At 37.0% G+C, this 72,089-nt stretch overlaps 5 protein-coding genes across 5 annotated transcripts; 2 read left to right on the forward strand and 3 right to left on the reverse strand.

Annotated features, from left to right (window-relative positions):
- Nucleotides 1-6,592: 6,592 nt before the first annotated feature.
- On the forward strand, nt 6,593-9,418 carry LOC110883309 (golgin subfamily A member 6-like protein 6). The gene is made up of 5 exons (XM_022131100.1): nt 6,593-6,811; nt 7,257-7,264; nt 8,074-8,311; nt 8,900-9,283; nt 9,338-9,418. Exons 1-5 carry the CDS (start codon nt 6,593-6,595, stop codon nt 9,416-9,418), a joined length of 930 nt encoding a protein of 309 aa, XP_021986792.1.
- Nucleotides 9,419-15,853: 6,435 nt separating this feature from the next.
- Nucleotides 15,854-27,379, reverse strand: LOC110886565 (golgin candidate 5). The gene is made up of 20 exons (XM_022134374.2): nt 27,219-27,379; nt 26,870-27,082; nt 23,476-24,263; nt 23,310-23,381; nt 23,033-23,107; nt 22,816-22,930; nt 22,003-22,064; nt 21,875-21,922; nt 21,514-21,798; nt 20,974-21,033; nt 20,791-20,874; nt 20,213-20,278; nt 20,037-20,135; nt 18,550-18,768; nt 18,364-18,457; nt 18,076-18,284; nt 16,739-16,798; nt 16,538-16,651; nt 16,167-16,241; nt 15,854-16,079 (listed from the first exon to the last, which is right to left on the reverse strand). Exons 2-20 carry the CDS (start codon nt 27,024-27,026, stop codon nt 16,044-16,046), a joined length of 2,718 nt encoding a protein of 905 aa, XP_021990066.1. The 5' UTR covers nt 27,027-27,082; nt 27,219-27,379; the 3' UTR covers nt 15,854-16,043.
- Nucleotides 27,380-59,695: 32,316 nt separating this feature from the next.
- Nucleotides 59,696-60,748, forward strand: LOC110883307 (photosystem I reaction center subunit VI, chloroplastic). Its single transcript, XM_022131099.2, has 3 exons — nt 59,696-59,898; nt 59,981-60,107; nt 60,412-60,748. The coding sequence occupies exons 1-3, from the start codon at nt 59,774-59,776 to the stop codon at nt 60,589-60,591; spliced, it is 432 nt and encodes a 143-aa protein (XP_021986791.2). The 5' UTR covers nt 59,696-59,773; the 3' UTR covers nt 60,592-60,748.
- Nucleotides 60,749-61,069: 321 nt separating this feature from the next.
- Nucleotides 61,070-62,105, reverse strand: LOC110886564 (rop guanine nucleotide exchange factor 12). Its single transcript, XM_022134373.2, has 3 exons — nt 61,987-62,105; nt 61,488-61,757; nt 61,070-61,414 (listed from the first exon to the last, which is right to left on the reverse strand). The coding sequence occupies exons 1-3, from the start codon at nt 62,056-62,058 to the stop codon at nt 61,070-61,072; spliced, it is 687 nt and encodes a 228-aa protein (XP_021990065.2). The 5' UTR covers nt 62,059-62,105.
- Nucleotides 62,106-63,657: 1,552 nt separating this feature from the next.
- Nucleotides 63,658-66,549, reverse strand: LOC110886563 (glyoxylate/hydroxypyruvate/pyruvate reductase 2KGR). Its single transcript, XM_022134372.2, has 2 exons — nt 66,043-66,549; nt 63,658-64,342 (listed from the first exon to the last, which is right to left on the reverse strand). The coding sequence occupies exons 1-2, from the start codon at nt 66,463-66,465 to the stop codon at nt 63,824-63,826; spliced, it is 942 nt and encodes a 313-aa protein (XP_021990064.1). The 5' UTR covers nt 66,466-66,549; the 3' UTR covers nt 63,658-63,823.
- Between the last annotated feature and the right edge of the window lie 5,540 nt (nt 66,550-72,089).

The raw sequence follows: 72,089 nt of genomic DNA on the forward strand, positions 1-72,089 counted from the left end.
GAGGACAACCAAAGATTCAAGTGTGGGGGTATTTGATGTGTGCAAAATGTAACATATAAATTACATCAAATGAGGCATAAAACTAACACTTTTTTAGTACTAATGTTGGAAAAAGAATGTTTTTGTCTTCCTTTTGAATTTACAGGACCAAATGAGCTTAAAAGAACAAAAGGAACAAATATACAGCCAAAACCAACATAAATACAAAGAAAATGAATAAACGTGACATGCCCGACCCCTCGGCAGCATCCCCAAAGCAAAAACAAGACAACAGAAGACTGACCACGGGGCTGTGCCCAGCCGGACACGGGGACGTGGTCAGGAGCCTGCAGAAAAGACAAACATGTAGAAGCTTTTACGCCCACCATGGGGGCGTGCCCAGCTCAACATGGGGCGTGGTCAACGCTAAGATACGCAGAATCTTGCAAAATCTTGATAGTACAGATACGCTGCTGAGCACGGGGCCGTGTGGGACCCTTTACTGACACTTGCATTAAACGAAGGAAGAGGAAAGGCTGGCCACGGGGGCGTGCCCGCTAGACACGGGGCCGTGGCCAGGGCTCTGTGCAGGCTATTAATAGGGGTGCTTGGTTCACTTCAAAGGCATCCCTTGGCAAAGCACTACTCTCCCACTTTGCCACCACACCACCACCACTACAACACCAACACCCACCACCATCATCCATCATCCATATTTAGAGTGTGTAGGAGTCTCGGGATCCAAGATTGATCGTAAGGGTTCTTACCAATCAAAGGCCATGTTTGGTTAAGCCTCTTACATCACTTGGTGAAGACAAGTCTTTTATGTATTACTTTTGATTTTTAATCTTTCGGCACTTTTTATTTGGTTTTGTATTAATGACTTTAATAACTAGTTTCTTATGTTGAAGGTGAATTTTCTTTATCATTTGTCTGTGGTGTCTTAGCGTTACTTTACTGTCTATATAAAGTAAAACATTGCATCATTCATGTCTCTACGGTCTATATAGAGGCATGTTGGCTACCTGGTCGGGGGGTTAAGGGATTGGTTTAGTAAGGTTCTTGCCTTGTTCAGTGTATAGATCCTGCAAGGACCTGGTTCAAGCTTACTAGGACCTCCTTCAATACCCACTAGTATTAGATGGCGGGGGTGCGAATAGCTTGAACCCCTCATATAAACTACTATTAATACATTAAACCGGCTAATTGGGATTGTATCCCTGCTGACTCAAACCACTTAGCCGAGGGTAATGTCACCTTCAAAAGAGGGGCCTACCACTTTTCGCATTAATAACTTAATTAATTATCTTTCAATATTCCGACCCTTTGGGATTGTATCCTTGCTGACTCAAACCACTGGGTTGAGGGTAACGTCACCTTCAAAAGAGGGGCCTACTCCTATAACTAAGATAATCTCTTAAAAAGTCCGAAAGTGGGAAAATCTCAAAGGATACATTAAAGGCGAGTCGGATCCAAGTGATTCATCTTGTCTATCTGTTTTTATTTTATTTTTATTTCTGCATTTTTAGTTTTTATTTTCATGTTTCAAATCTTTTCTCAAAAATTTAGATTGATTAGACGTTGAGGATAAACCGGTACTAAAAGCTCTTGTGTCCTTGGACGACCTCGGTATCTTACCAACGCTATACTATGCTCACGATGGGTGCACTTGCCCAAGTGTGTGTTTAGTGTTAGTAGAATATCGTGTTTTATAAATTTAAAACTTGACTAATGCGTGAAATGGGCTCAAAATATCAATAAAAATATATCGCACTCGACGCACACCAGTATCTACTAGAGTCGTTAAACTGACAGATGCATAAACAAGAAAAACAAGGATCAGTTATTCTCTTCAGAAAAGAAAGGAACTCTCTATGATCCTAGCCTAAGTATCCTATATCCTACCCTTCAAGTTCCATTTTTTAAAAAGATGAGTTCCATAGGGAATGGAATCTCTCCTAACAAAAAAGAACCGGTTTCTCCAGTTGGTATCGTTCTTGGTAACTTTGAGGAGTGGATGTGGGTGTTGAGGCTTGGCTTTGAAGAGAAAACGGTAAGACCCATGGCTAACCAGGTTGTACAGGTGATTCAATTCAGTGAGCCCTAGGTCAATACCTTCATGCTCAATGATCTGTTCAAGAGTGAAGATTACTCTCCACAGCATCGGAATAGCCTGGATGTAGCACAAGCCGGTCAATGTGAAGAAACTTTGAGTGAATGCCGGAAAAGGGTAAGAAAAACCGATCTGGAATGAGGCAGCAGAAAAGGGAACCCAGATGTCGAATTTGCAATCACACTTCATCGAAGAGTCAAAAGGCCTGAAGATTGTTCCCTCCGGGAAACAATGGCGTATCTGATCAATTTCAGGATCAGTAAAACGGCATAGTTCCAGGGAAAGATATTTGAGGAGACCTTGACTCCTTGGTGGGCTATCATTCTCAGGATCCTTCATCAATGAGGACCGGGTAACCATCTTCGCAATGGATTTTGAGAGAGAAAGAAGAAGAAAAGATTGAGGATTAAAGAAAGAGAAGAAAGAGAATACCTTGAGACTTCTGGATTGCGGTTATAAATTGCAAAGATCAGATTTTAAATGAAAATCTCACCTCTACCTATTCTCTATATATAATGATGTTTGTTGCAGGGAGGGTCTTGTCGATGACGTCATCTCTGTAACGGCTAGTCCCGGCTAGTTTCGTGGCAGCAAATAGTCCGAAATCAGCGAAAGCGAAAATATGACTCATCTAGTTACATTTAATTCCTCATATTTTGGGGGCAATTGTTAAGGCATACATTTTATGTTGATCCTGAGATTCAGCCTGGATCACGGATCCTTAACGGATAACACAACGAGTCTGAGGATCAAGGATCCTTATTAATGTCTATGTTTTTAACAATTGTTCCTTGTGTGTTTAGTTTACATTTGTAGGTATTATGTGAACTGAGTCAACACAGGAATATTGGAGGAATATGCTAAATATGGCACGTGCGAAGGAGTCATGACCGTTAAGGGGGATCGTGTGAAGACTTGCATGATTTTCGGATAGTTTGTTACTAGGATATTTCTAATATTAAAGGGGTTAACAAGCTCAGAATAGAAACACATTAGCTATTATTCGAATTCTCTGATACTCATTGGTGAAACACACACTCACACTAGCAAATCATTGTATTGAGCTTGTTATCTTCCAAAGTTGTAATCTTTTTTCGTGCAATATAGTTGATAGTGATAGTTTTCACTATCCGAGGTTTTTTATGTCGGAGATCATTTATTGATCAAGGGCTTTTTCCTCATATAAATCCTTGTGTTCATCATTGCCAATATTTCGTATTAGTTCATACATTCATACATCAAACTAAGCATCCGACCTCACAAAAATCAGATTTGGTTACATTATCCTTGTTGTGATTTTTGACCAAAACAGATGTACTTCCTGATCATACGGTCAGGAGTGGACACCATGTGTGGTACGATAAAGCTCAGCTGTTTGAAACGAGTGGTGTAGGCGTGATTATCATCACCAATTTGCTTAAGAGCCCTGTGAGTGCACTATGTCTAACACTTCCGTCAATCACGTATCGTAGCCGGAAAATGTTCAAGACATGGTTCAGGATTGTAGATATTTAGATAAGGAACATACTTTGTTAAGGAGTCTAAGCTTGATTATGTGTCCATCTTTAGATATAAGTCCATCCTCTCGAAAGTCCATCCTCTCGAAATGGACATGCTAGTTAGAGAGGATGGACAAGGGCTATAAATAGAGGAGAAGTCTTGAGCATTTAGAACTTTTGCTCATTTGGAGATCTAGAGAGAGAAACTATCTCCAAGTTGATTCAAGGTGCTTGTAATTGTTAGATCATCAATAGAATCAGCATTATAATTACGTTCTTGTGTCTGATCCACTCATGTACACTGATTCCGCACATGATACGTGATCTTCGCAGTCATCGGTGTTACGAATTCGATCCGAAATGAATCCACAAGTGGTATCAGAGCTAGGTGATCGATTGCACGGATTAGAGATACAAGAATTCAAGAAATTTCATCAGATTCAGAGTTGAAAATCGTCACTTTCTTCTTCTACTTACTTTTTTCATTTTTTTGAACTTTGAACTTAGATTTATGGAGATTTCATGGATAAAATTGGCTAAATTTTTTATATAATGTGCGAAAACTAGTTTTAATCAACCCTACAAATTTTAAGAATCAAATTCAAAGTAAAACTTGTTCAATTTGATGAAAATCATGTCGAGTTCAACTGGTTTGCGCGCTGCTGTTTCAAGGACTTAAAGTCCATCCGGCCGAATGTAGGAGGTCCATTCGTTAGATTTGAAGTCAGTTTGAATGAATCCATAAGTGTTCTAAGTGTTGTTCAAGTATTTCTCGGATCAGCAGGCCTGAGTCAGGTTGAACCGAAGTCCATTCGCTGCTGGAACAGTCCATCCGTAGGTTAACAGTTTTACTAATCAACAAGAAACCAGTCCATCCGTTGGAAATTTGTTCATTCGCTCGAGATTAAGTGCATACGCTCGGAAAATTGTTCATCCGGCCAAAAATTGTTACATCCGTTCGAGAAACTGTCCATTCGGACGAATCTACTAGTTCATCTGTTAACGTTGCAGGTTCATTCGTCAAAGAAGTTCATTTGCTAATCAGTCCATCCGTAAAACTGTCCATCCACCCGAACCAGAGTCCATTCGTAGAACAAGTACTTCTACAGATTGTCTCCATCCGCAAAGTGTTCATTCATGAAATGTGTCCATCCATTGATTGATAGTTCATTTGCTGCATTGAACAAGTGTTCAACTTAGTGTCCATCCGTTTGAACTTAATTTGAATTTGTCTCTTCGTTGTTAGTTCATTTGCAGGTAATTCATCCATTAGTTGTTCATCCGCTGCAGAAACAGGTTTATCCGTAGAGTAGTCTTCATCCACTAGAAGTCCATTTCCTGAAACATAGTTCATCCACAGATTCTTCATCTGCAGGATTCATTGTTATCTGTTGGAGTTTGTTCATCCGCAAAAATTCACATTCGCACTTATCGGTTTCCAAAGTTTGAAAGTTGTTTGTTATTCAAGGATCAAGTCTCATACACATTCACATGAATTAGCATATCACGTCATTGCTCATTCACACATAATTAGGATTTTCAGGTATTCGGTTCATTAAAACTAATTAAGTGTTTGTCTATTTGCAGGTTATTTTCAAAGATCAAGATCATGGCTAAAGAGTTTTACAACGAGTTTTGCAACGTATTCACTTCTGATTCATCCGACATAACAATAACTGCACCGAAAAATGTTTCGAAAACTATTACCGAGAATTTGAAACATGAAAAATTTTACGGAACTCACACAAAACCACCAAAACTTAATAATATTGAAGATTATAACTGGTGGAAAGAAAGGTTTATTAACTACGTGAAAGCTTATGCACATGATTGTTGGTTTTGTTTGGAATTCGGGTATAAAAGACCGATAAATGATAGAAATGAAGAAATTACGCTTTCAAGTTTAGGTAAAGAAGATAAACAAACATTTTCTGATGAACAAAGAATAATTGCATTAATTCAACAGTCGATTAGAGATGATATTTTTTCATTACTACAACATGATGGTTCATCAAAATCTGTGTAGGAAGCACTAAGAGTGAAAGCTGAGGGTGGAAAACAAACTAAGAAAAAAAAATTTCCTTACTAAAGAAAGAATTTTATTTGTTTGATTATATGAAGGATGAGAATGTGAGACAGATGATCGAAAGATTCTATCATCTTAAAATTGAACTTGAAAGGTTTGGGTTACAAAGACTAGAGAAGAAATCATTGATAAAGTGATCGAAGCGTTACCGCGAGTAAATGACTGGCAGACATTTGTCATGATACTGAAAAATGATTCAAGGTTTGATGAGTTTACCCTGGATACACTTATTGAAAAGCTGGAGGGACATGAACTGGAACTTGAAAAACAGAATAAAATAAGTAGTTCAACCTATCAGCAAAACGTAAGTCTGTATTACCGAGGAAATTTGTTGGGTCATTTCAAAAGAGAGTGTGTTAACCGGGAAGTGAATGATCACGTCAATCCATTCCATGACGACTACTACAAGAAGGCCATTTATCATCAAAACAATGAACATTCATCAAAGCCGATTCAAAAGCAGATTGGTGAAGGGTCGTCAAGAGAGAAGAAACAAGCTTTGATTACGGTTCAAGATGACGAAGGGTTCAACTGGAACAAATATCTTCCAAAAGAAAAGTTTGCATTGGTTGCTGAAGAGAAATCTAAACCTGTTCAAGAGAAAACATATAGAGAAAGACGTTTTGTAGAAATCAGATTAGATGACATGCAAAAACTTACGATGAAGCTAGGAAAATGGGAAGATGGGATAAGAAGAGGGAATGCTACATCGATTATAAAGGAAATCTGGTTGTAGATTCGAGTAAGGTGATTTACGAAGACCTACTTGTAGTTATTCCTCTTTCTGGAGAGTATTATACGAAGAAATTTGAGGATAAAAACTATATCCTAAATTTGGAAAAGAAGATAAGTGAAGTGATGCTTGCTAGTCTGAAGAAGAGATGTGAAGAAAGACTTCAGAAAAGTGTAGATAAGATGGTGGATGAGTCGAAGAAAACTGCAGAAGAAGGCAGTTGTGAAAGTGAACAGAAGGTTGATGAGCTGAAGAAGAAAGCAGGAGAAGCTGGTGAGGAAAGTCAGAAAACGACTGATGAGAAGCTGAAGAAACTGGCAGAGGAAGCTGTTGAAAAACAGAAGGTGATTAAAGAAGTTCAGAAACAGACGGCAAAAGAAGCCAAGGTGCTAAAAACAGAGGTAATAACTCAAACTTAGTCTTCTGAATCATCAAAAAAAGTTGAAAATAAAACTGATGATCAGTGCAAAAAATGCGTGGAAACATGCAGTGCTTGTACTGAAAAGGATGAAAAATTTAAAATCAGAGATATGGAATTTACTAAAATTGAAATAGTTTTCAAAGATAAATGTAAGGAAATGTTTGAAAATGAAAAAGTTTTGAAAGAAAATGATGAAAAGCTGACACAAAAATGTATGGTTCTTGAAAAAGAAAATGAGATTTTGAAACAAAAGTGTTCAGCAATGACAGAAGAATGTTTACAAAAAGAAAATGTGGTTCAAGAAATGAAAAAGGAATGATTCTATAAAAATTGCATATCAAATTATAAAAGAATCATGTGAAGCAGTGAAAAGCCAAATGAAACTTGTTCAATCTAGACTTTCATAATGTTCTAAAACGTCACAGATAGGGCTGTAAACGAACCGAACGAACACGAACAAGGCCATGTTTGTGTTCGTGTTCGTTCGTTAAGGAAATTAACATATTCGTGAACTGTTCACGAAGGCATACCGAACATAAGTTTATGTTCGTGTTCGTTTGTTAAGGAAATTCAGTTCTTCACAAACAGTTCGTGAACACTGGTCTCGAATACAAACGAAAACAAGCAAATAGAAATGAACGCAAACGAACATTTAACTTGAAAATAAAAAAGTAAAAATATTGTTATCCTTAAACGTTGGATATAAGTAGTTAAATACAACCATCAAATGATAAATCAAAACACAAGAAGTCTACTACACCACCAAAAGAGATGAATCAAGTTTAACTAACTTAGCATAATTATCCCCAAAAATGTTTTAGAATGTCCAAATTTTAGCTAACTTAGAAAAAACAGGGTTTCAAGTTTTTAATATGTTTAGATAAAAGGTTTATTATTTATTACTTTTTTCATACAATCAAACGAACACGCACGAACGTAACCAAACGTTCACGAACGCAGTCGAACGAACAAGACCTGTGTTCATGTTCGTTCGTTAAGCTAGCCGAACGAAATTTTTTGTTCGTGTTCGCTCGTTAAGCTAATCGAACGAACATAAACGAACTTCCCGCCGAACGATTCACGAACTGTTCGCTGAATGTTCGGTTCGTTTACAGCCCTAGTCACAAAGGCCTAAAAACCAGTATGAAATGAAACAACAAGTTGTAAATTCGTATATTGATGAAGTAGCTGAGCTTAAACGCAAGATGGCTGAATTAGAACTAGTAATAATAAATTACACAGTTATCATGCTTCATCATATGTTCTTGAACGTATTTTCAACATAAAACCGGATGATAAAGATTCTGAGAAAAACAAGAAAGGAATTGGTTCAGAATATCATCAGGTTTCACCACCGTTTGAGAAAAAGTTTACATTCTGTGATGACGAGAAGGTGGAAAAAGCTTTCAACATGGTTGATCAATTGCCAGAAAATATAGACATAACCTATCCCAAATCTGATGATATTGGTGATTCAGAGGTAATAGGTAAGGTCATTGAAAGTGTTTTGAAAGATGATTCTACCAAAACAGATAAGTTCGAGTCACAAGATGAAGATAAAGAAAGTTTTCATAAAAATTATCTTAAAAATTCAAAATTTGAGAAAAATGTGAATGCTGATTCAATAGGATTGTCATATACCATAATTGGATCGGACAAATTATTCTCAGATATTGAAGTTCCGATTCAAAATGTGATTCCGAATAAAATTGACAAAGTTTTCCATTGGTAGAAATTGGGAAGTCTGAAATTGAAAAATTTGCTGGCAAGAGCAAGAAAACTTTTTATAACAAACCTGGTTACAAAAAGAAAAACATGAAGGCTGGGTTGGGTTATAAAAAGAAACAAAATCAAAGAAAACGGGCTGAAAAGACAGACTTTCAGAAAAAAGATGAACTTTGTTCATGGAACAAGTTCAGGAGAAGAGAAAGAACTCCAATTTAGTCGACAGACCAATGAAGAGTTCTATGCTCAAAAGAAACAACAACAGGCTAAAGATGTTTCAAAGAAAACATGCTTTAAATGTGATCTAATTGGACATATTGATCGCAAATGTCCAAATCTGAAGTCTGTTGATATTGAAAAGAAAAAGAAAGTTGAGAAACAGAAGTCAAACAAGTTTGAATCAAAGCAAACTTGGAAACCAAAGACACCCAAAGTTGTACCACAACAGATTTGGAAACAAAAAGTTGATGTTTCAGAACCAAAACAAATCTGGAAATCTAAGAATGATTTGTCAAAACGAAACGTTCAAAGTGATTCAAGGTTTTATCAAAGAAATGTTTCTAAAGGACAAATTTGGGTGGTCAAGAAACCAAGTATTTCTGTGAGTGACAATAATCGGAAAATCAATTCAACCAAGAAGGTTGAAAATAAGAGCGACAAATCTTTTGTTAAAAATGACAAAGATTTTCAGAAGTTGAACAATTCTTATTGTGTCACAATACCCAAGGTCAAACAGGCCTGGGTTGCATTATTCAAGTAATTGAGTAGTTTGAATGTGCAGGTGCCCCAGATGTTAGCTGAATGTCAACAAGGAGAGCAGATGAGCAGCCTGGCACAAGAGGAGGCAGTACCCTGGAAATGAAAAACAGAGAGTTTGTTTGTTTTGTATATAAATAAACCATAAATCAAAAACCCTAAAAATAGAAAAATTTAAAAACTAAAATATGTTTTTATTTTTTCAGAAATTAAAAAATAAAAAAAAATAATATGTTTTTAGTTTTTGTTAAAAATCAAAATTTAAAAAAAAAAAGATGTTTTAATTGAATACACTGAAACCCTCACGGCTGAACAAACATGATTAATTTCGCAAGTGACTGAAAATGGTTTTAACATTGTTAAAAATCAATGTGTTGTAAATCATGGGGGTACTTTATGCAAAACAGAGCATGTCATTGGAGAAAATGGATGGCAAGATAAAGTTATCTACATCGGTTATCAAATTTTCTTTAAATGTTTTGGATTTTAGGGGGAGTAAAAATTTTGAAAATACAAAAACATTTGAAAAATTGAAAAAGCCAAAAACATGATAAAACTGAAAATGAGTTTTTGTGTAAAAAGAGGAAATGATAGTACATCAGTAAGACAGTCACAGCATGCTAAAGAATTGGAAAGTCAAATATGATTAATGGTCTCACTGATGATATGCCAATAGGTTTTTACACAAGTAGTAAATTGATTTCGAGATATAAACCTAAATATCAATAATTTTCTTATCTCGTGGGGAACATCTCTCAGATATATGGACTTAGTACTCCGAAATTTTGTTTGAAAGATTGCCTGATTCTGAGATACTAGGTTTTTATACTTACTGATATGTGGGGTATTATACTTGGTCTTCTGATTTTGCGTCAGCAATGGCCTAGACCTTGTATAATGCTTTTGCGCTTAAAGCTTTCCCTCTGCATAAAAATTGAAAAATATCGAAAGATATAAATCAAGGTAGTTGTAAAGAAGATTCCTAAGTGGAACACACCTCAAAGTCGAGCCTTCGTCTCTTTGACTGAACGGTAGTTCATACCTGAGCTCTCAAGGTCTCGCACTAACCCAGATTACAGATATCATTTAGGTATATTCACCTGTAAGACTGAATCTAGGGAATCTTGATACGGGAGTATATTCTGAGGTGGGACAGGAGAATAAGTTAAGTGCTTAAAACACTAAATCTAGTATCTCGGAACAATTGAAGTTTGTGTGAAAATTTAAGTGGATCAGTAAACTGACAATCTAAGTGAATCGTTTAGAATTTAAAGTCTAAAAAGGTCAACGGTGCTAGTGATTTGTCATAAACTTATATGATCCTCTGACACGAGCTCAAAAAAAATATGTCTGTAAATATTTGTTTACTGCATTTCATTATTCAGAATCACACAAAGATTTTCGGAGTGTTTTAGCATAAACTTTGAAAAATACAAAAAGATTTTGTTTCTACTTTATTTTTGATAACCGGTGTCCAAAAGCTAAGTTTCAAAATCTAAATATGTTGAACATGTTTCTGAAAATAAAAAAGTTCATTAATTTGAAACTTGAGGATTTAAATGAAAAATCAAAAAACAGTTTGTGAAATATCCAAGGTCATTAATTTGGACTTGGATGATTAATCTGTGAGGATTTTGGATTCTTTCATTGTCAGATATTTATTTATTTGATAAGGGGAAGAGAACTAGTATGAAATCCTGGAGTTTTAATACTGTCAAAAGGTTTTCATAGAACCAGGTTTCGATACTGTGATATAATAAGCTTAATTGTCAAATCTTTGTGAAATTCATATTACGATCCTGATAGCTAAGGCTAAGGGGGAGTCTGAAGAAAAGTTCAAAGCAAGGGGGAGCTTGCAGAGGTAGAACTAGGTGACGATCCTAAAAAGCCAGAAGCTTAAAGAAAGGGGGAGTCTGGAGAGAGAGAGTCTGACGAAAGGAGGGCTGCTGAAGCAGAACGCATATTTAAGAGGAGCTTGTTAAAGTAATGAGGAGTCTGTGTTACTGAAGATGTCAACGCTTCGTGAAGACTCGGAGAGAAGATAGAAAGCTACGAGATTGACTGCAGCAATATCTAAGGGGGAGTCTGTGAGTGCAGTGTGTCTATCGCTTCCATCAATCACGTGTCGTAGCCAGAAAATGTTCAAGACATGGTTCAGGATTGTAGATATTTAGATAAGGAACATACTTTGTTAAGGAGTCTAAGCTTGATTATGTGTCCATCTTTAGATATAAGTCCATCCTCTCGAAATGGACATGCTAGTTGGAGAGGATGGACAAGGGCTATAAATAGAGGAGGAGTCTTGAGCATTTAGAACTTTTGCTCATTTGGAGATCTAGAGAGAGAAACTATCTCCAAGTTGATTCAAGGTGCTTGTAATTGTTAGATCATCAATAATCAGCATTATAATTACGTTCTTGTGTCTGATCCACTCACGTACACGGATTCCGCACGTGATACGTGATCTTCGCAGTCATCAGTGTTACGAAGATATAATATTCATTTTTGTAATTGTTATAATAGGATTTCTCCTTAGGTGTATATAAATAGAGATTACTAGAGAGGGTTTATGGTTACACAATCTCTACAATAACACCATCATAATTCGTCTCTCTCCCCCTCTCTCTCAAAACCGTGTTCTTCAAGAACACCTTAAGCTATCAAAACCGTACACCTTAAACGGGAACTCGATCAAGAAAACGAAGATGTCGTCTACTTCCCTCTCTGCATGCGATTACTAGCTTATCAAGTCCACATGATTGAAACTACATGATTAGTTTTATAATTTACACATGTTCTTATAATATAATAAACATAGCATGAGTTTATGTACTTACAAAAGTTGATATCATTTAATACCATGTCAAATGTCCATTAGACACATTTGTAAGTTTAAGCATATATACCATTACCTAATATTTAAACTTAGGTGCTTCTATGGTTTTCAAAAGATATAACCAACAATTGATAAGAAATAACCTTCTGCATGGTCAATCACAGGTTATATCATTTTTTTTCAAGATATATCGCCTCATGGTTAGTCTTCATCTCTAAGTAATTTGTTTATAACATTCAACATAAATATAAAATATTTTGAGGGTTTTTCCTTGTATTTTTGCAGAAAAGTGCAAAGCTTAATTCCATTTTATTTGCCGAGTATTAGATATAAAGAAACTGAGGCTCATAAATATAAAATATTTTGAGGGTTTTTCCTTGTTATAATGGAGGTACGTATGCTAAGTCTGGTGAATTTCTTAATGACTTGTTATAACTAGTGGCAACAATTGTTAATAGGAAAATGTAATACCTTCTTGTAGTAACTTACTAACTTTGTTGTGCATCGATTAAAACTGAAAAGGATTCCACATTTTGGGTTATTACGATCCAATCAGCGATCTTGTCATCTTGAACATTACACATACATGATAGATCGCATGCTGAATCGGTGAATCCAAACACATTTTATTGCATATCTAGATATCATACAATTATAGCGGCATTCTCATTTCCACCACATGATAGGCGGTCAAAACGAACATAAGTTGCACATTATCGTAGTGTTGTACGCTGTAATGATTTTACGCCAATGACAGGTGGCATTGGTTGGGGCGTGAAACACCGCCCCAAGGGGGAGTGATGGGCAACGAGCGTGAAGGAAGAAGTAGAGTGTGTGAGGCAAAGTTTGGACTAATCATGCTTCACTATTTCTTTTTATTATTTTTTATTTAAATCTCTATGTGAAACCGTTATGCACAAAAGTGAAAAAAGATGGATGAGAACACATGTTTATGTGACAGTCACTTTTTGATGTGACGACGAAAAAATGAAACCATTACCAGACGGACTTCCCCGTAGCCACTAACAAACAAAAGTGTTTCCAACACCTGATACCCATTTCCTTTTTTTCATTTTTATATTTTATCAATATTTATTTATACGCATGTCACATATATTTTTAGTACACTTATTCCTCATATAAAACTATTTATCTATTTAAATAAACAATTTTGAAAGGTTACTTAAACAGTAGGTTCAAACGGTTTAACGTAACTATTATTATATATTTTATATTAAAAGAAGAAGGATCTACAGTAGTAGACTCCCATTGATCTACGTTACTTGTTCTTTCGTTCCATTGGTAGTCCTCCGTGTCCTGCTTCATCATCCAAATTGAGGGAATCCCAAATCGATCGAGCGCTTACCATCAAAATTAGACCTCACCACACTATTGCCAACATTCTCCTTCATCAAAATTAAAACGAACCAAGTAGAAGAAGATCATAAACATATAGTCCGACTTGTGATCATAGACTATTATTATATATTTTATATCGTAGTGTTGTACGTTGTAATGATTTTACGCCAATGATAGGTGGCATTGGTTGGGGCGTGAAACACCGCCCCAAGGGGGAGTGATGGGCAACCAGCGTGAAGGAAGAAGTAGAGTGTGTGAGCAGTGGCGGACCTAGAAATTATTTGTTGGGGGTGCGGATGAGGTGTTCAACCATATTTTCAAGGGGTGCGGTCGGGTTTTTTGCCTAAAATATACACTAAATTTTTTTTCAAGGGGTGCGGCCGCCCACACTGGCCAAAGGGTAGGTCCGCCCCTTTGTGTGAGGCAAAGTTTGGACTAATCATGCTTCACCATTTCTTTTTATTATTTTTTAATTAATTTCTATGTGAAAAGGTTATGCACAAAAGTGAAAAAAAATGAATGAAAACTCATGTTTATGTGACAGTCACTTTTTGATATGACAATGAAAAAAATGAAATCATTACACATAGCCTTACCAGACTTCCCCGTAGCCACTAACAAACAAAAAGTGTTTCTAACACCTGATACCCATTTCCTTTTTTCCATTTTTATATTTTATCAATATTTACACTCATGTCACATATATTTTTAGCACACTTATTCCTTAGATAAAACTATTTATCTATTTAAATAAACAATTTTGAAAGGTTAGTTAAACAATAGATTCAAACGGTTTAACGTAACTATTATATATTATGGGGAAAGTTCTTGTACAAATAATCTTAACATACTAAACATACAAATTGAAGGAAAACTCAAAAAGACAAGGTGACATTTTTGTAATTATCAATAACTATCAAAGTTACTCTACAAATATACCTAAAAAAAAACCTAACCCCCCTCCCCCCCCCCAAAAAAAAAAAAAAAAAAAAAAAAAAAAAAAAACCCTAACCCCCCACCCCCCAAAAACCTAACACCCCCCCCCCCCAAGCTAAAATGCTAAAAACTAAACCCACAAAAAACCTAAAAAAATCTATAAAAAAAAAATAAAACACACACACACACACAAAATTATTTTATTTTATTTTTTTAACATTTTTTATTAAAAAATCGCTACTTTTAGTAGCAGAAAAAAAAAGAAAAAAAAATTTGCTAACAAAATGTAGCGATTTTTTTTAAAATTTGTGTTTTTTAGGTATTTTTGGTTGAGTTCATATTTGTATAGTAACTTTGATAGTTGGTGGTAATTACAAAAATGTCACCTTGTCTTTTTGAGTTTTCCTTCAATTTGTATGTTTAGTATGTTAAGATTATTTGTATTTGATCTTTTGCCTATATATTATATACTATATTAAAAGAAGGATCTACAGTAGTAGACTCCCATTGATCTACGTTACTTGTTCTTTCGTTCCATGGGTAATCACCCCATCGCTTTCTTCAATTTTCCACTTCCTACTTTGGTACCTCCACCGTCTAACCTCCCTAATCCTCCGTGTCCTGCTTCATCATCGGCCAGCGCTTACCATCAAAACCAGACCTCACCACACTATTGCCAACATTCTCCTTCACCAAAACCAAAACAAACCAAGTAGAAGAAGATCATAAACATATAGTCTGACTTGATCTTTTGATCGGTTTAACCTTTTGACTTGTTTTCTTAAGATTTGCATAAGAAACAGTTATAACTTTTCACCTTAAGTTATGCAATATTTACAAGTAGATTAACTTAATGTCATTTAAATGCGACTCAGGGTCTCGATTGCATCTTAGAATTGAGGCCCTCGTGTTAAGTAGATAATAATAATAGAGGGTCCATTTTATAATTGTTGTATTGTGAAGGGTCTATTGCATAACACTTGGTTATCAAGATTGTACTTAAGCGACTGATAATGAGGTATCGATGATTCGAGTAAACCTTCTTCTCTCTAGTTTCTTTCCAACTCTAGATTCTAGAATCGATCTTAACACATTGGTTTCAGTTTCGATTGTAGGTTTCACAAAACAGCGATTTAGGTTTTTAATGGTTATATCATTCATTATAATTTGATTGTAGGTTCAAAAACATTGATTTGGGTTTTGAATAGTGATCAGGGGCGGACCTAGCATAGAACAAGGGGCAACAGGGCCGGCGGTAGTGTAAAATTAGTGTAAATTTTGGAAAAATTTGACCTTTTTTCGATTTCGCTTGCCCTTTTTATAGAAACGTTGCCCTTTTAGGTTTTTTCTAGATCCGCCACTGATAGTGATATAATTTGTTATAGTCGCGGTGGGTGGAGACAGAAGTCATGAGGGGAGCTGTTTAATAGCTGGATTGTACCTGTATCGAGAGAAAAAAGATTGCTGTGTTTGGTTACAAAACGTATGACCAGGACTTTCAAAAACTCGGTACTACAATACATTAGTATCATTCAAAAACAAGAACGGTTCACACATTGAATAAGTATATTCTGCGCCCTTAAAAATGTTGACCTCTCCTTTAAGCAGCACCGATTGATGAACTCAAAACCTGAATCTACAAAAACATGAAAAAATTGGGAAAGATAAGAGAAAATTTTTCATGTTTAAGTGTCGATAACCATGATTTCCAAAAAGTAAATACCTTATTTACAAGAACGTTTACTTGTTCTCGGTACATCTCCTTCAAGTCCACAATATCAGCACGAAGTTCTTCAAGCTACAAAAAAACAAAAAAAAATAATAATAATAATAATAATAATAATTAGCAAGGCGGATTTATATGGGTTTTGTTTTATCTCAAACGGGTCCAATCAAAATAATTAGCTAAAAGAGAACCGAGTTACAAGCTGCCCCAAGTACGTTGTAATAATATCATTTTTATATTTTATAATCATAGGTAACACATTAAATATTTGTGAAAAGAATTTAAGAAAAGGGCTAAAAGAAAGTGTTGGCGGGTCAACTTTTATTTAGATGACCCGTTTCAACCCAACCAAACCCGCACATATGTACCTCCTCATCACGTTCGCCCATCAGCTCAAGGGCAGCAGAGTGCCTGCGTCGTAACGCTTCCATCTCCGCCTTCATGGCTGGCAGCTGAGACACTTCTGACCGTAACTTTTCACACTGCACAAAAATAATTACTCCACAGTGAAGATTAAAATGTATAAAACAGAATGTGAAAGAAGATGAAAAATAGATCAAGAAATGTACCTCTGCAGTCATATTAACCAACTCCTCCGCAAGAGAGTCCCGGATGGACTCCATGGATGCCTAAAATTAAATGATGAATATATTAAAGGTGGGAATATTAATTGTGGGTAAATGAACGGTCAGAGGATTGGGTAAACGTAGGGGTGCAAACGAGCCGAGCTACTCGATCTCGGCTCGAAAAAAAGCTCGAACGAGCCAAGCTTAAACGAGCTCGAGCTCGAGCCCGAGCCTAAAAAACAAGCTCGTTTAGTAAACGAGCCCGAGCCCGAGCTTCGCTTATCGAGCTCGAGCCGGCTCGCGAGCCTAAACGAGCTTTCTATTTATATATTTTGATTTAATATATTAAACATATATTTATATAATAATAATTACCATTTATATAAATATAAAAAAATAACTTAATTATATGTATAGCAATAATACTAATTAATATAAATTAATTAATAAATACTAAACGAGTCGAGCCCGAGCTTGAAAAATTACCTTCGAGCCGAGCTCGAGCTTTATAAATAAAGCTCGAATAGAGCCGAGCTCGAGCTCAAGCTTTCGTATGTTAAACGAGCTCGAGCTCGAGCCTGGTCGAGCTCGGGCTCGGCTCGGCTCGTTTGCACCCCTAGGTAAACGGGACAGGCTTGTTTTGTTTGGTTGACCGGACACCTTTTTGTACCAATTTTTATATAAATAATTAGGGTCTTAAACATTACTACAAAAATAGTATTTTTCAATAGTACTTGAAAGTTTTTATAAGGTCTTATGCATTAAAATGCACTTTAAACAACATTAAACAAAAATGAATATTATGCGGATAAGGAGGGCGTGTAGAAGGAAATTTGTCTTACTTGTCGCGGTAAACATGTTTTTTTTAATTCGAAAGTGTGTAATTACTCTATATCTTAAAATGCATGGTCGGTGGACCATGCATTTTTCTAATTCACCCCACCTTTAGATAATTTACATTTTACACGCTTAACCCTCATCTTTTGGTAAGTGACACCTTGACTTCTAACTTTTGATAATTGACAACTTTGACCCCCTATTCTTTTCTACTTAATAACTTCACACCTCATTTTCTCTAACAATTCAATTCTTTTGCTCAAATTACTTTTACAACTTCACACCGCAACGTGTGAGACATCTTCTTTATATATGCGTGACCATGTTAATGTCACGAACGTAACGTGTGTGACAGTAAAAAAACGAGTCACGTCACGCGCGGGCATCACACGTTAATGTCATCGTCGTAAAACGCATGTAATAAAGTCGAAACATGACGATGTCGCCGCAACGCTCGGCACGGGTCAAAAATCTAGTGAAGTTCATAAAAGATGTGAAATTACCAATCTAGACATATAAGATGCAAGTTCACCCTCCTTTTGTCTAAGGGCAGCTTCAAAGGCGTTTGGTGTTTTGCTTTTTAAATAATATGAGGTCTCTCCGATATTTCTCCTTTCCGAAACGGTATCAGATGAGTCCAAAGATGCTTGCAGATAAAAACTTTCCTCCATACTGCTCAAACTGCTAGCACTAGAGAGTCTGCGAGTCAAACCTGCATATAAAAAGTCAACAAGTTAAAGAATTGAAATTAAAAGAATTTATAATTCATTTTACACTCATAGTTACCGTACCATTCTCAGTTGTGGATTTTGTCCTGGCTATCTTATTTTGCTCGAGAAGAGCCTTTTCTAGTTCCAAACGTGCGGCTTTTTCGCGTTCTATATCCTGTAATCATCATTATCATCAACATCATCATAATTATATTGTTTTTAAAACTACAAGTTTAGCATTTTAAATTATTTATAATATAATGGTACCTGCTGAAGAAGTTCACGGTGTGTCAATGCTTCATGAAGCTCTTGCTTATGTTTCTGTTTGAGTTGACTTATTTCTTGTTGAAGCTGACTCACGTGACCTTCGTGAGTATCAGCCTCCTCTTTTAGTGCCAGGTAATCCTGCCTGCTTTCTGCTGCTCTTTGTCTTTCCTTTTCAAGGGATTTTGTTAGTTGTGTTTGCTCAGTTCTCAAACATGATATCTGCAACAAAATATTAAATTATTATTGTAAAAATGTAACCTAGAGATGCCCAAATTCCAATTTTGACCCATTTACTAAACATAGAATTTCTTCTCATTTGAACCCTCCACTAAATATATATATATATATATATATATATATATATATATATATATAATATATATACCGGGAGGGGCTCATGCGAGAACTCCATTTATTGCGAGAACCGCGAGAACCAATGTGAACACAACCTAAAATAGCTAAAAAAACCTAAAAAAAACCTAACCCCCCCCCCCAAAAAAAAAACCTAAACCCCTCTCCCCCACCCCCCAAAAACCTAACCCCCCCCCCCCCCCACCAAAGCTAAAATGCTAAAAACTAAACCCCCAAAAAACCTAAAAAAATCTAAAAAAAAAAAATTTTAATATTTTTTATGCTCAAATCGCTACTTTTAGTGGCCAAAAAAAATTTTTAAAAAAAAAATTATTTTTTTTTGGCTTCGAAAAGTAGCGATTTTTATATAAAAAATATATAAAAAAAATTGTGTGATTTTTAGCTATTTTTAGGCATTTTTGGTTGTGTTCACATTGGTTCTCGCGGTTCTCGCAATAAGAGGTGGTTCTCGCATGATCTTCTCCCTATATAGTGGAAGGTTCAAATGAGAAGAATTTTTTTGTAAGAATAAAAAGAACAAGTTTTATTATATATATAGGATTCATTTCCTATGAGAACTCCTCCGAGTTGTGAGAACCACGAGAACTCCTACTTCCCGTGTGAGTTTTTTAACCAAATTTTGCGCAATCGTAGATTAACATCTAACGAAGACATCTGTGAAAAAAATTGACGAGCCGGCATTTATTCGACATGCAAGTATTTACACTGGTGTAAATGGCTGCTGATATCATCAGCTTCAGAACGTTACGACGGTGTAAATTTGTTTTACACCGACGTAAGAAGCCGTATACGATATTTTTTTTTTGGAAAAGTTACATAAAATAACATTTTCGTCAAAAAATAATTTTCGAAAAACCTTAGGATTAGATTAACAGGTTCTCACAACTCAAGCTAGTTCTCAGTTTAACCCTTCCCTATATTATATATATATATATACACACACATATAGATACACACATATAGATACAAAGTGTCTTGGCTGAATGGCCAAGCCACCTCAGTCGCCCCATACAATAAGTACCCATTTTGACCCAACCCACCGGAGTCCGGACCCTCTCGGTTTGACACCTCTATTGTAAGTTTAATCATCTAACCAACCAATAAAGAGTATCCACCTGAGCTTCAAGGACATTAATGCGAGATAATGTTTGAGATAATCGTTCATTGACAGAACGCTCTCTTTCCTCTGCTCCTGCAGCTTTGGCCTCTGCTTCCTGTGAATTTTAATTATTCGTAAAGCTAACAACAAAAGGACGAATAATAACTTCAACAATATATGTAGGAGTAAGACCTGAAGACGTGAGTTTAGTGATCTCTCCACAGCACTCCAAGCTTCTGCCTTTCTAGCACTTGTTTCCTAAAAGAAAAGAAAAAAAAGGTTTAATAAAATCATGTATGAAAGGTGAAGCCATCATTAAAATAAAAGAAGAGTAAAATGACATTTTCGTCCCTGAGGTTTGGTCAATTTTGCGACTTTCGTCCAAAGGTTTGTTTTTTCGCGTCTGGATCCAAAAGGTTTAAAATCTTCCATTTTCATCCGGCTCGTTAACTCCATCCATTTATCTCCGTTAAGTCAGGGTATTTTCGTCTTTTTTGTTAACTTAAAGGGCAATTCGGTCATTTTTCACTTTATGTACAAGCATTTAGTATAATGAAAAATACCGAATTGCCCTTTAAGTTAACAAAAAAACGGAAATGCCCCTGCCTTCACAGAGAAAATGGATGGAGCTACCGAGCCGGATGAAAATGGCAAGATTTCAAACATTTTGGATCCACATGCGGAAAAACAAACCTTTGGACAAAAGTCGCAAAACTAGCCAAACCTCAGGGACGAAAATGGCATTTTACTCATAAAAGTATAATAAAAACCTGAATAGCCTCAATCTGCCTCAGAAGAGGCCTAGTAGATTCCGGAACCTGTGTAACCAACTCTTCACATCGACGCTCACTTGCCTGGAGACCAACGTTACAGAGTGATAAATTAATAAATAAATAAATAAATAAACAGATGAAAATGTTGATTTAATTTAAATATTTATTATTAGGACAGACTTGGTATCTTTTTTGAAGGTCCTCGATGTCTCTCCTTAGCATATCTTCTCTAAAAACCGCCTGCAACAACAAACAAAAACTAATTAGACAAATACACTGACCCAAAAAAAAAAAAAAGAGTTAAGTGCCATTTTAGTCCCTGTGGTTTGGGCCGTTTTGTCAGTTTAGTCCAAAGGTTTCATTTTTCACCTGTGGGTCCAAAAAGGTTTCACCGTTGCCATTTTAGTCCACTGTGTTAACTTTATCCATTTTTTCTGTTAACAAGAAGGCCAATTCAGTCATTTTATATGTAATTCTGTTAACTATAAGGGCAATTCGGCCATATAGAATGATCGAATTGGCCTTCTCGTTAACAAAAAATTTGGATGAAGTTAACCCTGTGGACTAAAATGGCAACGGTGAAACCTTTTTGGACCCACAGGTGAAAAATGAAACATCTGGACTAAACTGGCAAAATGGCCCAAACCACAGGGACTAAAATGGCATTTAACTCAAAAAAAAAAAGAAAGAAACGTAGAACCGGGTATTTGAAATGCAAACCTGTTGCTCCTTTCTGCTGAGAGTTTGCCTTAATTCTTCTAGGGTTTGAACTAACAAAGCTTCACGCTCTTCAGATTCCTTTATACGGCTTTCTAGTTCAACTCTAGCTTCATCATTTGCGCGTGATTCAGCTAATGCTTCGGCTTCTTTGGCTGCACTTAAAGCATTTGTGTAGTATTCTTTTTGAGTCGCCAGCTCAGCTTGGTTTTTCTCTATTGTTTCTTGGAGCAGCTTCTCTGTAGCAGCTTTGTCCCTCTTTATACTCTCTACCTTGCTCTCTTCAACCTAACAAGTTACACTCGAATTATAGATACAATTAAAAATATCAACTGATTCAGAAACATAACTAACTACCTCCTACCTGGAGCTTTGTTATCAGTCCTTTCTTCTCCTCTTCAAGCTCTCTGATCTAGCATTCACCACAAGAAGAAAACTAATCATACATAGTGACAGGTATTGGCTTCTAAAATAGTTCATACAATTGTATACCTGTGCACGTAGTTTCCTGATCGTCGATTCTTGAGCAGCTTGTTTCTTTGAAAGCTCTTCGCCTAAATGAACAAAAAGAAACAAGATCAATATTATATATTTAGGCAAAAGATCAAATACAAATAATCTTAACAGACTATACATACAAATTGAAGGAAAACTCAAAAAGACAAGGTGGCATTTTTGTAATTACCACCAACTATCAAAGTTACTATACAAATGTGAACTCAGCCAAAAATACCTAAAAAACACAATTTTTTTTTAACATTTTTTATTAAAAAATACTAAACATACAAATTGAAGGAAAACTCAAAAAGACGTGGCATTTTTGTAATTACCACCAACTATCAAAGTTACTATACAAATGTGAACTCAACCAAAAATACCTAAAAAACACAATTTTTTTAACATTTTTTATTAAAAAATCGCTACATTTTGTTAGCAAAAAAAAAAATTTTTTTTTTTTGCTGCTACTAAAAGTAGCGATTTTTTAATAAAAAATGTAAAAAAATAAAATAAAATAATTTGTGTGTTTTTTTTATTGTTTTAGAATTTTTTAGGTTTTTTGGGGGTTTAGTTTTTAGCATTTTAGCTTGGGTGGGGGGAGGGGGGGTTAGGTTTTATAGGTATATTTGTAGAGTAACTTTGATAGTTATTGATAATTACAAAAATGCCACCTTGTCTTTTTGAGTTTTCCTTCAATTTGTATGTTTAGTATGTTAAGATTATTTGTACAAGAACTTTACCCTATATATTTAAATATTACAATTAGCTGCAAATACCAATATAAAATACTATTTTTAATATGTTTACCTTCTGCCATAACTTGAGTGATGATTTCATCTTTTTCCTTCAGAAGAGCAGCGGCATCGCTTTTTTTATTTTGCTCTCTGCGTAGTGTGTCTCTTTCCCTCGTGAGGGCATAAACCTGAATTTTATAGCTTTGAGTTCGTATTTAGCAACTAATAATATACTTTTTTTAAATAAAGATGTAACAGAAACAGGATTTTTTATATAAAAAACAGTTTACCTTTCTTTCAAGAGTTGAAACCCTTTGGTGATACTCTTCTCGTAGAGACTCGACCTCAGCTTCATTTGATTTTCTCTGGTTAAAATAATAACACGGTTAATAAATAAAGCAACAATAAGAGAACAAATCATAGAAAAAAATTCAAAAAGAAATTATTTTAATTAGCATATTAGAGAACAAATAATAGAAAAAAATTCAAAAAAAAATATTTTAATTGGAAAATTTTCTGAAGGCACTTACGCTAAATAACGATGCTAGTATAATTCAAAAATCTTACCCTTTGTTCCTCAAGCAATGACTTCAGCTGCTCATTCTCATTCATTAGATTTGCAATTTCATCAGCTTTTGTCTGGAAACATGTTTCAAACAATTAAAACATTTATAACTAACAAAAAATATCATAACAATTCAAAAAAAAAAAAAAAATTTATACGTAAATGTACCTGAGCTTGTTTAGCGGCTCCTAAGAGTGCAGTCTCCATCAACTTCATCTCCTTCTTCACCTTCTCCAGCTCAGCCATTAAATCTGATTTTTCAGACAAATTTCTTCCGGAACTTGACACTTGTTCTTTAACTTCAGTTTCATGTTCACTAGCATCATTTGTATTTCCATAACTTGAAACCACTTCAGCAACCATCTCGGAAGCATCACCTGGTTCTTTACCGTCAGTTTCGCTGACTTCACCCGCCACATCAGCTGCCACAGCCACCCTCTCAATTGCGGAAACTTCCGGCACCGTTTCTTCTTCTTCTCGATCCTTCTGTTCATTCTTCGCGGCCACCTCATTTGACTCGGGGGCGGTACCGGCAACTTGATCTTCAGAACTTGTGGACTCATGTTCTGTTGACTTATGAGACTCTAACTGGTCAGGACGATCTACACTCGGTTTTTCGGATAGTTCAATATCTGGTTTTTGTGCATTGTCCGTTTCTAGGGCGATGGCGGTAATTTCATGCGCCAGCTCATCAACAATATTTGTTTCAGCCCTTCTCTCCGCTTCTTCCGTAACTATATTATGCATCTCCTGTGCCAGCTCCTCAATAATACTTGATTCACCATGTTCACTGGCATTAACATCTGTTTCGTCACTTTCGTGTTCTGCAGATGTCAATGGATGACTTGACGATTCATGTTTCTCTGCAGACTCAGTATTTTTCGACAACTCGGCATGTTCTTCCTCGTCTTTTTTACCGATAAAAGACATTAAATCTGTAGACCATAACCCTGAAGCTAAAAAAATAAATAAGCAGTTAATAAGTTAGCTCCAAAAGTTACTGGTATTCAACACCATGCGATTTCAACCCATTATGTGGTAATTTTGCCCGTTTACATGAGAAGGTCAATTTGGGTTTGGGTTACAATCTCATAGTCAAAGATCAAACAAGTTGAAAAGTGTGGTGTGCACATTTGTTTGAGAATGCTATGATTTCAAACCCGCAAGTAGGGGTGTAAACAAGCCCAGAGGCTCGAGAGCTACTCGTGATCGGCTCGGTTAATAGCTCGAACAAGCCGAGCCTTAACGAGCCCGAGCCCGAGCCCGAGCTCGAGCCTGAAATACAAAGCTTGTTTAGGCTCGCGAGCCCATACAAAATTTTAATTTTTTTATATATAATATATTAATATATTAATAATGATGATAACATTGATGAGCCGAGCTTTGACTCGTTTAAGTGATGTTGAAGTGAGCTCGAGCCGAGCTTTTAGCTTGTTTAAGGTTGTTCTCAAAATAGTTCGAGCCGAGTCGAGCCGAGCTCGAGCTTTGGGTTTTACTCGCGAGCCGAGCTCGAGCTCAAAGAAGTAGGCTCGAGCCGAGCCCGAGCTTCATATAAACCTAACGAGCCGAGCTCGAGCCTGGTCGAGCTCGGGCTCGGCCCGGCTCGTTTACACCCCCACCCGCAAGACAACGTGGACTGAAAATCAGTTGTGAATTTGGTCTTTAGTACCAAGACTAGTCCTCTGTATCACATTTGTGCTTCGGCAGCGAGTTCGTTTAGCACTGCTGCTGTTGTTCAGCATTGAAATGGTTGTTTAATACTGAAGTTTGTTTTCAGCGGTGAATGTGTTCTTTCGTACTGAACATGTTATGCGATATTAGAACTGATCTTCAGTACTGAACTATGAGCAGTTTTAAAACTGAAAGTAACTGCTAATCGGAAGTTGTAACCGCTAACCGTCGTGGCGTTTCACCCCTAGATTTAAGTTCATTTAGTCATCATTCCAGGGTACACGAATTTCATAGTTGTTAATGGCGAAAAGCGACAAGGTACCTATATGCTACATAGCAAATAGCGATAAATGGCATGCGCTATTGTATAAATAGCGAAACACTAGAAAAAAATTACAAAACTTTTTATATGTATATTATATCAAAATACCTTGGTATATACGCTATTTTACATGTATATTTAACAAAAACCTAAAATCCAGCTATTTTATAGTTATATTTAATTGCTATTTATATTTGGGAACTTGGTCTATAATAATCCCGAATAGACGTCATTGGCCATTGGCAGTCCCACTTTTGAATATTCCCCCTGCCAGTCCAACCTTCCATCTATTTTTCCTCCACCGTTCCCCCACTAAAAAAACTTAACGGAGTTAAGTTTTTTCCATTAAGTTTTTTCTGAATTACAAACAGCTGTTTTAGGGTTTTTGATCTGAACGATGATACGAGTCGATTGATGTAAAACTTCGAACCAGTGCTCCAAACGACTTGTTTTTTTATAAATGGAAGTTTAAACACCCGAATTGAAGCACCGTTTTCGTCGCTTGGAGCACCGTTTCAAGATAAGTTTTACATCAATCGACTCGTATCTTCGTTCTGATCACAAGCCCTAAAACATTTGTTTGTAATTCGAAAAAAAACTTAACTCCGTTAAGTTTATTAAACGGGGGACCAGTGGACGGAAAATAGGTGAAAGGTTGGACTGGCAGGGGGATATTTAGGGCTGCAAACGAACCAAACGTTCGGCGAACAGTTCGTGAACCGTTCGGCGGGAAGTTCGTTTGTGTTCGTTCGTTTATTAAACAAACGAACACGAACAAGAAATTTCGTTCGTTTAGTTAAATGAACAAACATGAACAGAGGTCGAGTTTGTTCGTTTATGTTCGTGAACGTTCGGTAATGTGTTCGTTTGTGTTCGATAGTTCATTAGTGTTTTTAGTTTTTTTTATTTATTTAATTACTTCAAAATTCCGACAAATTAAATATCTAATAAGTGTCAGTATATTATATATTTTGTTCATGAAAGATTGTTTGTGTTCATTTGTTTCCATTTGTGTTCATAGACATTAGTTTGTGCTCATTTGTGTTCGTCAACGTTCGTTTTTGTTTGTTGCCTAAAATTAACAAACAAGCACAAACGAACACGAACAAGTTCATTTCCTTCACAAACGAACACGAACATAAAATCTCGTTCGATAAGTGTTCGTGAACAGTTCACAAACACATATATTTCTTAACAAACGAACACGAACAAGGTCTTGTTCATGTTCGTTCGGTTCGTTTGCAGCCCTAGGGATATTCAAAAATGGAACTGCGCCAATAACATCTATAGGGATCATTACAGGCCAATTTCCCTTTATATTTTAAAAATCTAAAAAAAAAAAACTTAAATCCCGCTATTCATGGCTACACTATTTGCTACAGCGACCATAGCGACCGCTATTGACAACTATGACGAATTCATACAAAATTCTCACTCGTTCTTGATTTCTAATTCTAATATACAATTGAATTTCCAGCAAAATATTCAATCTGAACGTGTTCCAGTATTCACCACGAATGACAAAACCAAGAAAATTGAACAAGATTTAGGTAAAGGGGAAACGAATACCTTCAGAAGTAGAAGAAGCACTGTCAGGGTTGTCTTCCAACCCAAGGGCATTATCGAAATTCTTTTCGATAGTTTTAACACCTGCACTGATCTTGTTAACAGCTTCTGTTAGATCAGGAAAGTTCCCTAATGAAACCTTCCCACTAAACCAATCCATCTGCTAATCTATAACTTATATCTCCGCAATTCTTGAATCAATATAGATCAGCAACCCTACAAGTTAAACCAATATTTGTAACATGAATAGTTGAATACCACACGGCAAAACAAAAAGAAAAACATTACACGGATCTAGGGTTTTTTACTAATTTAGGAACTTAGATTGTGAGCTACGGATTCGGATACGTACTTGATTTAGCATATGTGGATTCGCAATGAATCTGACTGATTTGATGTGTCAGATGAGATAAAGTTAACAGTGATTGTTTAGCGGAAATTAAGTGCGAAATAAACGGTTGTCGGCGGCACCGGAAGCCGGAGGATTTTGAGTTCCGGTACCGGAGGATTTTGAGTTCCGGTACCGGAGGATTTTGGGGATTGTGCAACTACAGGATTAATATTTGATGAATAAATAACGTTTTGAGTATTAAATTAGTCGAACAGTGAACGTATTGCGGTCGGTGCGGGAAAAAAGAAAAAAGAAGTTGAAATTGAGGAAGATTTACGCGATTTGAAGATCTGGAAAAGGTTTACGAAAAAATTACCTCGAAAAGTGAAAGTGGTTTGTTTATGATTAAGCATAAACCCTCAAAAATATTATTTATAAAGTTATTAAGAATTAAGAAAATAAAATATTTTTGAACCCTCGTACTCGTCGGTGCTAAGACTACCCACATCAAGGATGTTTGTAGGTGAATCTTGGCCTATGTGGAGGGCATTTGTGAGAGGGATGGATTAGTGGGTGTTGTAGAGAATGACATGGAGGGTGTTCATTCTTAAGGATTCTTGGGGAAGAATGGTGAAGAATGGGGGAATGGTGGATCCTTTCTTTTTTTTATTAGTTTAAATTTAATAAAATAATTATAATAAGGTTGTTTGTGGGAAGGATATATATGTTATTGTTGTGGGTAAAAAGTGTTTGTGGGAAGAATAAGTGAAAAGCTGATGTGGCATGGTGATTAGGCTGTTTGTAGAAATGATAGCCTTTCACTGATGCGGATAGTCTAACTAGTCATCACAAAAACATGAATCTTCAACTCATCAGGTATTCAATATTTAAATTTTTACTTTCATTTTCATTAATCATAGGAAAACTACATAAGAATGGCACAGACAATAATAATCATAGGAAAACTACATAAGAATGGCACAGACAATAATAACCATACCAATATAATCTCATCTATAATTAGTTAATAGTTAGTTTATATTAGAGTTAGATAAGTTATGAAGTACAAGGGCCAAAGATAGAAAGATGAAAATGTATAACCAACCCCTTAAGGGATCGACACACAGGGGCGGACCACAAGGAACGGGGTCCCCGGACCCCAATCTTTTTTTAAAAAGTAGTAGAAACGGTATATAAAATTGTCTATGGACCCCATAAAATAATTTAGTTGGACCCCATAACAATGAAAGTCAGCCTAGTGCAGTGGTAAAACCCCTTGTTTGCACACAAAAGGTCATGGGTTCGATACCTGTTTCTCTGTTTTTTTTGTATTTTTTTTTGGACCTCATTGTCCAAAAATCCTGGGTCCGCCACTGTCGACACATCCCTAGAGTCGCAGCCCTTCATGTGCGACAGTATCAAGGCAGGATCAAGAGACACACCTCTTCAAGATTGATTACATCCACAAGTTCAAGAGTCACAACCGTTCGTGAAGAGACACGTCTCTACAATCGCACATGTTCGTTTAGTATAAATAGGGTTTGTATGTTTCATTTGTAATCATCAGAGTCACTTGTATTATCACAATCATATTCATGTTGTAAAACAACGGTCTACTAGCGACTAGTATATGAACATAATCAAAGGAACACATAGAGAAAGATAGAATAGAGAACTATCATTCATTGAGATATACATCATTTACAAATGCCATTATATATAGGCACTATGACATTAATACAAACATAAATGTGATATGGGAGTTGGTAATGTGGATAGTCACTAATAAGTAATATATTCATAACACTACCCCTTGACTATCCACATATGATAAAAGCAAGGGGTACATTATTCTTTTAAAATGCTTGGATATGCTGCCTCGTTAAAAACCTTGCCAGGAAAACCCAGTGGGACAAAACCTCGACTAAGGGAAAAAGAGTGCAGCGCGTATTGTCTCCCCCTGATACTTCTGGATCAGGTATGTTGCCTCATTAAAAACCTTACTAAGAAAACTCATTGGGATAAAACTTAGTTAAGGGAAAAAGAGTGCAACTTGAATAAATATCCCCCTCATTATAATATGTATCCTTTAAGTAAAGTGTGTCCACAATCCTCGAAAGTTGCTCAAAACTTTTGTAGAATTATTTGTCGTTTGATGCCTTGAAATGCAATCCTTTATATTGAGTAATGTTGTAAAATCTTCTTGTGAGACTTCTAGTGCTTCCTCTTGCGAACAAATACCATAAGATCCAAGACTATTTGTGTTACATTCTTTATATCTACATGACTAACAAAACTAGCTTTCATGGGTTAGTAAAAATTTAGACATATCATTCTTACCTTTAGGGTATCGACATATCTGCTTTACCATTCAAATGTCTCCTCATTGGACATGTACTATATCATGTTGATTAATAAAAAATATATATTATCATACATAGCTAGAAAATTAAGTCAATGCACAATTGCACTTTAGCCATAGTACTTTTGAAATGAGAATCTCTACTTTGGTAGGAGATGATAATAATTATTTCTTATAAAAAGTGTCTAAACAACCTTTAACATACTATAAGGTTGAGCTCTCTACATACTAAAATGTCCCACCAAAATCTTCTAGATGTAGTTTGATAGATGAATAAAAGTATATAACAAATATATTCGAACTGCAAGTCGAGTAATAATTAAACTGTGCTAGGGTCATTAAAAAAATTCCCATTCTAAAAGCTCACCGGTTTCTCTTGATGATGCTCAGGCATCGTCACTGTAAATTGCGATTATAGTGAACTTTTAAGAAAGAACATTTGATAAAGATGGATAATATTATCAAACTTATATTGCTCTTTATCAGAATATATCATGAGTTGTACAACACTCAACATGACTATTTTAGTTCATACTATCTTTAACTTTATAAAGATACATTCTTGAGGACTTGAAATCAATGTTGTAGGCATTGGCAATCATATACATACTTCTTTCAACTTTGAAAAAACAATGTATGTGCATTCACTCTTTAGGAGTTCTATTATATATTCCTCCTCATTGATTTCTATATCATATGCAAGGATGTCTTGAATATTTAATCCATATTGTACCATGCTTATACATTCTACATTAAGATGCCATAATAACCAGGCACAAGATTCCTATGTATAGTTATTGGTGCACAAGAATTACATCATTAAGATGTTTCAACTAACCTTATAAGCACTTAAATGCTTTACGATACTCATAAGGAGTTCCAATTATATTCAACGTATTCAAATATGAAATTGTATATAACGATCATATCGTTCTCGAGAACTCATTTTACATGATTTTTTGATAATTCAAATCCTTGAGGGACTTTCATGTAAACTTTTAGTATCAAGTGATACATAACATTCATAAGACGCATATCAATTCTCTCTTTATATTACCAGACTAATAAAATATTGGAAAGTCATTACATCCACCACTAGAGAATGTGTCTCATTATAATCAATCATGGGTATTTGTGAAAATCCTTGTGCACCATATTTGCCTTATCTCGTTTAATTTGATTTTCACATGATTCGCATAAAAGCCCCATTAATATCCAACATACTTTACAAATTCAGTTGTATGGACTGTTGGTCCGAAAACTTTCCATTTCATTAGAGAATTTAAATCTGCCATACTTTGCGTCTTTCCATTTTGGCCAATCATTTATGTATTTTCATTCATAGGCAGATCTTAAATCTTGATCCTCGTCATTACATCATTTCAAGCGCTATATTATATACAAAATTATAACGACGTCGATTTTTGTTTCGATTCCATACATATCTTAGACATGATACAGCTTATCGAGATCTCTTTATTTTCAGGTACCTGAGGTTCTTCTTGAACCATCATGTCTATTGTCCCTTCAGGGGATCTTATTACTGTAACCTCGACTTGACCATCTTAATTACTTTCTCCAATTTTCGAGGAATTTTATTGTTGGAATCAACTAGTCTACCACGCTATAGGCGTGCAATAGATTCATTACAAAAATATGTGGTTGTCCTCTTGGGACACAACGATAACTGGAGCATAAGCAGTTGATTATGTGACTTACTTAGTCACTCAATTTAGGTCAGTGAACTTTTCTGGTAATTTGTTCTTTAATACTGGTAAATGAATTATCCTTTGAACTTCTAGTTCATAGTTTATAGTCTGAGGATCAAGATGGCATGATAATTCATTTCACTTTTCACTTTCCAACTGCTTGTTATCTCTTCCTAATGTTGGGAACATTCATTCACTAAAGTGAAAACCAATGAGGCATAAACAAATTTCTCACTAATGGCTTTAAGTATTCAATCATAGACGATTATTTATATCCAACATATTCTCAAACTTTTTAGAAGTCCCATCTTTGTGCGGTGTGGTGGATGAGTTTCAATATATGTTGCACAACCAAAATCTTTGATGAGACATCTTTGGTTCCTGACCAAAAACCAACTGTATGGGGGAGAACTATAACTTATTGGCTTGATGTGAATTGATGGTACTATATATAAAATTACATGTACTTAAATGAACTTTTGCTCCTCACATGATCATTGGCTTTGTAACCAATAGTAGACGTTTAGTGATTTATATGATCATAACCTTTGAATTGATCATTATATCATTACAATTTTCTTAGTTATTTATATGATCATAACCTTTGAATTGATCATTATATCATCACATTCACATCAGGAAATGGATTACAACCACAGAACTTTCATGCTTGTTGTTTCAATCTTTATATATATTCTTTAACAATCTTGGTACTTTAATAGCTTATATGATATTTGACGATGGAAATTGTTTTGTTCAATGGATTATGATATAGATTTTTCTCATCACATGATATAAATCGAGATGTAGTTATATAACCGAGACATTTATACTTATCGGTTTAAAATCTTACAAGATTTGATAAACTCGTAATAAGCTTTGAGAAGTTGGACACTCCAGGTGTCTTTTTATATAAACCTTGACCACAATTCAATCGTTTTTAAAGCTTGTGATCATATACAACAACCCTGGTTACTTTGATGTCCCCTTCCAAATATATAACATATGGGACATAATATATACATTAGATTATACAATGCATTACTATATAACATGTCACCAAATAAATAGGTTATACTAATATAACATACACAATATACCATAAAGCCAGATTTATATAGTATATGACATTATAATATGTCGTCACATAAATCAGGTTGTATTAAAACATTATAAAATGTCCATTTTATTTACTTACAAGCAAATATATAACTTATGTATCAATCTATCATGGTATACCCAATCACATGCATATCTTATATGAGATTGCTATATTATATAGTGTATTTATAATACACATATTACAAAATAGTGTTGGGTTCATGAATCAACAATTTTAAATAATGCACTTTGTGTTAATAAAGTGCATATTAACATAGAATATGTTATGTTAGTTTAATCATTCAACGAACAGATTAAAACAACTTTCATGCAGTAGTCAAATTGCATAAAGTAGTATATAATAATCAATTTTCATATGGTAGTAACTAAATTAAATATATTTATATAGGGAAAACTTTAACAACAAAAATAAGTGTGCCCCAAAAATAATCAAATTTGAACCACATGGGAATCGAGATGCATAACTTTGAAGAGAAAAAAATACTCATCTATTTGGAACTCAATATACTTCTCTAGTCCAATAAAAATATCTTTTATATATTATAAAAGTAACGAATTATAATATACGTATTTTCTTTTATAAATATAATTATAGTAATCCAAACTTTTAAAAGATGATAAGTCAGTATCATAATTGTGAAATATATACGTAACATTAAATATGAAATTTACCAAATTATTGTAACAACTGCCACTAAAATCAATAATTAGGACGATAATTAGTCAATAAGAAAACCCTAATTGAGACACCCAATTAATTCTGCACTAGCCCTAAAATTTTCAGAATGATCGGAATTAGGATCAGGACCCCTAAAACTCGAGGGGGGCAAACCCTAGTTGATAATTATCTAAAATAAAACGTAGCTATGTTCTGATTGGCTGGATTTTTGAGTCACCTAAGCTATACCTGAGCTAGGCAACCTATGAATTAGACTGCTTAGCTAACGGACCGTAAGGGGGTTAGGCATACGGTCCGTAAGCGAGTCTCAAAGATCACTATAAATAGCCAACATTGGCACTTAGCTTCTGTTGTTCAAACGTCGCACAGATTCCGTCTGTACGTCGAGTTATAGCTGTTACACTACAATTAAACACACACACGATCACGAGGTGCTGCCGCAATCAGGGTAATAACTCGATCGCTATTACGATTCAACATCCGATCGATTATAACTATCCAACAATTGTCCGAGTGCTGCTCAAATTGAGCTTGTACTTTGTTATTCATTGTGATTTCAACTTGAATGTTTGAGTGCTGTTCGAATTCGGACTATGCTCTGTCATTTGTTGTGAATCCATTGGATTATTAAGTATCGCACTTGATAATAGTTGTGAGGGTTTAATCTCGTGAATTGACGTAACTGCTGAATTAGTTACCAATCCCGTTTGTGTGTGCATTGTTATTTAAATTAGGTTAGCAGGCTAATCAGTAAAGCTTATACTCTGCTCGTAAATCTGCAATGTGAGTCATTCTCTTTTTATCAACTGTTTTACAAAACTCCAAGTTATTTTCAAAGTTATAATTACAGGGATTAAGTCTTTGTAATCACCATATTATAGCCGGTATGTGGGGTTTTGTATACATTACTTGATAATCTTCAACATTGGGGCAGCCAATGGGTGATATGACCATAATCACAGACACCACTGGACAGGTGGGCCAGTGGGTCGAGTGGTAAAGTACCGTGGGTAGTTGGTTTGATAATCAGAAACATTGTGATCGCTCTTAATACTGTGAATTATAACTAATGTGTCGTTTTAGTAAAATGAATGATTCACTCAGTATTTCCCCGCTGACAAAACCTTTTTCAAACATGTTTCAGGTGATATGATGTGAGCAAAGAAAGAAAAGTGCCGTGAAGCACTCCCAGCTTAGAAAAGTGGCTCAGTGTAAATAAATAAAAGAAACATGTTTTGAAAATAAATGATTTCCCGGAGAAATCATATTATTGTAAATTATGGGATTTTATCCCTCAGTTATAAAACGAGCAGTTTAAATTATTGAAGGATCCTGTTTTAAAAAGACTTCCGCTGTTGCCTAAATTAAATACCGCAGGATTTCTGTCCCGCGGCTCCTGAAACGGGTCAAACTGGGTCGGGGGTCGTGACAGAAATAAGGTGGTATCAGAGCCACTGTTTTAAGCTTACTGATTAAGCTCACTGTTCTAATTAATTTAAGACTATTGAAAAACAATTAGGAAAATTTTATTTGTCAATCTGTGAATATATGCTTATTAACTGACTAATTATTAAAATTACAGTATGGGTAAACAAAAGATTTCTGCTATCTACCGTAAATTAGATAATACACCCAAAGAACCGGGAACCTCTTCCTCCAAATCTCCTGTCAAGTTAGAGGAATGAATCTTTGTCCGTAAGGCAAATTATGAAAACCCACTTACACCAGAGAAAAGGAATTTGATTATTAGGAAGGGTCAAGAGAAAAAGAAACCCCGAACCAAGAGAATGAGATTTAACCCGGAAATTCAGGAAATTAACAGTAATCCACCAGGGGAAAATAACTTAGAAGAATAATGGGCAAATCTGTATCTGCTCGCTACTGTAGCAGAAAAAGCAAATCTTTAAACTCTAAATCTAGGAATAAGTACTTCCCAGTAAATAAATAAATAAATAAATCTGAGTGTATTCCGTTTGCTGTTATGTTGTACAAATTGGTGTGCAATAAAAATGTTTATTTGTTAAACTTTGTTCCAAAGTTTTAACTTGACATTTTGTGCATTTTGCATATATGCTACACAGCATGAGTGAGCTATCCGAGGCGTTTCAGAACCTCAACCTCTATCCTGTGCCAATTGAAGTCTCCCACAACTTCACTGGTTACATTGCTGACATAGAGGAACCTCTGGAATTCCAAGCTCCACCGCTGGAAAAAGCAAAACCTAAAAAGAGGAGAAGATATGTAGGGTGGCGAAAGGTGCGCAGAAGGAAACCTAGGAGACTCCCTAAAATAGAAAATCCTGTGAGTGTGAGCAAGGGAAAAGAAATAGAAACCGGAGAAAGTTCCAAACCAGCAGAAATAGGGATAGACCTAAAGCAAAAGGGAATAGAGATCGGAGAAAGCTCTAAACAGCCTGAGGAAATCACATTCCAGGACGAAATAGACCGCCTACTAGATAATTGTGATATACTAGAGCCTATCAACGATAATCTCTTCTCTTATCCTGCTACAGCCCAATTCCCAATAAACCTAGGACCAGCTATTCCAGACCCACTAGTTCACACCCGACCATTAGGCCAAATGGAGGAATGGTGGACCAATGACTGGCAATTCCAAAATATAGTCAATAGTCCCTATAATTTTCTCCCACAGTTTGATCCAGAACATATCCCTAATCCGCCAATGAGCTATGAAAATTTAGCTGAACTGCGTCAGTTTGGTGAAGAACTGATAGGCACCGGGAATAGGATCCGGGAAATGGGGGAGCAGATCTCTTGGAAATACGACGAGAGGGAGCGTCGTTACTGAAACTGCCAGTGAACCAAAAGATAGGATGGGTTTGGAGAAGTTTGTTTGTATTATAACTAATATAGTAAAACTGACTTTGTAAAATGGGCAATAAAACAATGTAAGATAACCAGTGTGTATTGAAGCAGGCATAATATATAAAACAAAACAGAAGTCGAGGCATCGACAATTTTGGCTATGCTTGCATGTTATACTGATCTATGTGTTTATCTGTAATTTTGTTATCAATACTTAAGACACTAATAATTTCTATTAATACTAATTAGCAGATGGAAAACGCTAATAGTGAACCAGTTAATGAAGTAAATCAGTCTGAGTAAAATCAGGAAGATCAATATATAACTAGACAAGATGTTGAGCACTTTATTGCTCAAGGGATAGCCAATGCTATTCCAGAAATTGTGGCTGCTGTTCAGAAACCTGCCGAACCACAATTAATTCCTAGTAAACGTACTCCGGAAGATAACGACAGTAACAGCATAAATGGAGGCGGCAATCATGACGATCATGATCCGCAACAGGCCCCACTCCCTAAGAGAATGAAAGCTGCAACACCTGGTTGCACTTACAAAGAATTTCTTGCCTGTAAACCCGCAGAATTTGCAGGTAATGAAGGGGCAACTGCAACACTGCGTTGGTTAGAGAAAACCGAAGCAGTAATTGCAATAAGCAAATGTACTGAAGAAGATCAAGTGATGTATGCGTCAAACTTGTTCAAAGAAGGGGCGCTAGAATGGTGGAACACGGTGTTACAAGCAAAAGGAAGAAGGGTGGCCTATGCGATGAATTGGGAAGAATTTAAGAGTCTTGTCGAGAGAAAATTCTGTCCCGAATACGAGAAGGAACAAATGGCAAACAAGTTCCTGAGCCATCGTATGATAGGAGTATACTGTCGAGGGTATACTTCGACATTCTTCGAATATGCGAGAGTGGTACCTAACCTGGCTTCGCCAGAACCGGTACTCATTTCTCGTTATATTTGGGGATTAATCGGAGAAATCCGTAACATCGTTAAAGCTGCGAGACCACGCATGATTGACGATGTAACACCTCGAAAAATTTCGTCCAATAATGTCTTGACACGTGTCATAAGGTTCCGTTATGTGAAAACATACTTTAGAGGGACTAAAAGTGACAAACAGTGAAAACTATGGAACGTTAGGGTCCAAAGTGTCAACAATGGATAAATAGGCTCTATGATAACCCCACATAATGTTTATAACCTTTAACGGATGGTTCATGGATCATACGACGCGGAAATTGCACAAAAGTGAAGTATTGTAAACTATAGGGGCCAAAAGTGTCAACATGTTTAATTTATACCTCTGAGTGAACTTTTGGCAGACCCGAAGCTTTGTATAGCTAAAATATACTCACTAGAATATGTGGTAAAAATTTCATGAAGTTTCGTCAACGTATGAGAAAGTTATGGCCAAAACCGTACTTAAGGGACTAGAAGCGTCAACGTCGAATTTCAGGGCTTTTCGGTTGAGCGCAAAGTTATCCGAGAGCATTACCATGTTGGTAAAAGTCCTAAGGTTCTTAAAAACCAAGTTTGGGGGTTTACGGGTCGAGAAAAATAGCCGAAACATCACGTACAAGCTCAGGGACCATTTCTGCCAAAGATTGAAACTTGTTGGCTGATCAGGAGGGTCAGGCGACCCGCCTGGACATGCCCAGGCGGGCCGCGTGGGACTGCCAGCGACAGAAATTCGATTTTTGGGTTATTTGGGTCCGAATTCAAGTGTTATACAGCTCATTTTCGCCTCCTCTTGCACCAATAGCATGCCATGCATGCCTACTACTACAGGAACCTCGAAATCTTGGCTTTAAATCAAATTATTGATCATTTCTTGATCATTTTTCATTGTAACCAAGTGCTCTCAATAGTCAAGAACTTCAAGCAAGCTTTCTGGAGGAAATCTGATCATCAAGGCCGACTTCTAGTGTCCACTAAACATCTTTAGGACCATTGTAAGCCTTCAATTCGTTCTTTAATCCGTGTTTATAGTGATTATTGCTAAAAGTCAAACTGGGTGTTCATAACCTTTGACTTTCTGATTAAACGGATTTCTTTCAGTAATTTCTCGAATTGAAACTTGTTATAGATTGGTATTTATGTGGGAAACAAACCCTCTAAAGGTTACTAACTGATTCCCACTACATGCATGCTTAATGTCGAGTCAAACCTATTTCTAAAAAGTCAACAGAAGTGATTTTTGTGAAAAATGACATGATTAATGATATAGATGACATGCAACCTGATTGATCATTGAAAATAACTTGTAATATATATAAGAATGTGTTTTAATCATCATCAACTCGACAATCTATAGTATAGCCACGAATCGGAACCGAAAGTCTTGTAAAAACGATTATTTCGTAGACTATCGATTCGGATTCATACATGCATGTTCGAGATCTGTATTGGAAAGTATTTTTGACTATTTTTATTTTAGTTAAACTTTCTGGAATTTTCTTTGATTGAGTCTATGTTTAGCCTATTCGAATGTATGTTTCCGGTTTATGCATAAAGTTGACTATTTTGCCCTTTTTGATTTAAAACGGGATTTTTGGAAAAGTGAAAGGATAGAAATCTTTATTTTTATTATATAAACTTGCACCGAAAGTTTCGGATCAGTTGGTGGTCCAGATTGTGAGTTATGGCCATTAGCGTAAAACTATATTATAAATTTACATAAACGGTCCTTTTCGCATAGAACCCGTTTCTGGCCACGTTTTGGTACAAAACTTTTTACCAACAGAAGTAATATAATATTCTGGGAATTTTGATGATTTTTAATTAATTTTTGGCTGAACGGATCCTAGTTCTCCTAGTCATTTCGGCTTATGTCGGTTTTGACCGTTTTAGCCATAAAATGAGTTTTACACATCCTTTTGACCCGAAACTCAGATTTCTAATTTTACCCTTTTATTATCTTTTAAATGACCAAAATGCCCTTCTAAGGCATAATTTGAGTTTAAAATTATCCCGGGCAAATGTAGAACATAACTTACTGATATAATACCATATTTTAAGCATATTACATCAGGGAACTTGCATTTGAATCATTGGCCTACCCGTATCGCCCTTTTCGCGTTCGGTTCGGTTTACGTAACTAGTTTGCGTAAATTGACCAAAACGGGTCAAACGATATCATTTTTATTTCAAAATCCAGAATGTATTTAGTATACCCATATTATACGAGTATTCAAACTTGTCGGGTCTAAATCACCTTCTATCCGGTCTTTCGCTTAATCGTGCGTAAACCGCATCATTCCTAAAACTAACCGGTCAAAGCTTAAGCTTAAATAGAAGGCCGTTAGGAATCTAATAGGTTGATTATAAACCTTGTTCCAGATTAGGAAGCCCGGTAAAAGCTATCAACACTTATCATTTGTGACTTATACTTGCTCAGGTAAATACATTTTGACTTATTTTCCCTATACGGGCTTGGGGTACGGTATTTAAAATACCGCTTGATCGGGCGCACAAGTCCTGCTCCTTATAGGTGTTCAGTCTTGAATAGCTTGTGCGACTTCGTTTAAACAGTTTTGTCTTACTTAAAAGGCTTTGGGGGGTTGTTGACCGTGTCCCGGATATCCTTGGCATTTTCTTACGAGATGGCCACGACCAGAGCACGGGGTGTAGGCGTACACCCGTCGTGTATAACTCTTTGATGTGGTGTGTCAATTAAATCTCTAGCCCGGACAGTAGATCCCGGGCCACCAGAGATATAAGTGCATGTAATTCGTTCACAAGTTTATATTATATAATTATCCCAAGTTAATAAAAATATTTATGCCTTGTGCATTTAAATCAATTTTCAATCATTTTCAAAATGAGTCAGTCGATTTGTATTTACCAGTGTAAACTGACGTATTTTTCCCAAAAGATTAAGTGCAGGTACTATACGGAAATAGGCTGGCTGTTTCCTAGAGAGCGTCCACAATAGTCTCGCAAACTCGGACGACATTTATCTGTTGAACTATTTATTTCTATTTTTATTTGATCCGCCTGTGGATCCATTTCAACTACTGTGATATTTATTATTACACTTTGTTTAAAAGTTGAAATGTTTCTATTCTGCTTCCGCTGTGCATTTTTATATTGTGTTGATTGTCTATGACGATGCCAACTACGTCACTGTACCCCACACCGGGCCCACCGGTGACACGTGGAAATCGGGGTGTGACAGGTTGGTATCAGAGCCAATGCTGAGTGAATTAAACACTATCCTAATGTGTTTAATCTCAGTTACACAATTGCACATTCCTCGATTTTCGAGTCTAGACAAAGAACTTAGGAAATGTTCAACAATTCGTTTAATTTCATTTTATTTATTATTGCATTGTCTTATATATATTGTTGTGCAACTTGTTTGATTTTTGACAGGATCACTATGCCGCCAAGAATGAGAGGTCGAGGAGGATTTGCTACTACCCACGACCATGAGGCAGGGCCCTCACATAGGCGAGCACCATCCGCCACACACAACACAGTCGCCAACGACCTTTGGAGGTCTTTTGCCGAGCCTGCTAGGCATTCGGTTTCCGCCAGCACTTCTCCGTCATTACCCCACTCGTTTGGGCCCCATTCGGAGAACGGGCCCCATGGTTCGCATGGATCGTACATACCATTGCACCAGTCACTGCACCAGTATCCAGCGCCAGCCTACCAGGGTTTGTATAACCCTGATGCTTTCGTGGACGAGCCGGTGGGTCATAACCCACTTGGACCGGAGGACCACTTTTCTGGTGGTCACGAGATGGACGTCGACGAGGATACGGACCCCTCGCTACCACCATCAGGTACGCCTAACCATCCGATTGAGATATCGGATGGGTCGCCATTTAGGGGATCACCCTATAATGGTGGGGACAGCTTTCAGGAGAGGTTTAAGCAGCATGATTGGTACTTCACCCCTAGCCACAACTCTCCTATGCTTCAATCACTCCATGGTACTCCGATGCTTCAATCGCTCCATGGTTCGCCGGTGCACTCGCAGCACCACTCGCAGCAGCTTCAGCAGCAGCCGCCTCTACCGCAGGACCTATCTGAGGCCCTGTGGCGTGACGTGATCACTCTGTCACCACCGCCGCCGCCAGTTTTACCTCCTCCACCTCAGAGGCCGAGGAGGAATGCGCGCATGTCTACGCGCGGAGGGATTCGCATAGGCACCCCTCCACGTGTTAGTAGCAGCCGCTACACGTCTCTACCCGGGGAGTCCGAGACAGGGGAGTCTCAGCATCCCGTATCGGAGGTTACCTCTATACCGATCCCGCCTCTGCCGCCGCAGAATTTTGGAGAGCCGATTCCGGCTTATGCTAGTGCCGCTCAGTTCAACCCGTTCGAGCATGTATTCCCTCAGGGTTATGATTACACGGGAGACCCTTATTGGCAAGCTGTGAACTACAGCTCACTCCCTCCTAGCGGTCCATTGGGAGACACTTGGACTGCTGGGCAGTCTACTTTTGGTTACCCTCCGGGTTACCAGCAGCCACCGCAGCCGCAGCCTTACCAGCCGCCGCAGCCGCAGCACTACCAGCCACCACCACCGGCGCCTATGATGTCGCCGCCGCAGGTTCAGGAGATCCTGCATGGGATTGATAGCATGCGACGGGAGATGCAAAATGATCGCCGTCACAACCGTGGCATGTTCCAGAAGGTATTCGATTTGCTCAAGGGTAAGAGCAAGAAGGATCGTTGAATCCTTCGATTATCATTTCATGTACTCATGTCCCTGCGTGGACATTTATTCCAGTACTCTACCCCTGCGTGGGTATATCTATCTTATTCTACCCCTGCGTGGGTATGTTATCCTGTTAACCCCTGCGTGGGTTTGTTTTATTTTATTTTGTTATTGTTGTACTTGTTTAGCCCCTGCGCGGGCCTGTTATTCATGTTATCCCTGTTATTTCAAAGTCCCGTTTAGGGCAAATATGTACTGGTATTTTATTAGAAATTTAAATGGTTAATTTGAATTTATCATTTTATTTATATGCATGAATAACATTAAAATAATGGAAAATATCAATTTTTATTTGATTTGCCATTTTATAAGAATCTTAGTAAGGTATAACCTAGCCTGAATGCCTTATTAACAGGCCTGGCCCTGATGGTAAAACCTGGTTGAAAAGATTCAACTCCCTGTTAACATCTGAGAACATGTTAACATTCTTGACTAAGCGTGATTCGTAAAATCACACATGTCACCCTTTTTAATAAATTATCTACAGATTTTTATCTGTATACAAGTCTATTAATGACTTGATACCTTCGGGTTATGACTATGTCATATAGTGGCAGTTGTGGTCTATGACTCCCTGCCTAGTAAAGAATTATCTACAGATTTTATCTGTACACAAGTCTATTAATGGCTTGATACCTACGGGTTATAACTATGTTATATAATGGCAGTTGTGGTTTATAACTCCCTGCCTAGTAAAGAAATATCTACAGATTTATCTGTACACAAGTCTGTTAATGGCTTGATACCTACGGGTTATAACTATGTTATATAATGACAGTTGTGGTTTATGACTCTCTGTCTAGTAAAGGATTATTTGTTTAATTATACAATTTATAGTCCTATAAAAATCTAAATTGTAATTTAGTAATTGTCCATGTGACTAGGCCTATGGTGCCAATATATATATTTTCATTCCTTGATTGCTAATAAGAGCCTGAATGAAATTTATTAAATTAACTGCTAAGGTTCTTGATACCATGGTTAATAAATCGTCTAGAACGATAATACTGTTAGGTTCTAAATAAGACCTTGTCCTTTATTGTAGCTTAAAGCTACGATGGCCAAATCGGAAGAAACCAACAGTCATTCTGGGGAACGCTCAGATAATGTAAAGATTCACGTTACTGGTGCAGAATTGCAAGCACTGATAGATAATGCTGTCGCCAAGGCTATGGATAGGCAGTTCAAAGAATCTAGCGGTACTCAGAGTAGAACCCGCTCAGTGACGCATGTCAAGGCTAAGACTCATTCTGGGGCTCATAGTAAGCCGCCATCTAAAAAGAGTGAGCCAAAGAAAGTTGAGGATGATAATCACTCCTCCAACCACAGCAGCATCCCAAAGCAGGAGATTGAGCTGAAACGTGACACGTACGGCAGGTCCTGTACGTACAAGTATTTTGTGTCTTGCAAGCCCAGGGATTTCACTGGGGAAAAAGGAGCCGTCGACTGCATGACGTGGATTGACGAGATGGACACTGTAGTTGATATCAGCGGGTGTGCTGATAGGGACGTCGTGAAGTACGTGTCCCAGTCATTCAAAGGAGATGCGTTAGCGTGGTGGAAGTCACTTCTACAAGCTGCCGGTAAGGCCACACTGTACGGTTTGTCATGGGAACAGTTTGTGGCCCTGATCAAAGAGAACTTCTGTCCGCAGCACGAGGTCGAGCGAATCGAATCGGATTTTGTATCCTTAGTCATGAAGAACCTCGATTGTCAAGCGTATCTTACTACGTTCAACACGCTGTCTCGTTTAGTGCCTTACTTGGTGACCCCGGAGCCGCGTAGGATTGCTCGATTCATTGGGGGTCTGGCACCGGAGATTAAGGCCAGCGTCAAAGCTTCAAGACCTACTACATTTAGATCCGTAGCGGATCTATCCCTCTCCCTCACTCAAGACGTGGTTAGATTGAGAGCCATGAAGAGCTCTGAGGAGAACAAACGGAAACGTGAGGATGACACCTCACGAAGATCTGAAAAGCGACATAGAGGGAACAACGACCACAGGAAAGGGTCGGGGTCTAGGAAAAGTGATCATCAGTCGGGTGAGAAACCCAGATGCAAGATTTGTAGGAGACACCACTTTGGGAGGTGTCGGTTTGAAACAAAATCCCAGTCTTCGGAGAAACGATGTGGAATCTGCAAGTCCACGGATCATAAAGCTGTGGATTGCAAGAAGATGAAGGATGCAACGTGTTTTGGTTGCAACGAAAAAGGTCATATTCGGCCCAACTGCCCGAAGTTTGCAAAGAAGGCCGAGGAAGGGAAGAAGACTAATGCGAGAGTCTTCATGATGGACGCAAAGGAAGCAGTCCTTGATGATAACGTCATTACCGGTACGTTTCTTGTAAACGATGTTTTTGCTAGAGTCTTGTTTGATTCAGGAGCCGATAAGTCGTTTGTAGATGATAAGTTTTGCAAACTGTTAAACCTTCCTGTTAAAACCTTAAGCGTGAAATATGAGGTGGAATTAGCCGATGGAACCATAGAAACCGCCTCGACTGTTCTAGATGGATGTGTTATATCCATTAGGAATCATTCCTTCCCGCTATCCTTGCTTCCCTTTAAGCTAGCTGGATTCGACATAGTGATAGGCATGGATTGGTTGTCGAGTAACCAAGCCCAGATTCTGTGCAATAGAAAGCAGGTGATAGTGAAGACTCCGTCTGGTGAGTCACTTACTATTCAAGGAGATACCCAGCATGGATTGCCGGAGCAAGTGTCCATGCTCAAGGCATCCAGATGCATGCAGAAGGGATGTGTCATTTATATGGCACAAGTTACCATTGATGAGCCGAAGCCGAAGATTGAAGATATTCCTGTTATCTCGGAATATCCTGAAGTATTCCCTGAAGAACTACCCGGTTTGCCACCGGATAGGCAAGTAGAGTTTCGGATAGATATCATACCAGGTGCAGCACCTGTAGCAAGAGCACCATACAGATTGGCACCAACGGAGATGAAGGAGTTGAGGACGCAGTTGGATGAGCTTCTAGCCAAAGGTTTTATTAGACCTAGCTCATCTCCTTGGGGAGCGCCAATCTTGTTCGTTAAGAAAAAGGATGGTTCGATGCGTCTGTGCATCGATTACCGTGAGCTTAATAAGGTCACTATCAAGAATCGGTATCCGTTGCCCAGGATCGACGATCTGTTCGATCAGTTGCAAGGAGCAAGTTACTTCTCCAAGATTGACCTCAGGTCAGGTTATCATCAGTTGAAGGTCAAGGAGGAAGATGTACACAAGACCGCGTTTAGGACTCGTTATGGACATTACGAGTTCCTGGTGATGCCATTTGGACTCACTAACGCACCAGCCGCGTTCATGGATCTCATGAATCGCGTCTGTAAACCTTATTTAGATAAGTTCGTCATAGTCTTTATTGACGACATTCTTATCTACTCGAAGAGCCAAGCTGACCATGAGAAACACCTTCGTTGTATTCTCAAACTTCTGTATCAAGAGAAGCTTTATGCCAAATTCTCGAAGTGTGAATTTTGGCTTCGAGAAGTCCAATTCCTTGGACATGTAGTAAGCGAGCGTGGTATCCAAGTAGATCCCGCTAAAGTAGAAGCAGTCATGAACTGGCAGGAGCCGAAGACTCCTACCGAGATTCGCAGTTTCCTCGGATTGGTAGGATATTATAGGAGATTCATCGAGAACTTCTCAAGGATTGCTGCGCCCCTAACCTCATTAACCCGTAAGAAGATTAAGTTTGATTGGGGCCCTAAGCAGCAGGAATCCTTTGATATCTTGAAGAAGAAGCTGAGCAATGCGCCAGTATTGACATTGCCCGATGGTATAGATGAATTTGTGGTGTACTGTGACGCGTCACATACTGGCATGGGCTGTGTACTCATGCAGAAAGGCAAAGTCATTGCCTACGCTTCTCGACAGCTCAAGGTGCACGAGAAGAACTACACCACCCACGATTTGGAATTGGGTGCGGTTGTATTTGCTTTGAAGCTATGGAGACACTACTTGTATGGAACCAAGTGTATCATTTATTCGGATCACAAGAGTCTTCAGCATCTGTTCAATCAGAAGGAATTGAACATGCGTCAAAGGCGATGGATGGAAACTCTCAATGATTATGACTGTGAGATAAGATACCATCCAGGCAAGGCAAATGTGGTTGCCGACGCCTTAAGCAGAAAAGAAAGGATTAAACCGATCAGAATCAATGCCAAGCGCATTGAGATAAGAAATAACTTGAATGAAAGGGTGTTAGCTGCACAGAGGGAAGCTGTGCTGGAAGCTAACTATCCTGCAGAAAAGTTGGGAGTAACTGAGGAGCAGTTATCCCACGACAAAGATGGAATGCTACGCCTAAACGGACGAATATGGGTTCCGGTATATGGAGGACTTCGGGATGTTATCCTCCGGGAAGCCCACAGCTCTAAATACTCAGTTCATCCTGGAGCAGATAAGATGTACCAGGATTTGAAATCAAACTACTGGTGGATTGGTTTGAAAAAGTCCGTGGCCGAGTATGTGGCCAAATGTTTGACTTGTGCGCAAGTCAAGGCTGAGCATCAGAAGCCGTCAGGTTTGCTTCAACAACCTGAAATTCCCAAATGGAAATGGGAAATGGTGACAATGGATTTTATCACCAAGTTGCCGAAGACGAAAAAGGGAAATGATACCATATGGGTCATAGTTGACAGACTGACTAAGTCAGCTCATTTTCTACCCATCAAAGAGACGTATAGCTCAGATATGTTAGCACAGTTATACGTCGATAAGATAGTAGCGCTACATGGTATACCTATATCTATTATCTCTGATAGAGATACTAGATATACGTCGCATTTTTGGAAGAGTTTCCAACAGTCGTTGGGCACTCGTTTGAATTTTAGTACGGCTTACCATCCTCAGACTGATGGTCAGAGTGAGCGTACTATTCAAACTTTGGAAGACATGCTTCGTGCATGTGCGATCGACTTAGGTGGTAGTTGGGATAAGCACCTACCACTGATTGAATTCTCCTACAACAATAGCTACCATTCCAGCATAAAGGCTGCGCCTTTTGAGGCCCTATACGGTAGAAAGTGTAGATCGCCCATTTGTTGGGCAGAAGTTGGAGATGTCCAGTTGTCTGGACCAGATATCGTCTTTGAGACGACAGACAAGATCGTTCAGATCCGTGATCGTTTGAAAGCTGCCAGGGATAGGCAGAAAAGTTATGCGGATCCTAAGCGCAAGGATTTTCACTTTGATGTGGGTGAAAAAGTGTTGCTTAAGGTATCACCTTGGAAAGGTGTAATGCGATTTGGAAAGAAAGGCAAGCTAAGCCCGAGATACATAGGACCTTTCGAGATAATCGAACGTGTCGGGGCAGTCGCTTATAAGTTAAACTTGCCTGAAGAGCTTAGTGCTATTCATAATGTGTTCCATATCTGTAATTTGAAGAAGTGTTTCGCTGACGAATCACTGGTTATACCGCATACAGATATATACATAGACGAAAGTCTAAAGTTTGTTGAAAAACCTTTGTCGATTGAGGATCGACAGGTAAAGAAGCTTCGAAGGAAGCATGTGCCTATTGTAAAGGTCAAATGGGATGCCCGTAGAGGACCCGAATACACGTGGGAAGTGGAATCCACGATGCAAGAGAAATATCCCCATTTGTTTGAATAAATCTCGGGGTCGAGATTTCTTTTAAGGGGGTGAGGATGTAACACCTCGAAAAATTTCGTCCAATAATGTCTTGACACGTGTCATAAGGTTCCGTTATGTGAAAACATACTTTAGAGGGACTAAAAGTGACAAACAGTGAAAACTATGGAACGTTAGGGTCCAAAGTGTCAACAATGGATAAATAGGCTCTATGATAACCCCACATAATGTTTATAACCTTTAACGGATGGTTCATGGATCATACGACGCGGAAATTGCACAAAAGTGAAGTATTGTAAACTATAGGGGCCAAAAGTGTCAACATGTTTAATTTATACCTCTGAGTGAACTTTTGGCAGACCCGAAGCTTTGTATAGCTAAAATATACTCACTAGAATATGTGGTAAAAATTTCATGAAGTTTCGTCAACGTATGAGAAAGTTATGGCCAAAACCGTACTTAAGGGACTAGAAGCGTCAACGTCGAATTTCAGGGCTTTTCGGTTGAGCGCAAAGTTATCCGAGAGCATTACCATGTTGGTAAAAGTCCTAAGGTTCTTAAAAACCAAGTTTGGGGGTTTACGGGTCGAGAAAAATAGCCGAAACATCACGTACAAGCTCAGGGACCATTTCTGCCAAAGATTGAAACTTGTTGGCTGATCAGGAGGGTCAGGCGACCCGCCTGGACATGCCCAGGCGGGCCGCGTGGGACTGCCAGCGACAGAAATTCGATTTTTGGGTTATTTGGGTCCGAATTCAAGTGTTATACAGCTCATTTTCGCCTCCTCTTGCACCAATAGCATGCCATGCATGCCTACTACTACAGGAACCTCGAAATCTTGGCTTTAAATCAAATTATTGATCATTTCTTGATCATTTTTCATTGTAACCAAGTGCTCTCAATAGTCAAGAATTTCAAGCAAGCTTTCTGGAGGAAATCTGATCATCAAGGCCGACTTCTAGTGTCCACTAAACATCTTTAGGACCATTGTAAGCCTTCAATTCGTTCTTTAATCCGTGTTTATAGTGATTATTGCTAAAAGTCAAACTGGGTGTTCATAACCTTTGACTTTCTGATTAAACGGATTTCTTTCAGTAATTTCTCGAATTGAAACTTGTTATAGATTGGTATTTATGTGGGAAACAAACCCTCTAAAGGTTACTAACTGATTCCCACTACATGCATGCTTAATGTCGAGTCAAACCTATTTCTAAAAAGTCAACAGAAGTGATTTTTGTGAAAAATGACATGATTAATGATATAGATGACATGCAACCTGATTGATCATTGAAAATAACTTGTAATATATATAAGAATGTGTTTTAATCATCATCAACTCGACAATCTATAGTATAGCCACGAATCGGAACCGAAAGTCTTGTAAAAACGATTATTTCGTAGACTATCGATTCGGATTCATACATGCATGTTCGAGATCTGTATTGGAAAGTATTTTTGACTATTTTTATTTTAGTTAAACTTTCTGGAATTTTCTTTGATTGAGTCTATGTTTAGCCTATTCGAATGTATGTTTCCGGTTTATGCATAAAGTTGACTATTTTGCCCTTTTTGATTTAAAACGGGATTTTTGGAAAAGTGAAAGGATAGAAATCTTTATTTTTATTATATAAACTTGCACCGAAAGTTTCGGATCAGTTGGTGGTCCAGATTGTGAGTTATGGCCATTAGCGTAAAACTATATTATAAATTTACATAAACGGTCCTTTTCGCATAGAACCCGTTTCTGGCCACGTTTTGGTACAAAACTTTTTACCAACAGAAGTAATATAATATTCTGGGAATTTTGATGATTTTTAATTAATTTTTGGCTGAACGGATCCTAGTTCTCCTAGTCATTTCGGCTTATGTCGGTTTTGACCGTTTTAGCCATAAAATGAGTTTTACACATCCTTTTGACCCGAAACTCAGATTTCTAATTTTACCCTTTTATTATCTTTTAAATGACCAAAATGCCCTTCTAAGGCATAATTTGAGTTTAAAATTATCCCGGGCAAATGTAGAACATAACTTACTGATATAATACCATATTTTAAGCATATTACATCAGGGAACTTGCATTTGAATCATTGGCCTACCCGTATCGCCCTTTTCGCGTTCGGTTCGGTTTACGTAACTAGTTTGCGTAAATTGACCAAAACGGGTCAAACGATATCATTTTTATTTCAAAATCCAGAATGTATTTAGTATACCCATATTATACGAGTATTCAAACTTGTCGGGTCTAAATCACCTTCTATCCGGTCTTTCGCTTAATCGTGCGTAAACCGCATCATTCCTAAAACTAACCGGTCAAAGCTTAAGCTTAAATAGAAGGCCTTTAGGAATCTAATAGGTTGATTATAAACCTTGTTCCAGATTAGGAAGCCCGGTAAAAGCTATCAACACTTATCATTTGTGACTTATACTTGCTCAGGTAAATACATTTTGACTTATTTTCCCTATACGGGCTTGGGGTACGGTATTTAAAATACCGCTTGATCGGGCGCACAAGTCCTGCTCCTTATAGGTGTTCAGTCTTGAATAGCTTGTGCGACTTCGTTTAAACAGTTTTGTCTTACTTAAAAGGCTTTGGGGGGTTGTTGACCGTGTCCCGGATATCCTTGGCATTTTCTTACGAGATGGCCACGACCAGAGCACGGGGTGTAGGCGTACACCCGTCGTGTATAACTCTTTGATGTGGTGTGTCAATTAAATCTCTAGCCCGGACAGTAGATCCCGGGCCACCAGAGATATAAGTGCATGTAATTCGTTCACAAGTTTATATTATATAATTATCCCTAGTTAATAAAAATATTTATGCCTTGTGCATTTAAATCAATTTTCAATCATTTTCAAAATGAGTCAGTCGATTTGTATTTACCAGTGTAAACTGACGTATTTTTCCCAAAAGATTAAGTGCAGGTACTATACGGAAATAGGCTGGCTGTTTCCTAGAGAGCGTCCACAATAGTCTCGCAAACTCGGACGACATTTATCTGTTGAACTATTTATTTCTATTTTTATTTGATCCGCCTGTGGATCCATTTCAACTACTGTGATATTTATTATTACACTTTGTTTAAAAGTTGAAATGTTTCTATTCTGCTTCCCCTGTGCATTTTTATATTGTGTTGATTGTCTATGACGATGCCAACTACGTCACTGTACCCCACACCGGGCCCACCGGTGACACGTGGAAATCGGGGTGTGACAGACGATGTTGTGGAATTAGCTAATACCTTAACCGATGAACTAGTCCGCACAAGAGAAGAAGACCGTAAGAAGGAATTGGCTCAGAAGATTACCCAAGGATTTCGTACGGGTAATAATAACCGCTTTAAAAGAAGAGGAACAGGGCAATCCTCAACCCCGCCATTCTGCAGAAATTGCAAAAGAAAGCATTTTGGAAGATGTTATATAACCTGCAATTTTTGCAAATCAGTAGGACATAGTGAAAATAACTGGAAAAAGAAAGCCATAGTCTGCTATAACTGTGGAGAAACCGGACATTACAAAACAGAATGCCCTAAATTGGTTAAAACCACAGATAATAAAGGCCAGCAAGCTGAAGGGGCAACTAAGAAAAATGCACGTGCATTCCAATTGACCACTCAAGAAGCCGAACTTATTCCAGACGTGATAGCGGGTACGTTCTTAGTACATAACGTCTATGCAAAAGTATTATTTGACTCTGGTGCAAACCAAAGTTTCATTAATACTGCATTCTGCCAAGCTCTTAAATTACCTTTAACTACCCTTAGGCAGATTTTTACAGTCGAAACGGCAGATGGAAATTCTGTCAACATAGATAAGGTATTGCAAGAAGGAAAAATAGAACTATTAGGCCATAAGTTTTCTGCAAACCTGTTACCTATGAATTTAGCCGGATTCGATGTAGTATTAGGAATGGATTGGTTAGTCACCAACCATGCTCGAATCCTGTGTGATAAGAATTCCGTAGAAATTCGGGACCCCCACAGGAGAAGTAATATCAATTTCAGGAAATAGACCTCGGAAGCCACTGAAATTCATTTCAGTAATGAAATTGGCTAGTTATTCAAGGAAACAAGAAATGGTGTATATGATTTCTGTAATCATCAACACTAAAAGTAAGGAACTCCATGACATCCCTATAGTTTCAGAATACCCAGATGTTTTTCCTGAAGAATTACCTGGTTTACCACCTGATAGGGAAGTAGAGTTTAGAATTCATTTAATTCCAGGTACTACACCAATAGCTAAGACACCTTATCGATTAGCACCTACCGAAATGCTAGAATTGAAAAAGCAGTTAGATGAATTACTAAGCAAAGGATTTATACAACCTAGTTCATCCCCTTGGGGTGCACCAGTGTTGTTTGTGAAAAAGAAAGATGGATCAATGAGAATGTGTATCGATTATAGGGAATTGAATAAAGTTACAATTAAGAACCGATACCCATTACCTAGGATTGATGATCTTTTTGATCAATTGCAAGGAGCTAGGTATTTCTCTAAGATAGACTTAAGATCAGGATATCACCAGCTGAAAGTGCAAGAAGAGGACATACCTAAAACTGCTTTCAGAACTAGGTATGGTTATTATGAGTTTACAGTCATGCCCTTTGGATTAACAAATGCTCCAGCCGCATTTATGGACATGATGAATAGGATCTGTAAACCCTACTTGGATAAATTTGTGATCGTTTTCATTGACGATATACTTATTTATTCCGAAAGTCAGGAAGAACATTGCGAGCACTTACATGCACTCTTAACTTTGTTAAGAAAGGAAAAGCTTTATGCCAAATTCTCGAAGTGTGAATTCTGGCTACAAGAAGTGCAATTTTTAGGTCATATGGTGAATCGCGAAGGAATTCACGTAGATCCTTCTAAAATAGAAGCAATCACAAATTGGAAGGTTCCGCAAACTGTTATGGAAGTTAGAAGTTTTCTAGGCTTAGCCGGATACTATAGACGATTTATTAAAGATTTCTCTAAGATAGCTGTACCTTTAACTAAACTAACCTGTAAAGCCGTTAAGTTTGAATGGGGATCTAGACAAGAGGAAGCTTTTAGGAGTCTAAAGTACAAATTGACAAATGCTCCAATTTTAGCTTTACCCGAAGGAACCGAGGATTTTGAAGTATACTGTGATGCTTCAAAATTAGGATATGGATGTGTGTTGATGCAACGCAAAAAGGTAATTGCGTATGCCTCTAGGCAATTGAAAAAGCACGAAGAGAATTGCACAACTCATGACCTAGAGTTAGGAGCCATAATTTTTGCCCTTAAAATTTGGAGACATTATCTGTATGGAAGTAAGTTTACTATCTATACGACCATAAGAGTTTAAGGTATATATTTGGGCAAAAAGAGTTAAACATGAGGCAAAGAAGGTGGATGGAAATCCTAAGTGATTACGACTGTGATATTTAATATCACGAAGGAAAGGCAAACGTAGTCGCAGACGCCTTAAGTCGTAAGTATCATGAAAAACAAAAGCGAGTCCGTGCTCTTAGGTTACATCTACAATTAGAATTAATGGAACAAATAAAGGAAGTTCAAGGAACGACAATCAAGGACAATGCCGAAGGAATGAAAGGTTACCTAAAGGAATTAGAACAAGGAAAAGATGGAATTTGGAGATTCCACAAGAAACGAATTTGGGTACCTAAGCAAGGAGAATTAAGAAATAAGATTTTAGAAGAATCCCATAAATCTAGGTATACTGTACATCCAGGAAATAATAAGATGTACCAAGATTTAAGAAATAATTTTTGGTGGATAGGAATGAAAAAGGATATAGCCGAATACGTATCTAAGTGTCTAACCTGTTCACAAGTTAAATCCGAACATCAGAAACCTTCAGGACTACTACAACAGTTAGAAATGCCTGTATGGAAATGGGAACTCATAACAATGGATTTTGTTACTAAGTTACCCAAAACCAGAAAAGGTAATGATGCTATTTGGGTAATTATGGATCGATTAACCAAATCAGCTCATTTTCTATCAATGAAGGAAACCTTTAGCATGGAAAGGTTAGCCAAGTTGTATGTAGATGAAGTAGTATCCTTACATGGAGTCCCACTCTCCATTGTATCGGATAGAGATGGTCGTTTCACTTCCCGTTTCTGGACAAGTTTCCAGGAGGCAATGGGAACTCGACTTAATTTAAGTACTGCATATCATCCTCAAACGGACGGACAAAGTGAAAGGACGATACAAACAATGGAAGACATGCTCCGAGCATGTGTAATTGATTTTGGTGGTAATTGGGATAGCCATTTGCCATTAATTGAATTCTCCTATAACAATAGTTATCATTCGAGCATCGAAGCTGCTCCATTCGAAGCACTGTATGGACGCAAGTGCAGAACTCCCGTTTGTTGGGCGGAAATAGGAGAAAGTCAATTATCAGGACCAGAGATTGTGCAGGAAACTACTGACAAGATATCGCAAATCAAGGAAAGATTGAAGACAGCTAGAGATCGTCAGAAGAGCTATGCAGATAATCGTCGCAAGCCATTAGAATTCCAAGTCGGAGACAAAGTACTATTAAAAGTATCTCCTTGGAAAGGAGTAGTACGATTTGGTAAGAAAGGAAAACTGAGTCCAAGATATGTTGGACCATTCCCAGTGATCCAACGAATCGGACCAGTAGCTTATCGGTTACAACTACCAGAAGAATTAACTGGAGTACATGATGTGTTTCATGTATCCAATCTCAAGAAATGTTTATCAGATGAATCCCTGGTAGTACCTCTTCAAGATATAGAGGTAAATGAAAAGCTGAAATTCGTAGAGAAACCCTTACAAATAGAAGACCGGAAGATCAAATTCCTCAAACACAAACGACTAGTGCTAGTAAAAGTCAAATGGGAATCTAGGAGAGGACCAGAGTATACTTGGGAACTGGAATCAGAGATGAAGCGAAAGTACCCTCATCTATTTCAGTAAATCTCGAGGACGAGATTTTTCTCAAGGTGGGGAGGATGTAACAACTGCCACTAAAATCAATAATTAGGACGATAATTAGTCAATAAGAAAACCTAATTGAGACACCCAATTAATTCTGCACTAGCCCTAAAATTTTCAGAATGGTCGGAATTAGGATCAGGACCCCTAAAACTCGAGGGGGGCAAACCCTAGTTGATAATTATCTAAAATAAAACGTAGCTATGTTCTGATTGGCTGGATTTTTGAGTCACCTAAGCTATACCTGAGCTAGGCAACCTATGAATTAGACTGCTTAGCTAACGGACCGTAAGGGGGTTAGGCATACGGTCCGTAAGCGAGTCTCAAAGATCACTATAAATAGCCAACATTGGCACTTAGCTTCTGTTGTTCAAACGTCGCACAGATTCCGTCTGTACGTCGAGTTATAGCTGTTACACTACAATTAAACACACACACGATCACGAGGTGCTGCCGCAATCAGGGTAATAACTCGATCGCTATTACGATTCAACATCCGATCGATTATAACTATCCAACAATTGTCCGAGTGCTGCTCAAATTGAGCTTGTACTTTGTTATTCATTGTGATTTCAACTTGAATGTTTGAGTGCTGTTCGAATTCGGACTATGCTCTGTCATTTGTTGTGAATCCATTGGATTATTAAGTATCGCACTTGATAATAGTTGTGAGGGTTTAATCTCGTGAATTGACGTAACTGCTGAATTAGTTACCAATCCCGTTTGTGTGTGCATTGTTATTTAAATTAGGTTAGCAGGCTAATCAGTAAAGCTTATACTCTGCTCGTAAATCTGCAATGTGAGTCATTCTCTTTTTATCAACTGTTTTACAAAACTCCAAGTTATTTTCAAAGTTATAATTACAGGGATTAAGTCTTTGTAATCACCATATTACAGCCGGTATGTGGGGTTTTGTATACATTACTTGATAATCTTCAACATTGGGGCAGCCAATGGGTGATATGACCATAATCACAGACACCACTGGACAGGTGGGCCAGTGGGTCGAGTGGTAAAGTACCGTGGGTAGTTGGTTTGATAATCAGAAACATTGTGATCGCTCTTAATACTGTGAATTATAACTAATGTGTCGTTTTAGTAAAATGAATGATTCACTCAGTATTTCCCCGCTGACAAAACTTTTTTCAAACATGTTTCAGGTGATATGATGTGAGCAAAGAAAGAAAAGTGCCGTGAAGCACTCCCAGCTTAGAAAAGTGGCTCAGTGTAAATAAATAAAAGAAACATGTTTGAAAATAAATGATTTTCCGGAGAAATCATATTATTGTAAATTATGGGATTTTATCCCTCAGTTATAAAACGAGCAGTTTAAATTATTGAAGGATCCTGTTTTAAAAAGACTTCCGCTGTCGCCTAAATTAAATACCGCAGGATTTCTGTCCCGCGGCTCCTGAAACAGGTCAAACCGGGTCGGGGGCCGTGACAATTATAAATAAGATATAGTTTGTCTAAAATTATAACCAGGGGATTAAAATAAACCATCTATTTCATATTTTTTGTTTTATAACTATACTATTCTTTTATATAGGATTCATATATGATTCCACACCATATCAAGATCCCAGGCGTACCATATCAATCGTTTATATTATTTTTAAAGTTTTCAAATATTTAGAATAACAATTAATTTAGACTTTTCATATGTCATCTTAATTATATAGGTTACAATGGTGCCGAAATCCCTAAAATGCCCCTAAAGGTGTAATATGAAATTTTGAATTAATCACTTTATTCATTGCTGTAACTATCAGAAAGTTTCAATCTGTTGTAACCGACAAAAAGAAAAACCAAATAAATCGACTATATATCTTCAATGCCATTATTGGAAGAATTGAAACTGGAAATCATTACAATAATACTAATTCAGAATATATTAATAGCTCCAATCATTACATTACATCAAAATAGATATTCATAAATTTCTCTCGTTTTCGTTGGCATCGCGAAACAGCCAAACTATTAATAATTTGGTTTTAAAACTATATGTTAACAAAATATATGTTGTGGTGGGTTGGGCTCAAAATCCTACTACTGTTAATTCAAAATCCTACTACTCTTAATCGTATACTGAAAATTGATTTTAAAACTTATCACAAATACTTGCTACTAGTTCTCAATTATTTATACATATATATGAGTCCAATCAGTCCATTAGGAAAACCAGGTAAATCAAAGCTTCACAATTTTCAAATTGTAAATTAAAATTAAATGAAAACTTTACAATATTTTGCTGTTGTCCGGTTCTTTTTTCTTTCTTTTCTTTTACCGATTAAGGGTAGGTTATACGGAATCTCCGGTGAAGTCACATAATTCAGAACAAATAAAACTAGCAAAAAGAATTATAACCTTTATACTATCTAGGAATTATAAATACGTAAATTAACTTATTTGCTTCTAATTATATAAATTTCATGTTTAGCATACTTATACGGAACATATTCAGTTTGGAAAAAGCCATAAATTATTACCTTCATCATCGTTGAGTAAAAAGAAACATACCAGCGATAAAGAAGTTGGATGGTTGGAGGAGTTTATCACCGAATCTCGATCTCGACATCGACAAACTCCATTATCCGGTGATACGGTGGTGGCTCGTAGCAGTGCAATATCGTCAGCGGTGACTCCAACTAATATAAGAGATATCAATTACGATCGAGACGGTCGTGCTGATAACGTGTTGTAAAACAACGGTCTACTAGCGACTAGTATATGAACATAATCAAAGGAACACATAGAGAAAGATAGAATAAAGAACTATTATTCATTGAGATATACATCATTTACAAATGCCATTATATATAGACACTATGACATTAATACAAACATAAATGTGATATGGGAGTTGGTAATGTGGATAGTCACTAATAAATAATATATTCATAACAATTCAATATTAATCGTTTTTTAAGAATTCTATTGTTTTATCATTGTGTTTATCATTGTTCATCAAGGGTTCTGACCAACAAGCACTTTACCAGGTATTAGTGAGTTAAACATTTAAGTTAAACTCGTACAGAGGACGTAAAATTTGGTTCAAATGATTTGAGAATAGAATATGGACTATGTGTACCAATCTATTCAAACGAATTAGGACTTTACCAGGTATTAGTGAGTTGGAGTAAGATCAAATACAAACCACATTTCGTATACAAATTGTGAGAACCAATTAAAAAGTGTTATGTGTCATCCAACCAATTATAGAAAATGGTAAAATAATAACCTAAATAATATTAATTATATTGAATTCCTTATAATTATGCTAACAAGCAATTAATTCTTGGGAAAATTTCACAAAATAGTAACCAAGTTTTAAAACTGTTCTAATTAGGTCACTAGTGTTGTTTTTGTCACAATTAGATAACTTAACATTCAAATCGATCCATGTCTTTTTTTCCACGTGTCAAGAAAAAAATGGAGCATAAGATGCTGGGATAGAATTATTTTAATATATGAAATTATAATTATTAAAAATAAAAAACCATTTAATTACATTAAAATTAAAAAAAAAAACAAGTTACAATCCACGTCATCACTCGACGTTAGCATCAAATAAAAGGACGTTAGCATCAAATAAAATAGAAAAATAAAAAAAAAACAAAAATCCACATCACCAATGGATGAAAAAACCCTTAATTTTAATGAAGAATGAATGTTGAGTGACCTGATTGGAACACTTTTGAAACTTGAATGACCTAATTGGAACACTTTTGAAACTTGGTTACTATTATACGAAGTTACCCCTTAATTCTTTATTTAGATATTTCTTTTGATTTCAATGTGCTGATATAATTATTTATAAAGAAAAATGCCGATATCATTCACATATGTGCTAAAATCAATTATCTTGATTAATTTCCATGTGCTAATATGATTCAAAAGTGCTACTTTTATGTATGTATTGTTTTAGTATGTGCTAATTTAAGTTTTTTTTAAGTGCTATAATTTGTTCTCACGGTTTGTAGGATAAGTATGGTTTGTAGGATAAGTATGGTTTGTACCGTAACCAACCCCTTAGTGAGTTAAACATTTAAGTTAAACTCTTTATAGAGGACGTAAAATCTGGTTCAAATGATTTGAGAATAGAATATGGACTAGTACTTTACAATGTATTACTAAGATAAACATTTAGGTAGTGTTTGGTACGAAAGAATAAAATATGGAATAGAATGGATTATTTTGATGGAATGAAAACAAGTGTGTTTGGTTATCATGTGGTAATAGAATGGAGCATTCCAAAGGAATCTAACTCCTTCCAAATATAACAATTTCTATTCCTTTATATGAGGGTAAAAAAAAATCAATTGTGAATGTTGTAAGCAATTGAAATGCACATTAGAAATAACTAAGTTACAACAAAAAAGAGTTTGATCACCTATGCCTTTTAGTTATAAAAAATAAGCTTCTTGATTATTTATGGACAACTTTTACATAAGGGAGAACATCAATATTTTTTTTTATTTCATGAATCATAACTATGTATGATTTTATAAATTTTATTGAAAACGCGGTTGTGTTTGAAATGGTCCTTTTTAGTATCGTATGCTAGATCAAGTGTCGGTTTCATAATAGTACCATGATGACCGAAACCATTAAACAACTTAACAACATCTATACCGATATCAAAATTATCTGAAGACATCGGTTTATACTTTAAAATATATATGCTTTTAACCCGTTTAGTTTTTATTTAATTTGATTTCCCCGATAACTTGTGTTCATTGCCTTTTTTATTGAGCTATATACGCGATTATGCTTAATATATTTTCTCACCGTTCCCATATAAACTTTTGTTGAAAAAAGAGTTTTATTCAAAATAGTGCGCGACGAACTGAACCGATACCGACGTCAGTACCAATATAGTTATTACCAGAACTGGCACCAGTATTCATTTTTATGGTTTTGAATATAAAACATATTCTTTTGGACAATGAATTTAAACCGGGTGTAAATACCATAACGAATGGAACTGATACCAACCGAGTAATGAATCAAATCAATACCAACCGACTTCCCATGACATCACCTGGACAAATCATGCTAGTTAGTTTTTAATTTTAGATGTATTAAAAAATATTCAAATAACCCACCTTTTTAAATCATATAATACAAGAAGGGGCCAAAAAGAAAATGTGTTACAAAATATAAGGGGTCAAAAAGGAAATAACACTGATGAGCAAATAAGGTAGAATATTAAGGGGTGAAAGTGATTACTTTTCAAAGTTTAGGGATGTATTTAGGTCGGTGGCAAAAACCACCGACCTTTGTCTTTAAGAATATAGGTAATATTAAATTTATCAGTGGTATCATCAACAAAATAAAAAAAAGATATTGTAACGAAAATCATGATAGAAGATAGGCTTATCCATCCTCAACCAATCCGAAACTCCCACTAACACAATATCCACGTGGCAACCTCAGATCCATGCAAAACGACCCCACCACACCATCCTCTCCTCTGTTTCTTCATCCTCATTCCCATATACACTCACATCCATCAAATTGATTCACTACAACCACACGTCATCAACCTTCTAATTCTGTTGGAGCAATGGCGTCTCTTGCAACCTTCACACCCACCACCACCACCATCAAGGGCCTTGCTGGCAGTTCCATTACCGGAACCAAGCTTAACCTGAGGCCTGCTCGTCAGAGTCTCAAACCCACTTCTTACAGGTATGATTACACACAATTTCGGCTTTAGTTTACATAGGGAATGAATGAGTCGATTGATTTGGGTTTGTTTTGGATGATGTAGAGCTGGAGCTGTGGTAGCTAAATATGGTGACAAAAGTGTGTACTTTGATTTGGAGGATTTGGGTAACACCACTGGTGAATGGGATGTGTATGGTTCAGATGCTCCTTCACCCTACAACCCCCTCCAGGTATTCGATCAAATGCCTCAGTGAATTAGCCTGTGTTTTCAGAACCGGGCCTATTTTAACCGCTTCCCTTTGAATCGGGAGGCTATTGGTAGGGATGGTAGTCGAACCCGATGGGTAAACCCAAAACCCGACACATTTTGGACGGGTTTAGGGTCGGGTAATCGGGTATAAATTGAAAATGTTGCACTTTTGAGTAGACTTTCCACAATTGACAAAAATTGTATAACCATTCTTTACTGGTTGTGTGCTGTACAGTTTATATATGAGTAGTTATAATTGTACAATTTTGATAATTTGATTGCAGAGCAAGTTCTTTGAGACATTCGCCGCACCCTTTACCAAGAGAGGATTGCTACTCAAGTTCTTGATATTGGGAGGTGGTTCCACCCTTGCTTACTTCAGCTCCACCGCCACAGGAGACGTGTTGCCGATCGTGAAGGGCCCACAACTTCCACCAAAGCTTGGTCCACGTGGCAAAATCTAATCTGATCATTCATCAACAACCAACAGACAATTTCATATGTGTTGAATGTATCATTGATGTGTAAATCAAGTATGAATTCATGTGTTAATGAGTGTTTACCTGATGCATCTATCTTCAATGAATCTTTAAGCGAGTTAAGCTTTAAACTTTGTGACGATGGATTTTGTGTAAGAGCATCCGCGTGTTGTACATCTTCTATACGCGACAACACTTTATGCGCCAAACTTTCTAGTATTCTTGAATAGCTCTCAAGAATTGCATGTCCAACATTCTACATAGTCAAGAAAACAACAAAAGCAAGGATTTTTAGGATCCTTTTGGTAACATTTAAACTATCGAGCCAGGGGTCTCATTGGCAGCAACCTCTCTATTCCTACGGGGTAGAGGTAAGACTGTCTACATCTCACCCTCCTCAGGCCCTACCTTAGCTTTGTTATTGGTGGGATATACTGAGTATGATGATGATGATTGGTAACATTTAAACATATAGAAAATTTCTTACTCGATTGTTTTCAATTTTGCTGATTTCTAGTGTAGATTGAGGGATCCCAGGGTAACGTTGTTTAAGTATTAGTAAGATCGTTTCTGCTCTATCTTCAAACTGTTCTCTCTTCCCCAAACTCACGCCTGAACCCCATCCTGACCGTCCATCTTTTGCAGACATCTTCCGTTTCCATATCACCACAGACGCCTCGATTCTGTTTTTGAGGTCAACAATTTTATGATCTGTAGTTAAATCCATAGATGAAAGAAAGTGATCCGGGTCAAAGTGGTCAACGGTAATACTTTTATAGATAAAGTCTCCCAAGCTTGCCCGTCCATTCTGCCACGACAATCATCAATATTGAAGCGCGTCAAATAGAAAATAACTAAAAGGGGAATGTGTAATAAAATACCTTTGGAAGGGTTTCCGTATAGCTATCGGGAACCTCCATCTCCATAAGAATTTGCGCGTTAATGGCTAGGGCTGCTTTGAGCACTTGGTGAACCGAGTCTTTTTGAAACTGCAACCATTTCCTTGTGGCGTCTGATAAACCATCCGGGGGAACCTTTGGAGTCGGTAACCACCATTTATCCTCTTCCCTCTTTTTCATGCTTTTTGCTTCGTTGTCATTTTTCGACGCGTAAGTAAACTCATGGTCACCTTTAAAGTTATCTAGGCATTCCTACATATTACATATCAACACACAAAAACGTAATCAATATCATAGAGCCGACAAATTGTCAGGTTATCGAATTTTTTAAATAAAACGAATTAGTAGATTGTAATGACTTTTGGACAATGTGACACGTACGAGTCATCTGACCTGTTTTCTTTTTAGCTAATTTTTATATTTTTATCAAAGTTGATCGGTTGATAATAAAGCATATTTATTATCATGTTTAAGTTCTTACAATGAGCATGGCGTCGAGCTTCCTTAACGCAGGAATGTTCATGTGCAAGTCGCTCCGTTGCCTTGTAACCATAACCTATTCACATTCTACAACTTATCAATTCTAAATTGTCCCAAACTAAGAATAAGATAATACCTTACCTCCATGTTTACACCATTAGTGTTTTGTTTTGTAGCCACAAATTCAACGATATGATCTGTAACCGACAATAGCCAATCCATCTCTTTCCGCCACCTTGTCTGTCTTTCCGGTGGCATGGGTTCTAATCTCGATTGTTCCCCAAAAACCGACGCTGAATTCATTAAATCCATGATAAAAAATTTAAAACACAGTTTCACATGTGAAAAAGCCGGTTAAACATTAAACGTATGTACCACCTGCTAGATTTGTAATGGCGTTTGACAAAGCTAAAGCCGACGAAACTCCCTTTCCTCCCCCGGACATATCCTCACCTAACAACAATTTCGCAAACTTTTCTTTCATCATTTCCATATCTGAAAATGCACCACAATTCTCACTTGTTTTAACCAAATAACCGAAAAATGAAATGGTAACAAAGTTTGTTAAAAATGAGAGTTAATCAATCACCCGAGTTTTTGTCATCGTTGTTGGTGGTGGTGCTTTCATCACCTGATCCAGGATTCACATTTTGATCTTCCTCCGCTGCTCGAACCATTTTGAATTCGAGCAGCGAGGGTTAAACGATGAAATGAAGAGAAACCGATGAAGAGATTGAACGGTTTCTTGTTATTCTTTTCTGGATTGGATGACAGAAAAGAGGGAGAGATACGCAATTCAAATCGGTTTTATGTTTGGATTGATTTCTGCAATTAAGATCAGGAGATTGTGTTGATATGAAAATGGAAATGAATGTTAGCTCCCAAGATGGATGGAATGGTAGTTGATTTTTTAAAAAGTAAATATATGCCATACGTATGTAAAAAAGGAAATTGAAATCTAATCTTTTTTAAACTATACACTATACATGTTGCTATGTTCGGCTCTCGACAGTGGCGAAACCAGGAATTTTTCTTCCAGAGGTTGCTTTTGCTAGATTCTTAATAATTTTCACTTTTTTTTTCTAATTCATACAAAATTTACACTATTTTTTTTTTCATTTTTTTCCAAACTGAGGGGAATCCGCCACTGGCTCTAGAGGTGTTAATAAAGTGTTAAGAAAGTGATTGATTAAATCGTCTAAAACAAACCAAGCAAGTAGATTGGTTTGAGAGACGAACGGTTTGGTTTGACGGCTAAAATGTTTTAACAGTTCGCTTAGGTTACTAAACTGATCGTTTAATTTTTATTTTATACTTCTAGAGGGGTGTTCTTTTAAGAACTAATAATACGTTGAGAACTGTGATAATCTTATTATACATTTCTATGTATTGCTCGAGGTAATCGGGTAAGTTGACGGATCACTATTTTGTATATTCCGATATATATGTATACGTAAATTTCGTTCTTGTGTTTATGTATATTTTGTGATAATCATGCGTCATCATCTTTGTCAATTTCTAAGTTTTAATATAAACCAATGATGGAGCCGAGGGTCTTACCGGAAGCATCCTCTTTATTCCTACGGGGTAGAGGTAAGACTGTCTACATTTTACACGCCTCAGACCATACTTTAACTTTGCTATTGGTGGAATATATTGAGTATGATGATCATGATGATAATAATAATATCAACCAATGATTTTGAAGAAAAATTGGTTAAAACCACCAAACCATTCGTAGTTGGTGGTTAGGCACATGGTTTTGATCAAAACTGAGAATGCTAAGGAGAATTAAGTCAGATACACGATTAAAAGTAGATACACGACGATATTTCTTGTTAAACCACCGGAGTTAACAAGGGATTCTTTAAAAAGTGAGCCTCTAGGTTCCCAACAACAAGATCCGCCATTGCCATCTCGGTTTCCACAGTGCTACTCGCAACATGAGGCAACACCACCACATTATCAAGACCAAACAGCTCCTCAGGCACCTGCGGCTCATGCTCAAACACATCAAGACCCGCACCAGCTAGCCGCCCTTCAACAAGAGCAGACACCAACTCACGTTCATCAACGTGCGCCCCCCTGCCGATATTAACCAGAACCCCTTTGGGACCAAGCGCATCGATGACTTCACGGTTAATTATGTGTCGTGTTTGTTCTGTTAGCGCGCATGCCACCACCAGAATGTCGCAATTTGAAGCCAGTTTAATGACACTAGGATAGTACTTGTATTTCGATTCTGGTTTCTCTAATCTGGAATGGTAGCTGATTGAGCAGTTGAATGATTCAGCTCTTTTAGCAATTGCTGTGCCTATTCTTCCTAAACCTAAGATTCCAACTTTTTTGCCACTGAACTGCATTGATTGTTGGATGAATCAGCACTGTGAAATCAGTAAATCAAAGAATTCGAATAATTACCGCACAATAATTACTGTCCTACCGTAAAATCAAGATTTTTTTCACATTTTACAATTAAACATCATTCTTAACGAACATGGAAAAAAATTCAGAAAAAAAAAGCTTCATTCGCTTCTTAAGTTAAGGGCATTTTTTTATGTTAAAACCCATTTATATTTGATTTTTACACAATAATTATAATATAGAGTTAAATGTCATTTTAGTCCCTGTGGTTTAGGCTGTTTTGCCAGTTTAGTACAAAGGTTTCATTTTTCCCCTGTGGGTTCAAAAAGGTTTCACCGTTGCCATTTTAGTCCAGTGGGTTAACTTCATCCATTTTTTCTATTAGGCCATGGGGTATGGGGCGGGAGTTTGGGCGTGGGTTGGGGGAAAACGCCCAAGGCACCACCCCGGGTGGGCTTGGGTTGGGGCGTGGCCCCTTGGGGCTTGGCTTTCAAGCCGGGCGTGGGGCGGGGGAGCAACTGACATGGCGGGTTGTGAATGGTTATAAATATATATATATATATATATATATATATATATATATATATATATATATATATATATATAGGGGAAGGATAAATCGAAAACCCACTTGAGTTGAGAAAACTCAGAAAACCTTTGTAAAAAAACAATGTAAACTCAAGAAACATTTCTAAAAAAAACAGGAAATGTAATATACATATATTTGAACATTTTTAAAAAAGAAACACAAAAAACACCAAGTAGTTTTTTTTTAAAAAAATGTTACAAAATTTCAGGCTACATAATACATATGTCCAAAAAAAATGTAACATACAAATTTTCAACATTTTTTTTTTAAAAAAATAGTAAGCGTTTTTTACATTTTTTTCATAAATAGGTCCGTGTACATTTATATTACATTCCCTATTTTTTTTAGAAAAAAATAAAAATGTTACATAGGGTTTATTTGGGTTTTCTCAACTCACATGGGTTTTCGATTTATCTTTCCCCTATATATATATATATATATATATATATATATATATATATATATATATATATATATATATATATATTTAAAAAAAAAAAAAACTGAACCCAAGCCCCAACCCAAGCCCCACCATACCCCTTCAAAGTGGGTTGAAGACTTGAGTTCTGAATTTCCACGTGTCAACCAATGCCCCAACCCAAGCCCCACCATACCCCATGGTCTTAACGAGAAGAGCAATTCAGTCATTTTATATGGCTGAATTGCCCTTCTAGTTAACAAAATTACATGAAAAATGACCGAATTGCCCTTCTCGTTAACAGAAAAACTGGATGAAGTTAACCCAGTGAACTAAATGGCAACGGTAACCTTTTTAGACCCACAGACAAAAAATAAAACCTTTGGACTAAATTGACAAAATGACCCAAACCACGTGGACTAAAATGACATTTAACTCTATAATATATACAGATAACTTTGTATTTCTAAAATAAAACATGTTAAAAAGCCAGTTTCAAGTTTCAAAGTAACCATAAAGGATATGAAAACCAAACCAAACAGTATATGTTTCAAACCAGCCTTTCTTCGATTTAAACATTCTGTCAGTTTCGACAGTTTATAAACACCCTATTACAGTATCAAAACCACATCAATTAATTGAATATACATACTGATATTCAACACAAGAAAATAACGAAATCAAACCTTCACGCTTAATTTGAACTCATCTTTCTTCCACAACCCACTTCTAACAAACCGATCACCCTCACAAATCCTTCTCAACGTAGCTAAAATCAACCCAATCGCCGTATCAGCCACATCATCAGTTAACACATCAGGTGTATTCGTAACCCTAATCCCCTTCTCCTTACAATACGCCAAATCAACCTTATCTAATCCGACGCTGAAACTCGATACGATCTCGAGAGCCGGTAACGAGTCGATCAGTTCTCGGTCGGCACCGATGTGCGTGCTCCCGACGACGGCTTGGATGTTATGAGCGTTGTGGTTGAAGAAGTGGGTTTTGTTGGGGAGGTTCCATAGGCGGAAGAGAGTGAAGCGGTTTTGGAGTCGTTGTTCGAGGTATGAGGACATGGGGTATGTCATTAGGACTCCCATGGCTTCCATTGTTAGGGCAGATACAGGGACGAATAAGACTAATGCTTATAGCCTATGTGGCATTTGTGAGTGAGAGAAGGCTTGAACTAGATGGAGTTTTTCCCCGTATATATTGGTGATCGGGTGATTTTCGTGCTGACCGTCAATAATCCAAATTTGCCGTAAAAAATATTAAGGATCTAAGTTGTAGCATTAAAAGAAATCCTTTAACGACCTACAAATTTAGAATTTGAGTAAAATGCCCGGATAGTCCTTGTGGTTTGCCAAAATTTCATCATTAGTCCCCAACTTTCTAAAATTACACTCTTGCTCCCTGTGGTTTGACAAATTGTTACTTGGATAGTCCCTACGCTAGATGACAGTTAGTTTTCTCAGTTAAATGGGGTGATATGACAAAAATACCCTTACTATTAATATATATAATAATTAAAAAGGTAAAAGAAATATAAATAATATTTAAGAATTAAAGTGGGTCCACCACTTCATCTTCTCCGTCACTAAACCACCCTACAATTTAAAACCCTCTTAAGAACCACCTGTGACCACCACAACTGCACCGTCGGAAAATCGTTTTAAGAGGCGATCTAAACAAATCCTTATTACTCATCCCCAAACGCCTCAACGAAACCCCCAAAATCGATGCTCGTTACGCTTCAGAACTGCAATAGAAGCCGAAATCGGATACTTATGGTTACAGCTAAGTGGAACTTTGAATCGGTTTCGACTTCGAATGTTGTTCTTGAGTTTCTTGGTTCGATACACACCAAGTGTTTGTTGAAAGTCCTTTTCACTTTATGAATACCGATTCAGACGTTGAATACAATTATTCAAAGGAATCTGCAACTGTCATCGATTCAGATGTCGTTCACCCTGTCGTTCAGATGGCAATTAGATGAAACCACCGCTAACGATCGATTGTCGGAATCTGAAAAGACTCAAAAACTTCGACGTTATTCCGATTGATAAACGTATGCAGGTATGGATTGTTTTAAGTATTTCATCAATCCACATGAAGTAATATATGTTATTTGTGTGTAAGCACTTTCAAATTATCATCTGATCTGTTTGCAAAGAAGGCTCGTTGCAGGGGTTGGTTTGAAAAGAAGATAGGGGTGGAGGGTCCCACCTTTAATTTTAATATATCTATTTTAATGTTTTAATTTAATACCAAGGGCATGTTGGTCCTTTTACACATATTTAACGGAGAAAACTAACGGACATTTACTTCAGGGACTATCCGAGTAATAATCTATCAAACCACAGGGAGCACTGGTGTAATTTCCAAAAATTGGGGACTATAGGTGTTATTTTACAAAACCACAGGGACTATCTGTGCATTTTACTCTTTAGAATTTTTTGTAGGAATAGGTGGTTTGACCACCAAAAGATCACCTCTAGGTGGGCTTGTATTAAAAGAGTGAAAGTAGGTATATAGTTATTTGATATGGCGATATTCAGGGTGTTTCTGACACAAATCTGGCACTTTATTTAATATCGCTATATCATATACATATATACATCAATATCGCTATTTGATATGCATATATACATCAATATCGCCAACTCAAACACCTATATATATGAATATCGCTATATGGAACCTATATATATATATATATAAGTCACACCAAATTAACCACGCTTCCGCAAAGCCAGGGTGTGACAGCTTGGTGTGACTTTGTTTCATATGACAAAGCCAGCATCAGGCGGACACTGCCTCTAAGGCCTGTATGAGCCAGAAATATTTTACTGAAGCGTGGTTAATTTGGTGTGACTTCTTAATACCATAGCTTAATCATAACAAAGCTATATGAATTTAAAAATATGCAAGATCATCCATTAAGTTTAAAACCAAAAATACCATAACATTGTTTTAACGGGAAACACCCTAACAACCATAATCTTGTTCAACAGACAATACAAACTCAAACATATCATAAACACAGTTTAAGGACTGTGACTTGTCCAGGAAAGAGTCACATTCCCTAAACCCCGGATGACCTTGGAAACTAGTGCAGCGGGAAAACGCGCCATACCGTGCCAGATCTTTTAATTCCCTGAAATACATGTAAGTTGAAAAATCAACAATAATGTTGAGCGAGTTCATGTGTAAGTGAGTAAATAAACCTTTGTATTTATCAAAAATCCTGGTATGTAGCAAATAAGGAAAAAGAGATCACCAATGGTTTGCAAGGCCATTGATATGTGTGAAGTGCAAGTAGGAAGACTCAAACCTAGCGGATTTTGCGTTGGGCACAAAGTCACCCCGAGGTCCGTTATGCTGGGCCTGGGGCTGGGCTCGCTACACCCAGATAGATCTACCGCTACTGTCCCTCGGTCCTACAATGAGGATTAATGGCCTCAAGTTGCGCCTACCCATTCACATGATCTAAGTAGTAACCCTCCTTACGCTAACCATACCATGTATAAAGTACTCGTAAATAGTAACATGTATTTCACCCCCGCAGTTTAGAAAACTGAAAACAGTTAAGAGAAAAGGGGGACATGAACTCACAGTCAGTGCGTCTCTACCAAGTACTCCGAATGTCAGCTGTGCGACGACCTACATGTACTAATTCTATTAGACGGATGGCCGTGCCTTAGCTTTATAGTTTAGGTTTTTGGGAAATAGTAGACAACTATTTCGTGTTTATATTTTGCATGTACTTGGTAGTTAATCTCCTTCCCAAGGATGGGGGATTTAATACATGTGCGTTCAATTTATAATATTAAGTCTCACTTAATATATTTTCACTTCTAATTCCAAATATAAATATTTTTCTCAAAAATATTATATTTCCATTTCACATAATTTTTCCCAAAAAATAATACGTTGATAAAATATTCGTTCATAATCATTTTCGTATAATGCGTAAGTTACGTTTTAGTAATCGTGTGGTAATAATAATTACCGTTGTAACTTATATGTTTATCGTGAAAGCGTTTGTATTATTTTGGATTCGTCAACGTTCGTAAATATTATTTTTACTCTAAAAATAATATTTGTGTATTTTTCTCAAAATAATCATAAACAGTGTTGTGAAAAATATATTTACCAAATATATATTTATCACGTTTAGTTTTGTGAAAATCCCACCTCCGAATATTTGTAAATAAAGTCATGGCGAAATATATTTTGAAAACATATCAAAAATAATTCTAACACTTGTAAATAATTCTAAGTGTTATGTTTTTAGAAAAATTTCGCCAGAGTTTCCCCTGTAACTGGAGGTGGCCACGCTTTCAAGCGTATCATTTTCTTTTACAAAAATCATTTCAACAACTTCTTGATTCAATCAAACAATTTCTGACACATCAAACTAGTCGACAAGTATGTAAATCGCATGATCACATGAACTTGTAGTTTTTCCGAAAACTATAGTGTAGATCCCGTTATATTTGGTGGACCTTTATATAGAGTAGCTTAATCTCGTAAAAACCTCGTTTTTAGAATAAATCTATCTTTACAACTTCCCGTCATCTTTCACAAAGATTGTTATTTTGTCGAAACTTTTCATTTCACAAGTGTTTATACACTTGTGGTTTGTAAAAATCATGCTTGTTAGTGTGTTATCCGACTTTTAGAAAACATGATTTTCTCGACACTTGGTCCTTTGAAAATACCACTTGCAGATACGTAGATCCGCTAGTTTTAAACACTATTTTACAAGTAAAAATACTTTTACACAAGTTGATGTTTCTCGTGTGGTAGAGTTTCACCTTTTAACCCTTGTACCGTCCGAAACAAGCTTATGTCAAGATCCATGATCTTAACCAAACCGGGTTAAATGGTGATCCGAGCTACCACAACGTAGATCGGGCTTAAATATTCACAACTTTCAAATACTACAACTTTTACACAACTATTATGCTTTTAACCATCAATATTCATGTTTTTAGTAGACTTTAAAGCTTCAAAATGCAAGTTTCCGAGTTTTAACCGTTATAAATCTTATTAACCACCTTAGATTAGTTCGAGTATGAGTTTTAAGCATTATACCTCTAGCTCGAGGCTAGGGAAGAATCTATGCGAAGAAGTGGTGGATAAAAGCAAGATAACGAGGTCCTTCGCCTTCCGTTAGCTCCAAGACTCCTTATGCGTGACCCTTGAAGCTTGTATAACCTTGGAATGAGAGGATGGAACTCGAAAATGGATGTAGAAGGGGAGGGGGGTTCGGCCGTAGCTTGAGGGAGAGCAAGAGAGAGTAGTTTGGTTGTGATGTGTGTTGTGATAATCTCATGTGTTTAGACAAGTTACTTATAGACAAAATGAAAGTGATTAACCCTTGGATTTTGTGTCTAGTTGATACTAGACATGTTTAATTAAATAACCAACAATAGGACATGTGTGTCCCCTAGTTATGGGGCCGGTTACAAGGGGGGGGGGGTCTTGGTTCGATTCCAACAAGTTTAGTTAGGGTTTAGTTTGGTTAACTAGGTTAGATTAGGGGTTAACTCGGTTAGTGGTGTGATGTGTTATAATGCGGGTGTTAGGGTATTCAGGGACCCTAACTGGCTCAGAAAAAGACCAATATTGTTACTGTCAATATTTTCATGTTCCGGGTAAAGTCCGGTTGTTCGGTTGGATAGCAATCTGTTAAAGTGCTTAAGTAAGCTTTTAAGTGTCGTAAATATCATTTTTAGTGACACAACTTATTCCCCAAAGTGTCAGGAATATTTTCCTCATGTTTTGGCACTTTATTAGTTAGCCAGAAGCTGGTATGTTAATTAAAATGCGGTGTCTTGTGCTTAGGGTACGTTTTAGGCACATCCAGTCATTATATCTTATTCCTAGAGACGCAGTTCTACAACCCTTGTATCCCTACACTCACTATGGGTGTAGTAAAATATTTCTGGCTCATACAGGCCTTAGAGGCAGTGTCTGCCTGATGCTGGCTTTATCAGCATGTTCAATAGGTTATCCGTTCTAATGCTACTGTGCTTTTGTGCATCATGTATGTCACTAAGGTTCAGCATGTAAAATAATGTAGTGACGGTATGTAAAGTATGATGCAGGTATGTTTCAAGTAATAAAGTCAAGTAGCAGTTCATCAGCAATTTTAGTTAAGCACAGTAATTAAGCAGCAATTAATTATTAATTAAATCGTATGGATACCTGGTTTAGTGAGGGTTGTCACATTCTCCCCCCGTTAAAGAAATTTCGTCCCGAAATTTTGAGAACTCTGCTTGTAGAAGCAGGGTTCTCAGGAAATAGGTGGGGGTATTTCTCTTTCATTCGGTCCTCACGCTCCCAGGTGAATTCAGGACCATGTCTAGCATTCCAACGAACTTTGACGAGCTTGACACTGCTCCGGCGGGTCTTGTTTACTTTCCAATCCGTGACCTCAACAGGTTCTTCAACGAAATGGAGCGTGTCGTCAACATGAATTTCGTTGGTGGGAATGGCAACGGTAACTTGTGTTGGACTCTTCTTCAGATTGGATACTGTAACACCCCGAAAATATAAACCTTTATATAAGAATATAAGGATTTCATAAACAAGAAATAAACATGTAGAAACTTTAACCTAGTTAAAGTTTACAAGTCTTGAAAATAACTTACACCTAGTTAAAACTCTAGTATTTAAAAAGAAATGGTAGTTAAGGGACTAATCTTGCCAAGAATCAAAAGTT

Source organism: Helianthus annuus, chromosome 10 (assembly GCF_002127325.2).
Source record: "Helianthus annuus cultivar XRQ/B chromosome 10, HanXRQr2.0-SUNRISE, whole genome shotgun sequence".
NCBI lineage: Eukaryota > Viridiplantae > Streptophyta > Magnoliopsida > Asterales > Asteraceae > Helianthus > Helianthus annuus.

Bases quoted from the DNA above. Each gene is read 5' to 3' on its own strand.
- LOC110886565 (XM_022134374.2), bottom strand. From the start codon at position 27,026: ATGGATTGGTTTAGTGGGAAGGTTTCATTAGGGAACTTTCCTGATCTA. The intron at 24,264-26,869 runs GTATTCGTTTCC...TTATTTTTTTAG, and splicing joins TGCTTCTTCTACTTCTGAAG to CTTCAGGGTTATGGTCTACA. The intron at 22,065-22,815 runs GTAAACATATTA...TTGTTCATTTAG, and splicing joins CACTCAAGTTATGGCAGAAG to GCGAAGAGCTTTCAAAGAAA.
- LOC110883307 (XM_022131099.2), top strand. From the start codon at position 59,774: ATGGCGTCTCTTGCAACCTTCACACCCACCACCACCACCATCAAGGGC. The intron at 59,899-59,980 runs GTATGATTACAC...TGGATGATGTAG, and splicing joins CTCAAACCCACTTCTTACAG to AGCTGGAGCTGTGGTAGCTA. The intron at 60,108-60,411 runs GTATTCGATCAA...ATTTGATTGCAG, and splicing joins CACCCTACAACCCCCTCCAG to AGCAAGTTCTTTGAGACATT.
- LOC110886564 (XM_022134373.2), bottom strand. From the start codon at position 62,058: ATGGTTACAAGGCAACGGAGCGACTTGCACATGAACATTCCTGCGTTA. The intron at 61,758-61,986 runs GTAAGAACTTAA...TGTAATATGTAG, and splicing joins AGCTCGACGCCATGCTCATT to GAATGCCTAGATAACTTTAA. The intron at 61,415-61,487 runs GTATTTTATTAC...TTGTCGTGGCAG, and splicing joins ATACGGAAACCCTTCCAAAG to AATGGACGGGCAAGCTTGGG.
- LOC110886563 (XM_022134372.2), bottom strand. From the start codon at position 66,465: ATGGAAGCCATGGGAGTCCTAATGACATACCCCATGTCCTCATACCTC. The intron at 64,343-66,042 runs GTTTGATTTCGT...CAATCAATGCAG, and splicing joins AGTTCAAATTAAGCGTGAAG to TTCAGTGGCAAAAAAGTTGG.
- LOC110883309 (XM_022131100.1), top strand. From the start codon at position 6,593: ATGGTGGATGAGTCGAAGAAAACTGCAGAAGAAGGCAGTTGTGAAAGT. The intron at 8,312-8,899 runs GTAATAGGTAAG...CCAAATCTGAAG, and splicing joins ATGATATTGGTGATTCAGAG to TCTGTTGATATTGAAAAGAA. The intron at 9,284-9,337 runs GTCAAACAGGCC...TTGAATGTGCAG, and splicing joins ATTGTGTCACAATACCCAAG to GTGCCCCAGATGTTAGCTGA.